Below are 69,461 nucleotides of genomic sequence, written 5' to 3'. Positions count from 1 at the left end.
AAATAAAAGAAATGATTAATACAGTGATAAAACTAGGTCCCTGGCCTTCCTCAATGGGTTCCCTAACGCTGGGTGGAATCTCTCAAAAAAACAGGGTGAAAAGTTCTTTCTTCTGAGTACTCCCCTTCCAGAGTAATTACCCTTCTGCTGAGCTTGCATTGTTTCTGGTGAAAACCTGTGCCAAACCTGTTGGGATTGCTTGCGTGCCCATCTCCTCCATGACCTGTGAGCTCCTTGAGAACAGAGCCCGTGTCACATTGCAGGGACACTTAGCAGAAGGCGCTGCACAGAGTGGGTGTCCAGTAAACATTTGTTGAGGGAATAAAGATGTGAAAAATTGTGTTTCTTGATTCATCATGTACACACACATCACATATATACACTGCTAAGTTCTGGCCACCAGTTGAAGATTATAATTTGCAGGATGAGTTTTTTTTTTGGCAGGCTGTTAGAGAGGATTAGAATTTCAGATTTTAGAGAAAACTGTCCCTTCTCTGTCTGCTTGAGTTGAACAGTCCTGAAGGCGTGGTTATGTTTCACCTCTTCCTACCTCACAGCCATGGTTTATATGGTTCCTACTGGCCAAAACCACTGCTGGCAAGGTGGTCCCATAGAACTTACCTGGTGTCAAAGGTCTTTGGAAGTGAATTAATGGTCATTACTAAAGTTGAGTGCCTGGCAATGTGCTAAGGCACTTCATAAGCATGTCTCACTTCATCCCCACAGTAATTCAGTGAGGTGCGGACTGTTCATTTCCTCATTTTACAGCTAAGCACACTAAAGCTTGGTGACCTCAGGAAACCAAAGCAGCCACACCGAACATGAACTCAGGCTGAACATGAACTCCAGAGCCTGTGACCCTAACCCCTGACTGAGGAGCCCACCTCCTAGCATCATCCTCTTTTCATCCCACAGGTGCCAGCAGTAGGAGGTGTTTCCTTGCATGTGGTACCTCGATCCTCTCCGCACATCTGTGAGGTCCTGGTAAGCTCGGAGTCCCTTCCTGGTTGTGGGCTTACCATCCCTGGTGGTCGGAGGGCATCCGGTATGGTCTAGTAGGTCAAAGAGGGCTCAGATTTCTCACAGGGCCAGAAGATGTGTTCTAGATCCTCTGCTGCCATGTAACTGGGGTATGGGGGTTGGGGAGCCCAAGGCTAGCTGCCCTCAAGTCGGCTAGGTTGGTGCAGGAAAAAGGGAATCCTGAAATCTTTGTTTTTTTCTTGGTCTCTTGCCCTCATCACAGGCCTGCATCAGTGGCCTTAGTGATGCCCCTGAGTGAAGAGTATGTAGAACAGACTGGAGGTGAAGAGTTTGAGACAGGCAGTAATTATGTCAGATGGCTGGCCCATTTCTGAACTAAGCAAGCACGCTGCTAGGCACTTTACAGGCATAACCTAGCAGGCTGAGTACTGGACTCCAGTCTTACAGTCTGAGGAACTGGGGCAGAGAGGGAAGCAAACTGCCTAAAGCACACAGCTGGCTAGTAAATGACAGGGTGGGATCTGCACTAGGTTTTGCTTCTCATTTGCACGCACTCTTTTATTGAGTTGCCTTTTGTGTTCCATCTCTGTGCACTTGGGATATCAGTGACCAGACAGAAGTCCCTGCTCTTACGGAGCGTACATTGTAGTGATACTGAGATACAGTCAATACATTAGTTATTGATACAACTGGGCATTTCCTACTCAAACTGCAGGAGAAGCAAAGACAGAAGTTGGTAAGGGTTATAGAAAAGTAGAGAGCGAGGTGTGGGAGATTGGGAATGCCAGGGGGTGGCAGAGGGAGCGGACTTTTGCGGAACCTTGTTGAGTAGGTAATGTCTGAGTGGAGACTGGAAGGATGAAGGAGGTGAGGGAGCTAGCCACGCATATGCCTGCGGTAGAGTGTTCTAGACAGAGGAAACAGCTAGTGTAGAGGCAGCTTAATTCCAGGGTGACTCAAGACATAGATGAATGTGAGAACTCTTAAGGAAGGAAAATGCTTGAAAACAGATTGCAAACCAACTAGAGAGAGAGAGCGAGATCTGAACCAGTCCACGTAATACAGCTTGGGGATGGAGACTGATTTCTAGATTCTCGTTAGAAAACAGGCCTTCTTCCTCCTGCCTATGTCCTGAGGAGAAAAAAGAAGCTAACGTAACCGAAGAGGCGGGAGTCACTCTGGCTTTACATCCTTGATTAAAGTCTGCTGTCGCAACACCTCTGCCGTGCCCTTGGTCTCTCTGTTCCTGAGAGCGTCTGTGATACGCACTGCCTGTTGCTGTCCCGCGGGACCACCCGTAGGTAGCTCGGACATGCCTGGACTCTTAGATTCCTGGCTGGGCTCTGCACTTGTCTTGCTTCAACGGTTCATTGTCTGGTTCCGAGACAGATGCATCTTCTTAGTGCTGATGTCTCTGAATCCCCTGGATGGAGTACTTGCCCAAATCGGGGAAGCCTGCCCTCTGACTCTCCACAGAGAGGAGGACCGCGATCAATTGTTGCGAGAGCTGTGGGCTGACCGCGTTCACTGTGTTGCCCAATATTGTGTGCTCGGCCTCCCAAGGATCAGTTCAGGTCAAGGCCCTACTGAGGCAGCTTTACGCCAGCCCTGTGCTCTGAGGGATCTGACGTGCCCGGATCGGAGGCTACACAGACTGCTCCAGAGAGAGAGAGTTTTACTGTGTTTTACAAGTTTCCACCCTGTGCTGGACCCCACCCACCCATGACCTCTAGACTGGTAGCAGATGAGGACTCCACCTCCGTGTGGTCTCCGTGGGGAGGTTGTCGGGCTCTCTCTCAGCTTGCTCTGATGGTCTTAATTTCCTTGGTCCTCATACCTCTGTTTGGGCATTGATGCACCTCAGTTTGGGACTATTTTAGAAATATTTCCACTTGAGGGGCGCCTGGGTGGCTCAGTGGGTTAAAGCCTCTGCTTTCGGCTCAGGTCATGATCCCAGGGTCCTGGGATCGAGCCCCGCATCGGGCTCTCTGCTCAGCAGGGAGCCTGCTTCCTCCTCTCCCTGCCTGCCTCTCTGCCTACTTGTGATCTTTGTCTGTCGAATAAACAAATAAAATCTTTAAAAAAACTTTTTTTCAAGGGGGCCTGACATTTTTGTGAGTGTTGACTCGAGGAGTCCTGCCAAGACCCCTACAGTAAAGAGTGAAGAAAAATCCTTTTGTGCTTCCAGCAGGAAGAATAGAAAGTTAGCTATATTAAAAACACACCCAGAGCATTATGTTCTCCTTAACATGGACTGCCCTCAAGAGAAAATTCTTAACTAGAGCCTAACTGACCCAGGGAAGGGAAACACCCAAGGCCAGCACTTCAGCCTTTCTGCCTTAACTAAGGGGGTGGGGAAAACCCAGGGACTGAGAAGCACTTATGGAGGTCAAAGCCCACGGGCTCATTGAAAGACTGACACCTAATCATAGGACTGTAGGATGCTTCCCTTCCCCCAACACCATACCGCCACATCAGTAGAGCCTCTGAGTAATAACAAGATTGCATATGAAAAAATGGCACATCTCAGACCTTATTTAAGATGTCTCTAGGGAAATACAAAGACAACGGGGGAGGTAAAAATAAGAACACCAGAGGAAATTCAACTCTGACAACCTTTGGTTATAGTAAACAGTGAACACCGACTAGCTCCAAACCAGATAAACGTAAGGTCGCACACTTGAGGCCTATTTTCTTCCATCTCTTTTACAAAGTATATCATGTCTGGCTTTCAGCATAAAACTGCAAGTCATACCAAAAGACAAAAAACCACAACTTGGACAGAGCTATCATCAGAACCAGACTCATAAATGGCAAAGATGTTGCAATTATCAGAGGGAATTTAAAACAACTGATTAGTAGGCTAAGAGCTTTAATGGAAAAAATAGACAACATTCAAGAACAGATGGAAATTCCAAGAAACAATCAAAGGAAATGCTAGAAACAAAACAAACAAAACATTGTAACAGAAATGAAGCATACCTTTGATGAGGTCATCACTGAACTGGACATGGCCAAGGAAAGAATCAATGAGTTTGAACATATGTCACTAGTAATCTCCAAAACTGAAAAGAGAAAGGAATGAAAAATATGGAGCAAAACACCCAAGAACTGTGGGACAATTACAAAATGTTTAGCATACATGTAAAGAAGAAAAAAGATAGAAACAAAAGAAATGACTGAGAATTTTCCAAAATTAATGACAGAAAAGATACCACAAATCTAGGAATCTTAAAGGATACTTAAAAGGATAAATACCAAAAAAATCTACAATTGGGCATATCATATTGAATTGGAGAAAAAAAACAAAACAACTGAAGACAAAGGGAAAATATTGAACGAAGCCAGAAGGGGAAAAGCTTACCTGTAAAGGAACGAGGATAAGAATTACATCAGACTTCTCTTCAGAAACCATACCAGTAAAAAAAGAGTGCAGTGTAATATTTAAAACATTCAAAAAAAAATAATGCCGAATTCTATATTCAGTAAAATTATCCTTCAAAAATAAAGAAGAAATACTTTCTCAAAGAAAAATTGAGGGAATTTGTCACCAACAGAGCTACCTTGCAATAAATGTTAGAAGAAGCTTTTAGAGAGAAAGAAAATGATATACATTAGAAATTTGGATGTACATACAGAAACGAAGAGTGCTAGAGAAGGAATAAATGAAGGTAAAATGAAATCCTTTAGTCTTCTTAACTGACAGATAACAGTTTGTTCAAAGTATTAATAAGAACAACAACGTATGCAGTATTATAGCTTATGGATAAGTGAAATGAATGATGGCAATGTTATAAGGAGGAGTTGGTATTTGCTCTGTGAAGCAGTATAATGCTACGTGAAAGAGGACTTGGATTAGTAGTAAATGGGTATGGCAAACTCTAGAGGAACCACTTTAAAAAGTTAGAAAAAAATAGTATTAATGATATTGCAAGAGAGAGAAAATGGAATCACATAAAATGCTTCATTAAAACCAAAAAAGGCAGAAAAAGTATAGAAAGCAAAAAAAAATTAAGAAAGATGAACTCGGACAATGGATGGAGGACAGTAAAAAACATAATATATATTGATCCGATGCTATCAATAATCATTTTGAATACTAACACCTTAATACACAAAAGACAGAGACTGTCAGAGTGGATTAAAAAAACAAAACCCAACTATATATTGGCTACAAGAAACCCACTATAAGTATAAAGACACAGATAGATTAAGAGGAAAGGGATAGAAAAAGTTTTGGGGTTTAGTTGCACAACTATGTGAATATTTAACACCATTGAACTGTACACTTAAAAATGGTTGAGATGGTAAATTTTATGTGTATTTTACCACAAGTTTTTTAAAAAGAAAAAAGAAGGGTGCCTGGGTGGCTCAGTGGGTTAAAGCCTCTGCACTTGGCTCAGGTCATGATCCCAGGGTCCTGGGATCAAACCCCACATCAGGCTCTCTGCTCCATGGGGAGCCTGCTTCCTCCTCTCCCTCTGCCTGCCTCTCTGCCTACTTGTGATCTCTGTCTGTCAAATGAATAAATAAAACCTTTTAAAAAATAAAAAGAGAGAAAAAAAAGAAAAAAGGATGGAGTAAGATATACTTTGCTAACACAAACCAAAAGAAAACCAGGTAGCCATACTAATTTCAAACAAAGCTGACTTCAGAGCAAAGAAATTTATCTGTGAGAAGGAGGGTCATTATATAATGGTAAAAGGGTTAATTCTCCAAGAAGATATAACAATCCTTAATACAAAATTACCTGACAGAGGACCAAAATATATGAGACAAAAACAGAACTATAAGGAGAAATAGATAAATCCACTAATACAGTTGGAGAATTCAACACCCCTGTATTACTGACAGATCCAGCAGGCAGAAAATCAGGATGTAGTTGAACTAAACAAGCACTATCAAATGACTAGATCTAATTGATAGAGAATACTTCACAAGTAATAACAGAATATGCATTCTACTCAAGCTCACATGGAGCATTCACCTAGACCACATTCTGGGACGCAAAACACAACAAATCAAAAAAGTATAGAAATCATACAAAGTATACTCTCAAACTGAAATGAAATTAAACACGTCAAGAAGAGAAAGATAGGGGGGAATCCCCCAATGTTTGAAGGTTAAACAACATACTTCTAAATAACACATGGGTCAAAGAGATCCCAAAAAAGTAAAAAAAAATTACATATATATGTACATATGTAAACATGTATATATATATATATATATATATATATATATAATTTTAAAGATTTGTTTATTTGAGAGAGAGAATCCTTAAGCAGACTCCTCCCTGAGTGCGGAGCCCAATGTGGGACTTGATCCCAGAACCCCGAGACTATGACTTGAGCTAAAACCAAGAGCCAGCTGCTTAACTGACTGAGCCATCCAGGCACCCCAAAGTCAAAATATATTTGAACCAAATTAAGCTCAATACAACTTATCAAAACTGTGGGATGTAGTAAAAGATCTAATATCAGTAATCTCAGCTTTTACCTTAGGATACTAGAGAAAAACCAGTTTAAATCTAAAGTAAACAGAAGAAAAGAAATTAAAACAGAAATCAATGGAATTGAAAAGAGAGTCAGTAGAGAAAAAAACAAAATTGGTTCTTTGAAGAAAATCAATAAAATTGTTAGCCTCTAGCTTGGTTAACTAAGAAAAAAGAAGACAAATTTCTAATATCAGAAATGAAAAGGGGGGGGTGGACAAAATGGGGGAAGGGGAAAGGAAATACAGGTCTCCAGTTACAGAATGAGTAAGTCAGGAGAAAAAAAGCAGAGCATAAGGGTGGGGTGCCTGGGTGGCTCTGTGAGTTAGGGATCTGCCTTCAGCTCGGGTCATGATCCTGGAGTCCTGGGATGGAGCCCCGCATTGAGGTCCTTGCTTGTGGGGAGCCTGCTTCTCCCTCTCCTCCCCACTTGTGCTCTCTCTTTCCCTCTCAAAAAAAAAAAACAAAAACAAAAACAAAAAAACCTCCAAAAATATTAAAATAAAAAGCAGAGCATAAAGAACAGTCAATGATATTGTAATAATGATGTAATGGGACAGAAGGTAACTATATTGGCCAACATGGAGTAGTATATAAACTTGTCAAATCACTAAGTTATATACCTGAAACGAATGTAATGTGTGTCAGCGGTACTCAAAAAAATAGAGTAACTAAAAAAAAAATGTGGAGCAATCACTACTGATCCCATAGACATTAAAAGGATAATAAAGAATATTATAAATACGTCTATGCCCACAAATTTGTTAACCTAGATGAAAGGGACCAATCTATCAAAACAGTCTACCAAAAGGCATAGTCTACCAATCTATACAATCTACAAAACTCACAAAGAAAAATAGAACATTTGAATAGGGCTTTATCTATTAAATAAATTGAGTCTATAATTAATAGCCTTCCAGAAAAGAAAGCACTAGGCCCAGATGGGTTAACTGGTATATGGTACCAAACATTTAAGGAAGAACAATATTTTCTATTCCAGAAATAGAAACAGATGGTATACTTTTTAAATCATTCTATGCAACCAGCATTAACCTTCTATCCAAACCAGATAGATACTACAAGGAGACTACAAATTAATATCTCTCATAAACATGGATGCAAAGATCCTCAAAAAAATTACCAAGATGAATTCAACAATATGTAAAAAAGAATTATACACCATGACTGAGTGGAATTTATTCCGGATATGGAGGTCTGATTTTTAAAAAAGATTTTACTTATTTATTTGACAGGAGGGAGAGAAAGAGATCACAAGCAGGCAGGCAGAGAGAGGAGGAAGTGCTCCCTGCCGAGCAGAGAGCCCAATGCAGGGCTCGATCCCAGGACCCTGAGATCATGACCTGAGCCGAAGGCAGAGGCTTAACCCTCTAAGCCACCCAGGAGCCCTGGATTGCTGATTGAATATTTAAAAATTAATTAATGTAATCCATCATATCAATGAACTAAAAAATGTATGATTATATCAGTAAATGCAGAAAAAGCATTTGACAAAATCCAACACTCATTCATGATATAATAGCTCAGTAAACCAGGATTAGAGAGAACTTGTCAACTTGATAAAGAACATTTACCAAAAAACCTATAGCTAGGGGTGCCTGGGTGGCTCAGTTAGGCATCCAACTCTTGATCTCAGCTCAGGTTATGATCTTGGGGTTATAAGACTGAGCCTCACGTCAGGCTCTATGCTGGGTGTGGAGTCTGCTTGAGATTCTCTCTCCCTCTCCTTCCCCTCTCCCCTCTCAAAAAAGAAAACAAAACAAAAAACCTACAGCTAACATCAAACTCAGCAATGAACAACTAGATGCTTTTCTGCCAAGCTCAGAAGGAAGGAAAGGCTGTCCCCTCACCACCAGGGCTGCTACTGCAAGCCCTGGATAATGCAATAAGATAAGAGAAAGAAATAAAAGATATACAGATTGGGAAGGAAGAAATAAAACTCTGTTTCCAGATGACATGATTATCTATGTAGAAAATCTGAAAGAATTGACCAGAAAACCAAAACCAAACCAAACCAAACCCTCCTGAAATTAAGTGATTGTAGCAAAGTTGCAGGATACAAGATTAATATACAAGTCAGTTGTTATCTTATATACCAGTGGTAAATTATTGGAATTTGAAATTTAAAACACAATCCCATTGGGGGGTGCCTGGGTGGCTTTAGTTGGTTGAATGGTTGACTCCTGATTTCTACTTAGGTCATGATCTCAGGGTCCTGGATCGAGCGAGCCCTTATCAGGCTCTGTGCTCAACCGGGAGTCCACATTAGGATCCTGTCTCTCCCTCTGTCCCTCCCACTCACTTGCTCTCTCTATCTCAAATAAATAAATAAATCTTAAACACACACACACACACACACACACACACACACACACACACACAATACCACTGGGGCACCTGCGTGGCTCAGTCAGTTGGGTGTCTGGTCATCATCTCATAGGTCTTGGGATTGAGCCCTGTGTCAGACTCCCTGCTGGGTGATGTGTGTTTGTGGGGTCTGCTTGAGGATTCTCTCCCCCTGCCCCACCCCTTTCTTCAAATAAATAAATCTTTTTATGAGACTGACGCGCTGCCTACTGCGCTAAGAAGGCACTAATAAATAAATCTTTTTATTTATTTATTTATTTATTTATTTATTTATTTATTTATTTTTTAAAGATTTTATTTACTTATTTGACAGAGAGATCACAAGCAGGCAGAGAGGCAGGCAGAGAGAGAGGAGGAAGCAGGCTCCCCTAGAGAGCAGAGAGCCTGATGCGGGGCTCGATCCCAGGACTCTGAGATCATGACCTGAGCCGAAGGCAGTGGCTTAACCCACTGAGCCACCCAGGCGCCCCTAAATAAATCTTTTTAAAAGACAAACAATACCATTTACCAAAGAAAAGGAAATACTTAAGCATACATTTTACAAAATACATACAAGATTTATACTGGGTAAAACTACAAAACTCTGATGAAAGAAATTCTAATTGAGAGATTCTATATACAAGGATAGGAAGAATCAATATTATCAAGATGTCTGTTCTTCCAGTTTGATCTATAGATTCAACATAATCCTAATCAAAATTCTAGCAAGTCGGGGCGCCTGGGTGGCTCAGTTGGTTGGGCGTCTGCCTTTGGCTTAGATCATGATCCCAGGGTCCTGGGATCAAGCCCCACATCGGGCTCTCTGCTCCGTGGGAAACCTGCTTCTCCCTCTCCCAACCCCCGCTGCTTGTGTTTCCTCTCTCGCTGTCTCTGTCAATTAAATAAATAAATAAAATCTTTAAAAAAAAAAAAATCTAGCAAGTTATTTTGTGGATATCAGCAAATTGATCCTAAATTTTATATGGAGAAGTAAAAGATCTTGAGTAGCCAACACAATGTTGAAGAACTACAACAAATTTGGAAGACTGCCTCTATCCAACTTCAAGAACTGCTGTAAAGCTACAGTAATCAAGACTGTGGTATCGGCAAAAGAATGGACAAACAGACCACACAAATATAGTGAACTGATTTTTAAAAAGGAACCAAAGACAATTCAGTGGAGAAACGATAGTGTTTCCAACAAATGGCCCTAGAACACTGGAAATGCACATGCAAAAAAAATAAAAAATAAAAAATCTAAAAGCAGATTTTTCACAAAAATTAACTCAATATGCATCAAAGACGTAAATGTGAAGTGCTAAGCTATATACTCCTAGAAGATCACAGGAAAATATCTAATGACCTTCACTTCTGCGATGAATTTTTTAGAAAATAACACCAAAAAGTACCATCCGTGAAAGAAAACATTGGTAAGTTGGATTTCACTGAAATGGAAAATTTCTCTTTAAAGGCACTGTTAAGGGAATGAAAAGACAAGCCACAGACTGGGAGAAAATATTTGGAAAACACACATCTGGTAAAGGACTGATTTCCAAAATATACAAAAAACTCACACAACTGAACAATAGGAATGACCCAATTAAAAATGGACAAAAGACCTGAACAGACACCTCACTAAAGAAGATATACAGATGGCAAATAAGCATATGAAAAGATGTTTAGCATCACATGTCATTAGGGAATTTCAAATTGAAACAACAAGCTACCACTACACACCAATTAAAATGGCTAAAATTCAGCACACTAATCAAACCAAATTCTGGGAAGGATGTGGAGCAACAGGAACGCTCTTTCATTGCTGGTGGAAGTACAAAATGGAACAACCATGTGCGAGATAATATGACAGTTTCTTATAAAACTAAACATATTCTTATTGAATGAACCAGCAGTTGAACTCCTTGCTATTTTTCCAAATGAGTTGAAAACCTATGTCTACACAAAAATCTGCACCTGAAAGCTTATAACAGCTTTATTCATAATTATCAAAATCTGGAGGCAATCAAGATGTTCTTCCGTAGCTGAGTGGATATAGACATAACGGATAGTTTCATCAATAAAAAGAAGTAAGTTACCAAGTCATGGAAAGATATTTTGGAACCTTAAATGCGTATTGCCAAGGGAGAGAAACCAGTCTGGAAAGGCTACATACTGTTTAATTCCAGCTCTGTGACATTCTGGAGAAGGCAAAACTATGAAGACAGTGAAAAGATTAGTGGTTGTGGGGTTGGGGGTTGGTGGGAGGGATGAGTAAGAGGAGCCCAGGATTTTAGGGCAGTGACACTTCTGTACTGTAATGGTGGATACATGTCATACATTGGTCAAAACCTACAAAATGTACAATACAAAGAGAGAACCCTAATGTAAACTATGGACCATAGCTGATAATAATGTATCAATCCTGTGATCAGTTATAACAAATGTAACAACTTAATGCAAGATGCTAATAATGGGGGACACAGTGGAGGAGGCCTGGGGGGGTACAGAGGATATATGGAAACTTGGCTTCCTGTTCCATTTTTCATAATCCTAGAACTGCTCTTTTAAAAAGGCTGGAAGCGGGGAAGAAGAGATGAGGGCTGGGCTATCCCTTAAGAGAGAGCCTGTTACTTCCACAACTTCCTGCAGAGGGCGCCCCGGCTTAGGGGCAAAAACCACGATGTAGAGAAGACTGGGCACAAGTACTTATTCAGGTGCCTAAGTGCTTTACATAAATTACCTTATGTAATTTTTTTAAAAGATTTTATTTATTTATTTGACAGACAGAGATCACAAGTAGGCAGAGAGGCAGGCAGAGAGAGGTGGAGGCAGGCTCCTCGCTGAGCAGAGAGCCCGATGCGGGGCTCGATCCCTGGACCCTGGGATCATGACCTGAGCTGAAGGTAGAGGCTTAACACACTGAGCCACCCAGGCGCCCCACCTTATGTAATTCTTGAGCAACAATCCTGTGTGAACTATTAATATCCCTACTTTACAGAGGAGGAAGTGGAAACACAGAGAAATTAAGTAGCTTATTCAGGATTGCACAGAGTTAAATGGAGCCAAGATTTATTTTTTTAAAAAACAATTTTTAAGGATTTTATTTATTTATTTGAGACATATATAGATATATAGATAGAGAAAGAGTACGTGAGAGCATGAGCAGGGGGAGAGGGAGAGGGAGAAGCAGAGTCCCCGCTGAGCCAGGAGCCCAATGTGGGTCTTGTTCCCAGGACACTGGGATCATGACCTGAGCTGAAGGCAGACACTTAACTATCTGAGCCTCCCGGGCTCCCCTGGAGCCAAGATTTAAGTCTAGATATTAGAATATGTAACTAAATCACTACATGCAACTTGTTCTCATTATATGAACTGGGCAGTCTTTTTTTTTTTTTTTTTTTTTTAAAGCGAGAGCGCGTGGAGCCTAACGTGGTGCTTGGTCCCAAGACCCTAAGATCACAACCTGAGGGGAAATCAAGAGTGGGTAGCCCAACTGACTAAGCCATCCAGGACCACCCCCCGCCCAGAACATTTTCATCACCCAAAGAGAAACCCCCTGCCCTTAGCAATCACTACTCATTCCCTTTTGTCAACCACTCACCTACTTTTTGTCTCTATAGATTGGCCTATTCTAAACATTTCATATAAATGGAATCTGATAAGAGCCCTTTGTGTCTGGCTTCTTTCACTTTGTATCATTTTCTAGACCCATCCACGTTGTAGCATGTATCAGTACAGACATATTGTATGGGTTGTGTGGATAGACCACATATTTATCCAAACGGCTAGCTGACACACATTTAAGTTGTTTCCACTCTTTGGTTATTACGAATAATGCTGTTGTAAACGTTCATATATAAGTCTTTGTGTAGGCTTATATTCTCATTTCTCTTGAGTGTATGCATGCAAGTGCAATTGCTGGGTCACTGTGGTAACTTGTGTTTAACGTTCTGAGGAATTTCCAGAGAGTTCTCCACAGGGACTGGTGGTTAATGGTACTGAGCATCTTTCCATGGCCTTATTGGCCATTTGTACAATCTCTTTGGAGAAATGTCTCTTTGAATCTTTTGCCTATTTTTAAATAGGTTATTGGTCTTTTTATTTTTATCTTTTTTGTTGTATTTATGAGTTGTAAGTGATCTTTATATATTCCCATAATAGATCCTTATCAGATATAGGATTGGCAAATCTATTTTCCCATGCTGTGTGTCATCTTTTCACTTCCTTTGATAGTGTCCTTTGACACACATAAGTTTTCTATTTTGATAAGATCCAATTTATTTATTTTTTCTTTGGTTGCTTGTGCTTTTAGTGGCATATATAAGAAATTGTTGCCTAATCGAGAGTCATTAAGATATAACTTTTGTTTTATTCTAAGTGTTTTATAGTTTGAGCTCTTAGGTCTTTGTAGGTCTTTATCCATTTTCAGTTCATTTTTGTATATAATGTGAAACAGAGGTCCAAGTTTATTTGTGTGGCTAGCTAGTTGTCCTAGAACCATTTACTGAAAAGACCATTTTTACTCATTGAATGGTCTTAGTGCCTTTGTCAAAAATCAGTTGACTATAGATGTATGAGTTTTTTTCAGGACTCTGTATCTCATTGATCTATGTGTCTATCTTTATTCTATTACCACAGTTTTAATTAGTATAGCTTTCCAATAGGTTTTAAAATTAGAAGTGTGAATCTTTAAAGTTTGTTTTTGTTCAAGATTATCTTAGCTACTCTGGGTCCCTTTCAGGATCAACTATCCATTTCTGTAAAAAGGCTATTGAAATTTTATGAGGACTGAATCTGTTAGGACTTTTAACAATATTAAATCTTCCGATCCATAAATAGGGAGGTCTTTCCATTTATTCAGGTCTTTAATTTCTTTCTTCAATGTTTGGATGTTGTATTTTGTCAGATGCTTTTTCTGTATCTATTGAGATGTTCATATGATTTTTGTCTTTCAACTTATCAATGGGTATATCACATTAATTGATTTGCATATGTTGAAGCATCCTTGCATCCCAGGGATAAATCCTCCTTGATCATGGTATGATCCTTCTAATGTGATGTTGAATTCGGTTTGTTACTATTTTGAGGCTTTTTGTATCTGTATTCATCAGGGATATGCGTCTGTCGTTTTCTTACAGTGTCCTTATCTGTCTTTGGCATCAGGGCAATTCTGGCCTCCATAAAATGAGTTTGAGAGACTCCCCTTCTCTTCAATTTTTTTTTTTTTGAAGAGTTTGAGAATGGTTAATATTAACGCTTTAAATGTTTGATAGACGTCAGCAGAGACACTCTGGTCCTGAGCTTTTCTGTGTTTGGAGATTTTTATTACTGATTCAATTACTCATTATGTATCTGTTTAGATTTTCTATTACCTCATGATTCAGTCTTGTTAGGTTGTATGTTTCTAAGAATTTATCCATTTCTTCTAGATTAGCTAACTTGTTGGTGTATAATTGTTTGTAGTAGTCTCTTATGCTCTTTTGTTTTTCTGTGGTATCATAAAGTCTGCTCTCTCATTTCCGATTTTATTCGCATCTTCTCTCTCTTTTTTCCCTTTGTCTAGCTATTTATTAAAAAAAAAATAACAGCTCTTTCATTAATGTTTTCTATTTTTTTTTCCTGGCCTCTATTTCATTTATCGCTGGTCTAATCTTTGTTACTTCCTTCTTTCTGCTAGCTTTGGGTTTGGTTTGTTCTTTTTGTGGTTCCTTAAGTTTGAAGTTATGTTGTTTATTTGAAATCCTTTTTTTTTTTTTTTAATGTAGACATTTGCCATATAAACTTTTGCTGCAAGTTTGGTAAATTATATATTTTATTTTGTTTGTTTCAAGATACTTTAAAAATTTTTTCTTCTTCTTTTTTAAGATTTTGTTTATCTATTTGACAGAGAGAGAGCACAAACAGGGGAATGGCAATGGCAGGTAGAGGAAGGGGGAGAAGCAGGCTTCTCACTGAGCAGGGAGTCCTAATGCAGGGCTGATCCTAGGATCCTGGGATCATGATCTGAGCTGAAGGCAGATGCTTAACCGACTTAGTCACCCAGGCACCCTGATCATTTTTTCTCTTTTGATTCCTTCTTTGACCATTTGGTTGTTCAGGAGTGTGTTAATTCCCACATATTTGTGAATTTTCCAGTTTTCCCCTTGTTATTGCCTTCAATATTTATTGAATATAAAAATATATTGGTTTTCTACCAATGTATTGGAAAAAATACTTGCTATGATTTAAATCTTAAATTTGTTAAGACTTGTTTTGTGATATATCATAAGATCTATCCTGCAGAATGTTACGCGTGCACTTAGGAAGAATGTGTGTTCTGCTGCTGTTCAATGCGGTGTTCTGCATATGTTTGTTAGGCCCATTTGGTCGTAGCTGAAGTCCAATATTTTCTTACTGATTTTTGTCTGGATGTTTTACGCATTGTTGAAAGTGTGATATTGAGTTCCTCTGCTATTACTGGATTATTGTCTATTTCTCCCTTCAGATCGGTTAGTATTTAATTAATACTTAATATAATTAATCTAATGTTGGGTGCATATATGATTGCTATGTCCTCTTGATGAATTGACCTTTTATCATTATATAATGACCTTCTTTGTGTCTTGTTATAGTTTATGGTTTAAGGTCTATTTTGTCTAAGTGTGGTTATCACTGCTGTCTCTTGGTTTCCAGTTGTATAGAATATCCTTTTCCATCTCTTCACTTTGAGCCTGTGTGTCCTTAAAGCTGAAGTGAGTCTCTTGTAGCAACATACAGTTGGATCTTGTTTTTAATCCATTTTTTTAAAAGATATTATTTATTTATTTGACAGACAGAGATCCCAAGAGGGTGGAGAGGCAGGCAGAGAGAGAGAGAGAGAGAGAGAGAGGAGGAAGCAGGGTCCCCACTGAGCAGAAAGCCCGATGCGGGGCTCGATCCCAGGACCCTGAGATCATGACCTGAGCTGAAGGCAGAGGTTTAACCCACTGAGCCATCCAGGTGCCCCTTAATCCATTTATATCAAGAGTAATTATTGATAAGTAAGGACTTACTAATGTCATCTGATTAATTGTTCTCCTGCTGTTTTTTTTTAAATGTTTTGATTTTTTTAAAGTTTTTTTTTTTAAGATTTTATTTGTTTATTTGACAGACAGAGATCACAAGTAGGCAGAGAGGCAGGCAGAGAGAGAGAGAGGAGGAAGCAGGCTCCCTGTTGAGTAGAGAGCCCAATTCGGGGCTCAATCCCAGGACCCTGAGATCATGACCTGAGCCGAAGGCAGAGGCTCTAATCCACTGAGCCACCCAGGCACCCCTCTCAGACTATTTTTTTAAAAGTTCCTTGTACCTTTCTCTCTCTTTTGCTATCTTCTTTTGTGAATTGATGATTTTCTGGCATGTTGTGCTTTGATTCCCTTGCCTTTATCTTTTGTGTATCTATTGCAGGGTTTTGCTTTGTGGTTACCATGAGGCTTACATAATATATCTTACAGATACGGCAGTCTATTCTATGCTGATAACAACTTTATTTTAACCATATGTGAAACTCTACCCTTTTACTTTCCCTTTTTTTTTGTGACATTTTAGATGTCACAGTTTATCTCTTTTTATATTGCAGATTTGTTAACAAATGATTGTAGCTAAAATTATTTTTAATACCTTTGTCCTTTAACATTTATACCAGAGTTAAATGGTTAATACACCACCACGTTACTGTATTAGAATATTTTGAATTTGACTATCCAGTTGGCCCTTGAACAACATGGGTTAGAATTGTGCGGGTCTGCTTATACAAATTTTTTTTTTTTTAAAGATTTTATTTATTTATTTGTCAGAGAGAGAGAGGGAGAGCGAGCAAGCACAGGCAGACAGAATGGCAGGCAGAGGCAGAGGGAGAAGCAGGCTCCCCGCCGAGCAAGGAGCCCGATGTGGGACTCGATCCCAGGACGCTGGGATCATGACCCGAGCCGAAGGCAGCTGCTTAACCAACTGAGCCACCCAGGCATCCCTGCTTATACAAATTTTTTAGGGTTGACAATAAAAGCCACAAGTCATTTATTTACAACTGCCCTCTCCCTACCGTTGTCACAGACCGAATAGAAAGTGACTGGTGCGGGTCATACCTGCCACTCCGAGGGTACCTGTGGAGGCCAGCAGAGGCTGTCAGCAACCACAGGGGGCCCAGGAGCAGGCAGGGATGCAAGGTGCCCTCTGTGTGCAGGGACAGTGCTGCATAGGGAGACCCACACCCTAGCACCCCTGCCCTTGAGTGCTCCAGACGTCCTTCAGGGCTGTGGTAGTGCAGCTGTGGACCTTGGGCCCCTCCAGGGTGGAGTGTGGACCCCTTCCTGCAGTGGCCTACACCTGCCCTCCTGCCTTCAGCTTCCCAGAGGCCGATGCACTCACGTGTAACGGCAGCTGCTAATGGCTAATGCCTACCTCCAAGCAGATGGGGCAGCTTTACTGCATCTCTAGGTCACTGTCATTGCCACAGGCCATCCTGGTGGCTGCCGCCGCTAAGCCAAAAACCACCAGGCTGTGGAACATTGCCATCCCAGGGTGCTCTACCCAGTTGGCCCCAGCTTGCGTAATTTTTTTTCAGTAAATATACATATGGTACTGTACTTCCTCTTCCTTATGATTTTCTTAACATTCTCTTTTATTTAGCTTACTTTATTGTAAGAATATGGCATAGGATACATATAATGTACAAAATGTGTACAAAAATAATGTACAAAATATCAGTAAGGCTTCCAATCAACGGTAAGCTATTAGAAGTTAAGTTTTGGGGAGTCAGAATTATAAGGGAATTTTTGACTGTGCAGGGGTCAGTGCCCCTAACTTCCTCCCCACCCCCGTGTTGTTCAAGGCTCAACTATATTTACCTTCCCAGTGCGTTGCTTGTTTTCATGTTTTCACCTTACTAATTAGCATACTTTCATTGCAGTTTAAAGAACTCCTTTCAGCATTCCTTATAAGGCACCTCTATAGATATTTTTAAAGATTTTATTTATTTGACAGAGAGCAAGAGCACAGGCAGCGAGTGCGACAGGCAGAGGGAGAGGGAGAAGCAGGCTCCCTGCTAAGCAAGGAGTCCAATGCAGGGCTCAATCCCAGGACCCTGGGATCATGATCTGAGCTGAAGGCAGAGACACCTAACTGAGCCACCCAGACGCCCCTTATAAGGCACTTCTAGCGATGAATTCCCTCTGCTTTTGTTTGTCTGAGGTAATCTTTGTTTTTTTCTCTCGCTTCTGAAGGACAGCTTTGCCAGGTCATTCTTGGTTGCAGTTTTATTCTTTTGGCACTTTGAATATATCATCCCACTCCCTCTCGGTGTGTGAGGTTTCTGCAGAGAAATCCGCTGATACTTCATGGGGATTCTCTTGTAAGTTATAAGCTTCTTTACTCTTGCTGCTTTTTTTAAGATTTTATTTATTTATTTGAGAGAGAGCGTGCGCACAAGTGAGAGATTACAAGCAGGGGCAGCAGCAGAAGGAAAGGGAGAAGCAGAATTCCCATTGAGCAAGGAGACTGATGCGGGGCTCGATCCCAGGACCCTGAGATCATGTCCTGAGCCAAAGGCAGCCGCCCAACAGACTGAGTCACCCAGGAGCCCCTTCTCTTGCAGCTTTTAAGATTCTTTCTTTGTTTTTGATTTTCAACACTTTCATCCTAATGTATATTGGAGAAAATCTCTTAAGGTGGGACTTTGGGAACTCTCAGCCATTATTTCTTTAAATAAGTTTTCTCCATCCGCTTCTCCCTCTCTTTTCCTTCTGGGGCTCCAATAATTAGCATTTTGTTTCTTTTGATGGCATCCTATAGACCATATAGGCTTTCTTCACTATTTCCTTCTTTTTCCGTTTTTACCCTCTGACTGGATAATATCAAAGTTCCTTGTTCTAATCCACGGATTCTTTCTCCTGATCCGACTGCCTCACTCTACAGCTGGCGCCCTCTGTGGCGTTTCCACCTCATTCAATGCGCGCATCAGCTCCAGAGTTCATTTGGTTCTTCTTTGGTATGATTTTGATCTCTTCTGTCTTTCTAGCTCTGATTTCTAGCTCTATTTCATTTTTTTTAAAGATTTATTTATTTGACAGAGGGAGATCACAAGCAGGCAGAGAGGCAGGCAGAGAGAGAGAGGGAAGCAGGCTCCCTGCTGAGCAGAGAGCCCGATGTGGGGCTTGATCCCAGGACCCTGAGATCATGACCTGAGCCGAAGGCAGCAGCTTAACCCGCTGAGCCACCCAGGCACCCCGCTCTATTTCATTTTATTTGTCTATTCTTTTCCTGATTTCATTGAATTGTCTTTGTGTTTTCTTGTAGCTCATTGAGCTTCCTTAAAACAGCTATTCTGAATTTTTTAAAAAGATTTTATTTATTTATTTGAGAGAGAGAGAGAGTACGAGTGGGGAGAGGGAGAGGGAGAAGCAGGCTCCCCGCTGAGCAGAGAGCCCGATGCAGGGCTCAATCCCGATCCTGGGCTCAATCCCTGAGATCATGAGCTGAGCTGAAGGCAGATGCTTAAATGACTGAGCCAGCCAGGTGTCTCTGATGGCCTCTGTTTTGTTTTCTCAAGGGTAGGGTTACAGCTCACGTTTGTGGTCTGTCCCCAATCTGCAGACTCAGGCTGGCTTTCTGTGCGTGCTCGCTAGCCATCTCCCAAAGCTCACTCTTGCCACCCTCAAGAGTTTGCACAGAAATCATCCATAGGGTAAGGGGGTGAGACAGGGGCTCATGGGGGTGAGATGCGCGGCTCAGGGATATCTCTGAGCCAGTTGGAGGGATCTGCAGACAAGATCAACGTGTGGGCAGGCTTCTTATTGAAGTCTGAAACACAGTAGGATCCACGTCCCTTTAATGCCTTCTGAGGGTCTTATCTGTCACTCTCCCAGCCTTTTCCCACTCCCAAGTCACACAGCTCATGACTCAGTACTCTGGTCAGCGTGAGTGAGTAGGTTTGTTTGGCAACTTGCTGCACAACTGGGGAACCATGTGCTCTCTCACATGCCCTTATTTTTCCCCATGGGAGAAATCGAGGGCCAAGAAACATCTGACTTGGCACTGACCTATGCTCTTGGGGGAGGAGTGACATGTTCCTCCTTCCCTCTCCGGTGTGTTCACATTTTTCTTTCTCCAGTGGTGTGCTGGAACTTCTTTACAGGAAACCTGGGCTCCCATAAAGACTCTCTTGTCTGTGGGTGATTGTTTAAGACAGTGATCGCCAGCATCTCTCAGGCTGGAGCCAGTTCCCAGGCCCTGCAGGGTTCAAGCCGGGAGTAAGGTCTGCACACCTATTCCCTGATGAACTGGTGGTCTAGACTCTTCCCTCTCGGGCTCTGTGGGGTGCGGTGTTGAGTCCCACACCTTCCACAAGGTACTTTTGTCTGTGAATGAATGCCAACTTGTTTTCGAGTTGGCATGTGGGTACATGAGGGCTAGCTTGTTGGGCTACCCCACCTTTTAAATTCTTACCCTTTACCCTGAATATCCGCCTGACAGATTATATTCTTCTCCCCCTCCTTGTTCACCCTTTTGTGGATGGAAACGACATGGGGGAAGAGTGAGGCTGGCTCTGTTCCTGGAGCTGTCTGATATTCCGGTGAAGATGGCAGAAAAGTTTGGATAACATCAAATGGGAAAAAAGGAATATTACAGTGTTATTTTGCATTTTACCAGGAGTCTGAAAAAAGAGGAGAGTGGAGAAAGACTCATTTATAGGAAGTTGACATCTAACTGACATCCATAATCCATAATCCCCAGCAGCGGCAGGAGGATGCCCATTCCTAACGACCCCCAGTCCCATCCTTCTTCATTCCTCCTCTCAGGCATCCTAAGGCTGGAAGATACGCACGTCTGGATTGGACTTCCCTTTTGTGTGTGTGTGTGTTGTTGCATTCCTGGGGAATGCCACTGTCCTGTTTGCGATTCAGACTGAAAATGTTCTTCACAAGCCCGTGTGTTACTTTTAGCCATATTGGACCCTACTGATCTGGGCCTCTTCACAGCCACCACCTTAAATGCTGGGCATCTTCTGGCTGAGTCTCAGGAATATATCTCTTTTTTGGGGGGAGAGGGATATATCTCTTTTTTAAAAATATGGCAAAAAAACAATATAAAGCCTATCTTAACCATTTTTAAGTGTCCATTTCAGTAGTGTTAACTGTATTCACATCGTTGTGCCATGAATCTCTAGAACTTTTTCATGCGAAACTGAAACGCCATACCCATTGAACAACACCCCATTCCCTCCTCTTCCAAACCCCTGGAAACTACCATTCTACTTTGTTTCTACAAGATTGACTACTTTAAATACCTCACGTTGGGGAATCACACAGTATCTGTCTTTTTGTGGCACACTTATTTCACTCAGTATATCCTCAAGGTCCATGTTGTAGCATGTGACAGAATGTCCTTCTTTTTTAAGGCTGAATAATATGTGTGTGTATACTTTATTCCTTTGTCCATTCATCCATCAGTGGACTTTTGGGTTACATGTCTTGACTAGTGTGCTTAATACTGCAATGAATATGGGTGTGAGTTTTGCTGTTTTTGTTGTTTCAAAATTTTTATTTTAAAATAATCTCTCCAGCCAACATGGGGCTCAAACTTACAACCCCGAGATCAAGAGTCGCACACTTTATCAACTGAGCCAGCCAGGAGCCCTGGTGTGAGGGTTTTTTTAATGGCTTTACTGAGATATAAATCACATAACCACAGTTCATTCATTTAATGTGTGCAATTCAATGGGTTGTAGTATATTCACAGATACGTGCAACCATTACTGTAGTCAAGAACTTTTTCATCACCCCAGAAAGAAGACTTGTACCCTTTAGTTGTTATCCCTTATCCCACCATCCTCCCCACCTGGCCCTAAGCAACCACTAATCTACTTTCTGTCTCTGCACATTACCCAATCCTGGACTTTAAAAGGAATGGAATCATATAATATGTGGTCTTTTGTGACCAGCTTCTTTCCCTTAGCGTACAGTTTTCAAGGTTCATCTGTGTCGTGGCTTGAGTCAGTACTTGACTCCATTTTGTGGCTAATATTACATTGTATGATTAACCGTATTTTGTTTATTCACTCAGGAGCTGGGAGCTGGTGGACATTTGGGTGGTTTCCACCTATTAGCTGCTATAAATAATGCTGCTATAAACATCTGTGTGCAGGGTTTCATGTGGACATATGTTTTCATTTCTTTTGGATAGATACTTAGATGTGGAATTTCTAGGTCATATAATAACCCTATATTTAATCATTTGAGAAATTATTAGATCCTTTTCCCCAAAAGCTGTATCAGTTTTACATTTCTACCAGTAGCATATGGGGGTTCTAATTTCCCCATGTCTTTATCAACAATTTTGACTTTTTTATTCTAGCTATCCTTTTAGGTGTGAAGTGGTATCTTCTGGTTTTTATTTGCATTTCCCTAATGGTAAGTGATGTGGAGCTCTGGCCATTTGCTAGTTTTACTCCTTAAGTTTTGGCTGGGGAGAGGCAAGTCTGACAGGTCTAAGAAGTACAGTCTGCAGGTCACTTTGGAAAATGAGGAGCCAGAAGATGCCACACACCTTCCATGTGGGGTGAGATCTGAAACCAGCAGCCTGTGTACTGCCCCCCCAGAGTCCCTCACTGAAGGTGCCCGTGGCCCCAGGTCTATACTGCAACTACTCAGTTAAAGAACAGCTTTATTGGTAACCTGACGGAACCAAGGTTACCTTGGTGGGGTCAGCCTGTAAGGCCTCATCCACGCAGGAAAACCAATCACACAATTCATGGGAGTTCCTGACAAGAGGTCAGATCTCCACTCCTAATCGTAAGAAAAATTCCAAATTTACAAATTTCCAAAAAAATTCCTGATTTCAGAGTGAACAAAAAGGTCAGAGGGTTATCAGTCCCCCTGCTTGTGGGGGCTCAGGAGGCTGGCTGAGTTGCTCAGTAACATCTGTGGGGCCGCGCAGACAAGATGGAAGCCAGGAAGGCCATGGGAAATCGCCCCAAGACAAGTTTCCAAGAAGGTTCACACTTGGGCAGGGCATGGAACCTGGCCCTGAGATTGCACTTTGGGTCTGATGGGGCCAAGTCCCCGAGCGGGCCTGGGTATCAGAGAACCCTGCCTGCTGGCCTCGGCATGTGGAGGCTCCATAGTCTGGGCTCAGCGACGCCACCACAGCCTGTCCCATGTTTCAGCTCCTCAGTGCTGGGGCGTCCCCAGCTTCCTGATGGGATACAGGTACCACATCACCACCCCTGAGGGGTTGATGATCACTGTGAAGTTGGTTTTAGAGTGGAGGCCACTGGTGACATCACCCGTGTAGACGTTCTGGGCCTGCAGTGGGAGGAGACATCAGCAAAACCACTATAAGAACAGCTACACAGAGCCCCCCTCCGAGGGCAGGAAAGCCTGGACTTTGGCCTGTGGCGGGCTTCCGGGGTGCCCCAGAGAAGGGGGAGCATGGCACCTCCCATCACTTCTCCATTGGCAAAGTCAGCAGTTGCCCAAACACAGGGAGTGGCGAAAGCCCCAGCCCACGGACAACCGGAGGAACGTGCTGGCAAGGACAGACCAATAAGGGGACGTGTGCAGCTTCAGGACACAGGCCTTAATTATACAGAGCAGCTCTGTTTGCAGAGCCTGAAAACACCAGTGCAGAGAAGGGTACAGCCACAGCCCTGCACACCTGCAGCTGCCCCTCAGGTTTCTGCCAGAGGCCCCAGGGTCCGAGGCCTAGGGGAGACCCTGTACAAGGCAGCAGCACCCCGGCAACGCCCTCCCAGGGAAACCTGCAGGCCTGCGGGTAGCAGGGTACTCACCTCATACGTGTGGGAGCTGTTGAAGTTGAGCTGGGCGAGGGAGGAGTGGTAGTGATACGGCATATCCGTCCGGCGGCTGAAGAAGACTAAGGCGCTGGCCGCGTTGGCCAGGGGCCGCATGAACACTTCAATGCGGGATTTCTCCTAGGCACACAAGGTGGCTACCGGCTGGCCTCCCTGCTCAGGCAGGCCCTGAAATCCCCTCCCCAGCCTTCCTTTGAGCTCTGGGTCTCCCTAGCCCACACTTTCATGTCATGCAGAAGTTTGGGGGGATACCCAGGCCCTCCAGCACCCCACTTACTCTTGCCTGACTCAACTGTGTGCCAGGCTCCATGCTAGGACACAGAGACAAATGCTATATGAGGTCCTGTCTCGGAGAGGCAGGGGCGGGGCGGGATAGACATGGGCAGCTGCTGGCACTGGAGTGGAGGCAACTGTCCAGGAAGGACGACGAACTCTGGCCTGAGTAGCCAGGAGGGTGAAGCCCCATCTTCCAGAAGGTCCCTGGGCCTGGTTCCACCATAAGCCCCTCCAGGAGGAATTAAGTTACCTCCTTTGGGCATCACCGACTCTGTACGTGACTTCTATAAGTTGTATGGATTTCTTTTAACCAGAGAGGGGAGATCTGCGCAAACGGCACAAGCTTTGAGGCTCGACTGTGGGGAGTTAAGTCCTACCGTACCATCTACCAATTCTGTGGCCTTGTGTTACTCAGACTCCTCAAGTCTCAGTTTCCTCATTTGTAAAATGGGGAAGGAGTATTGAGTATACACCTTCTGAGAAAAGGTACCAGAACGCCCAGTGCACAGTAGGTTCTCAGTAAACAGCCAGTGTTAGTTTCGTACTAGTAGTGGTTCATTCCTTGGCTCAAACAATTCCTAAGCTCTGGAGGGAAGCCCTAGTTCTCTGCCAGACATCACCGACGTGTGCAGAAGTCTTATACTGCCAAATCGAGGGACCCCACTGTCCTGTGTGTACTTGTGGCATGATGTGTCCCTTCCCCAGATCCCATGAGCTCTGGCTTTGCTCTCACTCAGGCAAAGGGACACTGGGGGGAAGGGGCGGATGGCTGGAGCAGCTCCCGGTAGAATCCTTGACTGAATGCAACCAGGAAGGAGGGCCGAACAGATTTCAGAGGCCCAGCCCTCTGTGACCTCTGGCTCGCAGCCTTGTTCTCAGGGGAGCCCAGTCCCTCGGCCTCCCCTTCCCTCCCCCCACACCCCAGTACCTTGCGAATCCTGCGTCCCTGGATGCCCAGGGGATCCTGGTTGATTTTGATCATGAGTGGATTCTGCAGAATGTCCATGTTCTGGGCTGAGATGGTACGCAGGTCTGTGGACATGAAGAGGGGTGCTGCCAGCACCGTCCATAGTGCCATCTGGGCCCGGGCTTGCTCAAAGCTGAGGCCAAAGTTCCCTATGAGCAGCTGGGGTCAGAGAAGAGAGGAGCGGTCAGCTCTGTCCTCTCCAGGGAAGTGGGCACAGGGCCCAACCCTAAACGCGTAGCCACGGCAAGAGGAGATGGGGAGGACAGCCTGTGAACACCACTTCTCAGCCGCGTGGCCTTGGGGTGAGCCAAGCACTCTCCCGGTGAGCCTCAACTTTTTATTTCACCAAGAATACAGGGTGAGCGTATGTCCTGGCCACAACACAGGTTGTTCAGATGCTCCAGTGGGATCCCGTTGCCAAATGTGTTTAGACACTGGAACACCAAAGTCAAGAAATACAGTCGGAGTGGCAGCCGTAGGTAACCAGACCTGGACAGAGTCCCTGCTCCCTTTCCTAGCCATCCACCTGCCCTAGCCACAGGCGACAGGACCAAGGGGCCTTCCTGACCCCAGGGCAACCAGCCCACAGACTGGACACAAACAATAATGGCTAACGCAAGCAACATGCTTGGGTACTTAGTGATACTAACTGAACCCCCACTGGGTGTGCGCCAAACCGTGCCGAGCTTTTAAAGAATCCGTTTCCACACTCGGAACAGCCCTATATGAGGTAGCTACTCTTCTCATTTTCCAACTGACAAAACTGAAGCACAGGAAAAATTAAGTCACTTTCCTAAGGCTGAGCAGGAACCAGAACTCCAAAGCAGGCCAATCTGTTTCTCCAGGCGCCTGTCTGGCCTACGTAATAATAGTATATACAATAATGTAATTATTATAATCATCACCGGTAGTAAGTGCTTGTTGGCTAAATGAAGAGACAGCTATAAAGTCGTAAGATAAACTGCAAGACAATTTCGGTCATGGGGCTCTGAGGTAGGCACGAGGGGCCACCTCTGCCTGTCGAGGCTCTGCAGGCCATACCGGGGCACAGGGCAGGGCAGTCTAGGGAGGGAGTGGCCAGAGCGCGTGGACTCTTCGTGACCCTCACCCCCAGCGGGATACAGTCCCACAAGCCGCACTACAGACCGAGTTCTCAGGTTTCAAGAAACATCAGAACTGCCTGGGAAGATGGTTAACAATGGGCATTGCGAGGCCCTCTTCGAACATTCTGATCCAAAAGGTGGGGGTGGGGCCCTGGGAAGAGAGGAGAACAAGCTCCCATAGTGAGTCTACCGCAGCTGGTTCAAGGACATGTTTTAGAGACACTGATCTAGAACCTGGCAGTGAGCATCTAGGAAGACAGCACAGGGCAGTGGGGAACGGGTCTGTCGTGGCCATCCCCCCTCCATGCCGGTACCATGTCTGGGTCGTTCCAGTGCCCAGGGCCTGCCACCGGCTGCAGGATGTCCTGGTTGTCCACGAACCAGTCCAGGATGGAGAGCACGCTACTCCAGGAGTCCTGGATGTCGTCATAGTTGCGCCAGAGGTTGCAGATTTCTGCCAGCAGAGTGTAGTTCACCTGGATGTTGGGGGAAGGCGGAGTCCGGCACCACAGTCAGGCCCTGCTGCCTGGAGGCTGGCACAGGGGCTGAGGAGCCTCAGCAGGAGACACGGAGGGTGGGGGATGGGGATGGGGGCAGAAAACAGGCCCTGAGCCAGATCAGCATGAGGAAGGCCTCCCCTGCCCTCTCATGCCACCTGGGCCAAGCCCAGGGTATGGGCCCAGGCTGGTGTACCCATAAGCCCCCCACCCTTGTATTCTCTCAGTGAGTCCCACCACCTGCCGGCGCTCTCCCTCCGGTAAGCCGGTCTGATCCCACCCTTTCCAGGGTCCTAGGTGCTGAAGGGCCCCTGGGGAGGCTCAGCAGCACCCGCCTGGCCTCACCAGCCTTCTGGACCTCCTGGGACACTCAGTACCACCAGGATTCTGCCCACGTGCTGGGTGACATGTGTCTGCCCATGATCTGCGGTTCCTATGCCTTGGACGCCCATCCCTTCAGTCCACCTCACAAGTGTCTCCTCTTCTCTAGACCCAGGGCTGGTTGAGGCCTCCCCCGGGGCACTTACAATCCTCTCCTAGACCCACAAATCAGCACATGGGCAGCTGTGATGAGAGCAGCCCTGACTGCACAGGGGTGAGGAGGCTTGGCTGTGGGGCGCGCTGCCAGGCAGGTGCACAGAGAGGCTTACCTTTGGGGGAAGGCCCCCTTCGTAGGCTGGCCAACTGCAGGAGAAGGCGATGGGGCGGCCTGTGGCATTCAGGGCAGCTGCCATCTTGGGGTACCCTGGGGAAGCCCAACCCCAACACTTTAGGACTGAGGAGGCTCAGGAGAAAATCCGAGGCCTCAGCCCAAACCTCCCACCAAATGTGAGGACACATTCTCAAAAGAGAGGCACTTCCTCTTTTGAGTCTCACTTCCTTGGTGGGGCATGGTACCAAGCCATCTGTAGGAAGCCTGGGAGGCAGGAATCTCCCCAGCCTCTGGGTGCAGGGAATTGGGAAATGCTACCCCCTAGGGGCCACAGGGACACTCGTGCTCAAGCTCAGCCAGGTGGGCACCTGGGAGCTTTCCATGGCCGCCCCCCCAGCCCCCTGCTCCCCCCCAGCCCCCGCCAGCTCTTGGACCCACCCTCGGCCCGTTCCTTGGGGGTCGAAAAGCAGCCATCCAACTTCAGCATGTCCACCTTCCACGCGGCAAAGGTTTGAGCGTCCTGAACCACCTTGTCTAGTGTGGTGCCTGGGTAGCCCATACAGGTGAAGTTGCCCATGTCCTCGTAGATGCCCAGCTTCAGGCCCAGGGAGTGAGCCTGTGGAGGGTTGAGGACACTGTGGGCTCAGGCGGGGAGCCACCTCACAGGCACATCTGGCCAGGCCTCATTATAAAACTATCAGTGGCTCCCCACTGCCCAAAGGAAAGGGTCTCAGTGTGCTGGCCTGGCCTCTGCCAACCACAGTCGTCGTCCTCCCTCCAACACACACCTCCCATGGGCAGTTTCTGGCTTCTAGGCCTGGCTTCTGCCGCCCCTCTGCCCCGAATGCCACTTCACTTGTATCAGCTCAGGAACCGCCTCCTCTGGGGAATCTTTCTGAAATCCCAGGCTGGGTAAGATGCCTTTCCTGGCTCTTAGCCCACCGCAGTGGGCCCAAGCGAGCTGTTCATTTATCTGCTTCCCCCACCAGACAGATTTTTCAAGCAGGGGCTGCAGAACTGAACCCTAAGTGAAGTGGTGGCAGTGGGGCCGCGAGCGGTCTGGACCCCCAGCTCTAGGGCAGGGCGGGGGTGGGGCTCACATAGTCAGCCAGGAAGGCAATGCCGTTGGGGAAGCGCTTGGGGTCGGGCACCAGGTTGCCTTTAGCGTCACGCCCACCAATCCAGCAGTCGTCAATGTTGAGGTATATGTAGCCTAGGTCCCGCCATCCATCCTGTGCCAGGTGGTCGGCCATCTCCATGAAGAGCCGCTCACTGGTGAGAGGCAGGGTGGGGGGCAGCTCAGTCACCCCCCACCCCCTAATTCAGAGCTTTTCAGACTTCCCAGATAATCTGAATGTGAATCCAGGCTGTGAGAACCATAATCAGGGTGGAACAAAAGGAGTGGCTTGGCCCCCAGGCTTGCGTGACTGAGCCAGCTTTCACAATTATCTCCTTTCAGTGACCTCAGGGGCTGGGTCCACCACGATGTCCCTGACCCATCAGGGCTGACAGTCCCTACATGGGCCCCAAGCAGGTCACAGGCTGTCAGATATCCCAGAAGTCACCTCTGGCTGCATTCTCTCTGGGATGGGGCTCTCTGGCCCTGCCCTCCTTTCTAGCTGACCCTCCCCTCTCTGCCCCACTCTGCTGGGTCTTGGGCGAGGCTTGTGCAGTGGTGGGCCTTCCTCACCTGATGCAGTTCTTCGGGTCCTCGTTGCAGTTGGTGTTGCAGCGAAAGCGTTCCCAGGCCAGCCAGCCCATGGGTGGCTTCCGTAGGAGCCCATTCTCTAGCACCAGCACATGGGCCACCAGGGCCAGCAAGACCACTGCAGGGGGTTCAGAAAGACGACTGTCAGCGGCTCCCATAGTAGCCCCAGGCCTCACGCCACTCCATTCATACCCCGTCTGGCCTGGCTGTTCAGCTCTGCAGAGGCCGCTGGCCTTCCCCTTGGAGGAATCAATAAGGTAGAACTAGCTCTTGCTGCAACTGCTGGCTCCAGCAGTCACAGTGAGGGGGGCTCACGGTGCCTGGGGCAGGGTGGTGTGTTCCGGGCCTGAGTCCCCACTTGCTGTTGCCACAGCTGTTGTTGCTGGAATTTGTAAAAACTCACATCTGAGGTTGTATCCTTTCCATACCCTGACCAGCTCCCCCCATTTACACAGAACTTGACAGAACTCTGTAGTCAGACTCCAGGTCTCCTGACCCCCATCCACAGGTCTTTGCTCTCCACCACAGAACCCCCCTCAAGAGGCCTCATAAGGGCTTAAGGGGTCAGCCAGGTTGGACCTGCACCTCGCCAGCTCACCCGGGTGAACCCTTGCCCCCGCGGGCCTGTTTCCTTATCTGTAAGATGAAGTTACTGTAACTGACTTTACAGGGCTCTTCCCTGCCATGTTGATAACACATAAAATAGGACTTCTGCACTTTGAGGGAGAGAGGACTGGAAAGGAAGAGGCTTCTTTGGAGAGTAACTGATTCCTGGGTGGGGAGTATCTCCTTTCTGGTCCAGTTCCAAAAACGAGAGGAATATGTCTCCCCACATACCCACATCAGGGAAGGAGGCCCTGAAACCAGAGGGCTGGAACTTCCTCCAGGTAGCCCCTACCCCCAACGGGTCACCTACCCTCCCCCAAACCACCCCCACGAGCTAGGTACCTGTCTTCAGCAACATTGCTCTGGACTCAGCGTCTCGGAACCTGACCAGATCTGCTCTGCTTTTACCAGCTTTATATGTTGGACTTCGGAAGCTAAGAAACGTTAGAAAAGCACTGGGGTCACTACTGCCTCGCTAGCTCTGCCGCCCTCAGCCTTGGGCGTGGATCCCCCACTCCGTCCCGAAGTCGCCCTCATTGCCCAACACCCCCGGCCCCCCGCCATCACTTCCCCGAGCTTGGGGATGCCTCAGAAATACTAACCAAGGCGTGTCAGACGATAGACCCCACCCTCTCTGTAGTGCTGGGAACCCCGAGCGCCCACGGGCGGCCCTCCGCCGGGCCGGGGCCACAAAAAGACAGCGATCCCCTCTGGGACGCCCGGGAAGAACCGAGGCGTCGGGCTGGGACCAGGCTTCGGACTCCCACCGGGTCTGGGGTACCCCCCGCCCCCAAGGACCGCAGCCCAGCAGCCCCAGAGCGGGGACCCTCCCCCAGAGTGCCCCGCTCACGGAACTCACCCCGCAGACGACCCCGGAACGCCGGCCGCTTCTGCCTCTCCCGCAGCCAACTGCTGCTGTAACCCGATTTGCCTGCTGCGTTCCAGAGGGGGCGGAGCCTAGCGGCGGCACGCCTTCCCCGGCGGAACCTATCAGAATCCCCCTAGCAACGTCGCGTCCCGCCCGCTGTGAGCCCAATAAGCCCTCCCCCGAGCCTCCCCCGAGCCTCCCCAAGCCCCGCCCCCCTCGAGCTCGGGCTCTGAGCCCATCCCCGCAGACGCCCGCGGTGAAGGACTGGCTGACCTGGCTACCTCGGCTCCCGCAGAAGGTAGTCGTTTCACCTCTGCGGGGTCCTGAAGGCGAGCATAGTGCCCGGCGCAGTGTACACGTTTAATAAATAGTATGGCGTGAATATCTGCGTTATTAAAAGGAAGTGAGGGCGCCTGGGTGGCTCAGTTGGTTAAGCGACTGCCTTCAGCTCAGGTCATGATCTTGGAGTCCCGGGATCGAGTCCCGCATCGGGCTCCCAGCTCCATGGGGAGTCTGTGTCTCCCTCTGACCTCCTTGCTCATGTTGTCTCTCACTGTCTCTCTCTCAAAAAAATAAATAAAATCTTTAAAAAAAAATAAAATAAAAGGAAGTGAGGAGATGCCATGAAGCACGACCCAAAGTAAGCCACTCAAAAACGGTAGTCGAAGATGAAAAGGCATTTACGAGAAAGATGGGTGGGGGAAAGCAAATCAGGTGTAGGGCACTTTTTTGCAAAGCCAGGAGGCTCTCCTCCCCTACCTGACACTCCGGGCCAGCCACCGGTTGTACTGACCCAGGCATGCATTCTGCATATTTCTTCTCTTTCATTCATCAAATATTTACTGAGCGACTACTAGGTAGGTGCCAAACACTTTATTCTCGGCACCTTCACTTGGATGGTCACTGGGCATCTCAAACATAACCAGCCCCAAACCGAACACCCCAAACGGAACATTTCTCCGGTAATGGCAACTCTCCTTCCATATGCTCAAGCCAAAACCTTTGCCACCCCTCTCCCTCACTCCCCATATCCAGTCTTTTGGCAAACCCTGTTGCCCTCTGCCTTCCAAACCCACCTCTCATTACTCTCCCGGCAACCATCACATCTTGCCTGGATCATTAGTTGCAGCATCCTCGTCAACCCGTCGGCTTCCACCTGCACTCACTCTGTCCACAGCAGCCAGAGTACTCCCACAAAACACGAGCTCAGTCGGGGCACCCGAGCGGCTCAGTAGGTTAAAGCCTCCCACTCTTGACTTCCGCTCAGGTCATGATCTGAGAGCTGTGAGATAGAGCCCAGGGTTGGCCTCCTGCTGAGTCTGCTTGAGATTCTCTCCTTCTCCCTCTGCTTGCTTGAGTGCTCTCTCTCTCTCTAAAAAAATAAATAGAAAATAAAATATAACACAGATCATGCTTTGCTCCACCCTGTGATGGCCGTTCATCCCAGTCTAGAGACTCACAGATTTACAAAGCCCCACCCACACGTTCTGACCCACTCTCCCACTGCTCTCCCCCTCCTCCCTGACTCCTGGCCACACCGTCCTCCTTACAGTTCCTCAAACACACAACAGGTCTCCGAGTCCTTGCACTAGCTGTTCCCCCTGCCTGGAACGCTCTTCTTCCAGATTTTGGCATGACTGGCTCCTTAATTCCCTTCCAGTGTATCTCAAAGGCCACCTTCTCAATGAGGCCTACCTTGACCTTCCCATTTGAAATTGTGATCTCTACTTTAGCAGCTCCCAAGTTCCCTGGCCCTCCTATATTTTTCGTACCCCGTATTCCCGTCTAACACATTTATTATGGTTTCTATTATTAAATGAATTAAATTTAGTAGAAGAGACAGATAACAAGAAACGAAAGCGTGAATACAGAGGAGTTTCTATCGTGGCTCCGACAATACAACTCAGGGATGTGATAAGAGACTTGAGGGTGGGATACTTTCCATCGCCTGGTCAGGGAAGGGACATCTGAGCAGAGACCTAATTGATGTGAAGGAGCCCTGAGACGTTAGAGACGAGGGGTAGGGACAAGAAGAACATACTCTAGGCTGCAGGAAAGTGTAAAGGCTAGAGCTCCGAGCCCGGAACCACCAAGTTCATGGGCAGATACGCCGACCTCGCTGGCTTCCAGCCTCTGGTGTGTGGCTGAGCGCTCCTGAGACCTTCACTACAGTCCACCAAGAGACCGACCGCAGGCAGAGCCTGGGGGCCGCGGGTGGGCGGCAGGCCGCTGGCAGTGACGGAAGCAGAAATGGATGAGCCCCAGAAACAGAGATTCGAGAATTTCAGGGGCCGGGTGGAGTCGCCAGGAAGCTCGCCCGGACCTCGCGGGCTGCATAGGAGCCCGCCCAGAGGAGGCGCCGGGCCGAAGCCGTCCCAGGCTTGGCTCTGTGGGGAAAGTGGGCCGGGCGGGATGAGGGGGCTGGAGATGGGGAGAGAAGGGCTCCGAGTTCTGCCGGCAGTGGGCTGGGTCCGAGGCCCGCGGACTGCCTGCGGTGGGGCTCTGGGTTCGAGGTCGCCCGCCGCTGACCAGCTCTGTCCGGGGCTCTGGGGCCTCAGTTCCCCCCCACCCCCGCGTGGATCAGGGGCGGCTTCGCGGACCGCCCGGTGAGCCGCGGGAGGGGAGGGGCGCGGGGGGTAACTCGAGCCGCCCGGAAGGGGTCTCCCGGCGCCCGCAGCCACGTTCCGGTCCTGGCGGAGGCGCGGGGTCCGGAGCCGGGGTCGCCCCGAGCCGCGGACGCAGCCCACCCCGCGGGACGCCCTCCCGAGCGGCGTCGCGCCCGGCGGCGCGGAGGTGAGCGGGCCCGGCGGGCTCTGGAGGCGGCGGCCCCGGGAAGGCGTGGGCCGCGGAGACGTGGCGGGGCAGCCCCACTGCGCGGACCGGGAGACTGAGGCGGCCGCCGCGGCTCTGCGGCGCTCGGCCGGGGCCTCCCGCGGGGGCCACCGCGGTTTTCGGGCGGTGGCGGGTCCGGGGCAACCCGGTGGCCCCAGGCCGCTGGGTCCCAGGCCCCAGCCCGCCCAGCTCCCCTAACAAAAAGAATCAGGAGACACGGGTGTACCGGCCCCTCGCGGGCTGTACGGTCCGCGTCCCGCACCCAGGCTCGCGGCGGGAGCCGGAGCACTGCCCCGCGGGCCCCGGGGTCCCCTTTCCGCGCCCCGGTGCCGTGCCGGGAAGACCTCAGTGAGCCCCCGCCTCCCGCGACCCGCCACTGGCATGGCCCCGCCCCCGAAGGCCCGGCCTGTTTCTCTCCCCAAGCCTTATCGGGACTGGTCCTTAACGTGACTTCTTACTTACTTCATTTTCCCATTCATTTATTATTTATCTTTGTTTACAATGTCTCCCCGCTGGAATGCAGGCTCCAGGAGGGACGGATTGCTTTGTCCACTGCTGTCTTCTTGGTTATTTCAGTACTTTCGGAAGTCCTCATCTTGATGGGCTTTTTATGGGAGGCTACGCGGGCAGCCAAGCCGAGTCCCGCCCAGGCGAGTCAGTCCTGCGCTAGACCTTCTGGGGCTGGGGAGACTGCGATAAACAAGGAGATCATTGTGGGGGGAAGGAAAAGAAAGCAGAAGTTGGGGGCTACTGGTTGGGTCAGCTTGTGCTCAGGAGCACTTTAGAAACAGTGATCAGGGCAGGCCTCACAGATCAGGTGACCTCAGCCTGCAGATAAACCCTGAGACTGCTAAAAGGGCAAAGCAGGAAGCTGAGGACACTTAACTCTGACCTTGACTTTGGGTGTAGGGGACTGAGCTCTGCAAAGTGATGGTTAGTTGCTCTCAGGTGCCTGGTCTGGGTGGGTGGGAAGGTAGGGAGATTATCAGCGGTCAGGGGAGGCTTCCTGGAGGAGGCGGTGGTTTTACTGGGCCTCTAAGACTGAGTAGGAGTTCTCATCCTTTAGGATGCTGTGATGGGGTTTGACAATTGTTTTGCAGGTGCCCTAGGAACAACATAGTCAAAGGGTTAAGCCGAGAGGCTGGACGCGAGGCCCCCGCCCTCTTGCTGTGAGCTCTGCTGGTAAGTGGGTCCCTGCGGAGACTCGCCCCTGGAAGGCATGAGGGAATCAGGAGACCAAGCTCTGCTTCTCACTGGTCATGCGGGCTTGGGCAGTTCATCTTCGCTGCTCTGGGCATCCGTTTTTCATGAGTCAGGAGGACAGCTGGATTGGGTGCCCCTTAGGATCCGTGGCATTCAGGAGGGATTGGGCTGGGGTTGGGGTTGGGGTTGGTCCTACCCAGCCACACCCTGGCATTCAGGAGGGATTGGGCTGGGGTTGGGGTTGGGGTTGGTCCTACCCAGCCACACCCTGTGTTTGTGCCACACTCATATACTGAGCAGGTCCCCATGTAAGCCTCCCCCAAACCCCCACCCCTGCCCGTGGAGGAATGGGGCCTGGCTTGCCCTACCCTGCCTTCATCTGGCCCCGAAGGCCACGGATTCTTAACTAAAGGATAACTGCCATTGACCAAGGAGAGGCTGGCAGGGGCCCAGGAGGGTCACAGAAACCTTGGAGGTTTGGCTTCAGGGTTGGAGCTAAGGGACCCCTGGATTAAGGGATGGTTCAAGCATTGATTTCTATGGGTTCAGGGTCCATTTCAGCTCAGCTGATGCTTTTTTCTTTGGAGTTTAAAAAGCTGTTTCAAACCCCTCCCTAGCTCCCGGTCTGGGAGTCACATTACCCTTCTGAGTCCTCTGCTGTCCAGTTCGTTTGCATGCCCCTCACAACCACCCTTTGCGAGAAAAGGCGGGGACACAAGCCCATTTCACAGATGGGGACCCTGAGAGCCTCAGGGTATACAGCAAGTGAGTAGAGGCCACAGGGCAGGGGCCCAGGGGTCCTCCAGAGCCAGCGTGCTTTTCCCAGCAGGGGCAGAGAGGCTGCCTTCCGCTCTGACCTGTGGCCACCCATCTCCCCTCACAGTTCTTATGGGAGCCATGAAGCTGAATGAGAGGAGCGTGGCCCACTACGCGTTGAGCGACTCCCCGGCCGACCATACGGGCTTTCTGCGCACCTGGGGCGGGCCAGGGACTGCACCGACCCCCAGTGGCACCGGCCGGAGGTGCTGGTTTGTCCTCAAAGGCAACCTGCTGTTCTCCTTTGAGAGTCGTGAGAGCCGGGCCCCGCTGAGCCTGGTGGTGCTAGAGGGCTGCACGGTGGAGCTGGCTGAGGCTCCCGTGTCCGAGGAGTTCGCCTTCGCCATCTGCTTCGACGCCCCTGGTGTGCGCCCACACCTGCTGGCGGCCGATGGGCCCGCGGCGCAGGAGGCCTGGGTGAAGGCCCTGTCCAGGGCCAGCTTTAGCTACATGCGCCTGGTGGTGCGCGAGCTGGAGAGCCAGCTGCGCGAGGCCCGCCACAGCCTGGCCTTGCATCGCCACTCATCCTGGAAGGCCACTGGCAGCCACCGTAAGCCCCAGGCCGCTGACCGCCGGTCTCCAGGCCTGGAAAACGGTTACTCCCCCTCCAAGGATTGCAGCTCCGTGGACTTGGTTGAAGAAAGGGGCAGCAAGCCAGCGGGGCCGGGCTTGGCCGAGTGGCAGGGCCCGGCCAGCCTCTACCTGGACGGGAGGCAGAGCCCCGCATTCCCTGAGACCTCCTACTTTTCTACCCTGCACAACTGGTACGGCCAGGAGATCATGGAGCTGAGGCAGAGGTGGCTGCGGAGGGTCTGGGGGAGCGGGCCAGCTCGGGAGAAACAGGATGGGCCCTGAGCCTCAGCCCTTGGGGGTTCTGCCTTTATCCTGCTGGTCAGGATTCAGTGTTTATTCGGTTTCAAGTTGCTTTTTTTTGAGAGGGTTCTTTCCTTCCTGCTTTTTAGTCCTTCTCCAGGTTCCAGATCCACCCTCGTGCCTGGACGGGACTGAGGAATCCTTCCTTCCAGCACCTTTATTTCCTGAGGCCCAGAGAGGAAGGGGGCTTGCTTGGTAGCCATGGAGCCTGACCAAGTCTCCTGCCGCTCTGCTGGACTGCCGCTCTGGCAGGGGACACTAGTCAAATGGTGGAAATGGGGAATATTATGTGGCCATAGAATGCTACCTACACACCAGACTCTACAACCACAACCTCCTACACAGGGAGCCTTGTGTACATTTAAATACCAGAGGCTGGCTCAAGTGTTGGCTTGGGGAGCTGACATGATCAGGGAAAGTAGGTTTATTGCCATAGGGGTTTCTGGGGCCGGTGCTTCCTGAGAGGTGGGGCACAGGACGGCTCCCCCTCTGCAGTTTGGGTGCGGCCCTTTGGAGGGAGAGGGCCTTCAGCCAGCAAAAGGGGATTGATTCTGCTCAGAAAGTGTCGGGGCCATCAGCTTCTCTCCCTGGCTGCCCTGTCTAGAGATGGTGCTGGTCATGGCCCCAGGAGGGACTGGTGGCAGAAATCCTTCCTGTGTTCTGCCCTGAGCAGCTGGCTCTGGGAGCTGCCAGGTGGGAAGCTAAAGGAGTGGGGAGGCACATGGGGCTCCCTGGGGAAGCCAGGCTGTTATTTTGGTTCTCAGTCCAAAATTCTAGAAGCTTGGACGCAGGATTCCCAGCAAGCACCCTGTGATAAACTCTTTCCTCCTAACTGTGCTAAGAGCCACTCCCGATCCCGAACCTGGCCTGGGAACTCATTGACACTCCCGCTGGTCAGCCAGTGCGCATCTGCCAAGACCCTGTCTTTGCTACTCTCAGCAGCTCGGTGCCAAGTGTTTTCTCCATTGTTGAGGGAGGCAAAGTGACTGAGTGGAGAGAGCCAGCAGCCAGACCCGCCTGAGCCCCAGGGTGTGGTCGCAGCGGCTGGATGGGAGATCCCGAGGCGGTCAAGACATCCCCCCCTCTGCCTGCGCGCAATCAGCCCCTTCTTAGCCTCTCGAGCCCTTACTAGGGCCTTGGGTACACTGCCCGGGGCCCCAGTAGGTCTAGGGGCTTCTGCTCAGCCCAAGACCAGGACGCCGGGAGGCCACCAGGGTCCGGAACCCGTTCCTGCGGGCTTGTTCCCAGAAGAGGGGCTGGAGGAGCCCCCGGCCCACGGCGCCTTGTTTTATACACAGACACTACAGGCTTTTGTTATCGTTCTTACGGTCACAGTGTTTTTTATCGAGTAAAACACTAGTTTTTATTACTCACTTCGGTTCCTCGAGTTTATTTCAACAGTCACTTGCCCAGGTCGTGCGAAAGCTCGCACTTCCCCTTCCGATGTGTTTCCACCTGCCTCTCTGTAGCGTGCACCTTGGCAAGAAACAGAATTCCAGAATCATCCGGGGAGTACAACTAAGGGGTATGAATCGTGTTTTTTAAATGTTAAAAAGGAAAATACGACTGAGGGTCGATGAAAGTGACTTCCCTTCCCAACCGTCACCTGCTCTGCCCAGGCCCGGCGCGGCAGAGTGAGCGAACAACGGCGGAAGAGAAAATGTTCCACCACGACCGCTCGCAGGACGAGCCGGCCCGCCAGGTCCGGAACTAGGCGGCTACGGGGCGTTGGCCCCTCCTCGTGACGTCACCACGTCGGGCGCGTGACAAACGTCTCTTTCGCACGGCAACAGGAACTAGGCTGGGTCTCGCGTCTGATCCCAAAAGCCTCGCGAGGGTTGGGGCGGTGCTCTCCCGGAGGGCGTCACAGCGGCCGGGCGTGGGGTCCGGGTGCCGGGCTAGCGGCGGAGCTGGGAGATGGCGTCCGGAGGGGTTCGCTGGCTGGCATTGGCATCCTTGCGATCCGGAGCTTTCCGGAGCGGGCCGAGCTTGAGGAAAGATGGTGGTGATGTCTCCGCCGGAGGAGGTGGCGCAGGTCGGAGCCTGGTACCGTCGAGGTCAGTCATCGTTACTCGCAGCGGCGCCATTTTGCCCAAACCGGTGAAAGTGAGTGTCTGCCTGGAGGCGGGGCGAAGGGGCCGCGGCCAATCATTATGGGGAGTGTGCGCGGGTCGACGCTGACTGATAGGAGCAAAGGCCAATCATACGACCGCCTTAGACCGGAAGACGGATCGAGGACAAAGTTTAGCGGTGATGCGCTAATTTTGACAGGTGGGAGGAAATGGGTCAGATCCCGGTGTTGAGTTGGGCGCACCGAGACAGAGGATGGGGAGCGAGAGCTGAGAAGGACTGCACCCTGCACTAGCTCGTCGTGGTGAGCTAGCAGGGAGCCTGGTGCCCTAGTTCTCCAGGCCACAAGACTCGGCTGTGTGTGTCCGGTGTAGACAAGTCACGTAACCACTCCGTTCTTGTCCACCTCGCAGTTGATGGGATGGAATAAAGAGTTGTGAAAGGGCTTTTAGATAAAGGGTACGTGGGACAGAACTTCTGTTTTTATAAGTTTTGACTTAGTACTTAATTCACGTGATTTGCTGTTCTGAGAGGTGGGCAGGGAGTTATTACGATCACTGTTTCCACGAATGAAGTCGGGCCAAAGCAGTGAAGCCCTGAGGCTCCAAAGCTAGCAGCGAGTTGGGTCCCGGAATCCAGGTTTCTGGCTGGTACAACCCCACCCCCGAACCAGGTCCTGTTTTTCCCACCGCTGAATGCTGTCGTCTGCCCGAGTACTTTTTTTTTCTTCTAAGTAAAATGGAGACAGCCCCTTACATCAAACAAATTTGCTTTTTGACTCCAGGGTGGTGTGGGAGTTAGAAAACAGAAATTCTCCTACAGTTAGTATGGCCAGTACTAGCTTGCACAGACAGGTGAGTTCAGGACTGTTTTGTGGCAGGAAGCAGGGTCCATATTGGGGAAGAGCTGCCTTATAAAAAGGCACAGCTGGAAAAAAACCTGAAACTCCATAAGAAAATATGAGAGGATATGTTGAAATTCCACGGAAACTCCCCTAGTCCATCTACACAGCTAGTCTTTTATGGTAAAGACATGCTCATTTTTCAAAACATGGTTGTTTTTGAGATTTAATGTGAAATTAAACTGGGGAATCTGTTAAAGAACTGTACAAAGTATCCTTCCACTGTACATGCACGACTAATTTTTAGATGTCTAGAATGAATGCCTTGTACTTTTCTTTCTGGTAGCCACATTGATGGCCATAAAATAACCTTCTCTCTTTTTCTTTTTTTCTTGTTCTGCATGTTTCCAAAATCAAGTAGTTGTGTATTATGGGTCTGGGGTTCACAGGAGTGTCCCTTAGGGGCCAAGCCTTCTGTGGCCCCACAGAGTGGGCTCTGGAGCTCACAGCCACCGCTCTGACCTTCTGCAGATGTCCTTCGGCCTTCTCCGTGTGTTCTCCATCGTGATCCCCTTTCTCTATGTGGGGACGCTCATTAGCAAGAACTTTGCTGCTCTACTTGAGGAGCACGACATTTTTGTCCCAGAGGATGACGACGACGATGACTAACAGGTAAGACTTCCTTTTCTCCTACGTGGACCAGGAACAGGAAGGGGGTGGGGCATCTGAACTCTGATGCAGTTTGCGCTGGTAGCAGTTTCTGGTCCCTTGAAGCAGAAGTGCAGACCTTTAATAAATTGATTGACTTCGCTGTTTTTATTTTGCCTTTGCTCTGTGTTGAGGAGATCTTACTGATTTAAAAATTCACTGGAATGGGGACGCCTGGGTGGCTCAGTTGGTTAAGCAGCTGCCTTCGGCTCGGGTCATGATCCCAGTGTCCTGGGATCGAGTCCCACATCGGGCTCCTTGCTCAGCAGGGAGCCTGCTTCTCCCTCTGCCTCTGCCTGCCATTCTGTCTGCCTGTGCTCGCTCTCTCTCCCTCTCTCTCTCTCTGACAAATAAATAAATAAAATCTTTAAAAAAAAAAAATTCACTGGAATGGGATAGGGCACCTGGATGGCTCAGTCGGTCAAGCATCTGCCTTAGGCTCCGGTCATGATCTCAGGGTCCCAGGACTGAGCCCTATGTTGGGCTCCTTGCTCAACGGGGAGTCTGCTTCTCCCTCTCCCTCTCCCCGCTGCTTGTGCTCTCTCTCAAATAAATAAGTAAAATCTTTAAAAAAGAAAATTAACTAGGATCTCCTCCAACTGGGTTGATCCCAACCAGTCTTTCTTTTATATACCTTTGTTCTCTCAACCCACAAGTTTCTTAACAATTTAATGCCTTCACATGCACCCCAAACAGCTTCATTCTCCGCATTGAAATTTAGAAACTGCAGGTCTTGACCGTGGTCAGCAAGGTTACCACACTCTCTGCCTGTTCCATTCAGCTCTCTGGTGTTGGCTCCCATGCTTGAATATGTGCTGCTTGGCTGCCCTTCTGTTGTAGCTAAGGACAGTTCTGGCTCCATAGTCTGAAAGTCAGTTGTGCCGTGACTTGGTCACACCTGTTAGTCAAGCCTCGTCTTCCATATTCCCAACCACTCACCTCTCCTCAATATTCACTGTTTCTTGAATTACCCACATGCTTTCCTGCTCCCAAGCAGAGGCTCACTCTTCCTTCCAGTTGGAAGGCTATTTCGCACTACTCTTTAAGATTTTTTTTTTTTTATTGAGAGAGACAGACAGACAGCACAAGGAGAAGGAGAAGCAAACTCCCTGCTGAGCAGGGAGCCTGATGCAGGGCTCAGTCCCAGGACCTGAAGATCATGACCCGAGCCAAAGACAGATGCCTAACCACTGAGCCACCCAGACACCCCTATTTCTTGAATTGAACCAATTCTTCATTGTCGTTGATGAAGTCTTCCCTCATTACTCCATTTGAAAGTGACTGCTGTGAGGCGCCTGGGTGGCTCAGTGTGTTAAAGCCTCTGCCTTTGGCTCAGGTCATGACCCTAGGGTCCTGAGATCGAGCCCCACATCAGGCTCTCTGCTCAGCGGGGAGCCTGCTTCCTCCTCTCTCTGCCTGCCTCTCTGCCTACTTGTGATCTCTGTCTGTCAAATAAATAAAATCTTAAAGAAAAATGTCTTCAAAAAAAAAAAAAAGGGAGGAACTCCTGTGCCCTCTGACTGACCAGTATGTCTTATGACAGTATTACATGCTTAAGCACACAGGCACACCCCCAAATTCTACTAGACTAAGAGTTTCTTGCTGGCAAGGAACACTTTTTTTTTAAGTAAGCTCTACACCCAGTGTCGGGCCCGAACTCACGATCCCAAGATCAAGAGTACACCTTCCACCAACTGAGCCAGCCAAATGCTCCTGGAAGTGTGTTTTTTATACCTATGGGTCCCCAGTACCTGGTCTCTGATGAATGTTCATTAAATATGTGAGTGAAGAAACAAACTGTCTTGCTCTGCCTTGTTTGGTAGAGCCTCTCTGGAATGCTTTTCGGTGTGCGGCCAGAAGGCTGCTCTGCGCCCGGTTCACTGCTGCTTTGCTTTTTTACAGGACATGGAGGAAGTCCAGAAAGGAGACAGCCCTGACTTAATTATGATGTGGTGATGCTCACAGCCTCTCCTCCTGCCCTGTCCGAAGGGCGCAGGGAAAGCCCTCAGCCTCCCAACTCCAGTGAAGCCTCCTGCATCATCTGTGACCGCAGCCCAGATCCCCAGGCCCTGGGACATTTCCACACATGTGCTGTCCACTGAGCACAATCAGCTTATGAATAAACACGTTAAACATCAGCTCGGTATGACTGAGTGGTGGCTGAACTGTCCCTGCATGAGTGACCCCCAGCTGCAGTTTCTTGTCCCCGCAATCCTTTCTCTGGCAGCTGGATGGTAACAGGCCTATGATTTACAGCACGAGATTTCCAGGCCCCCCACCCCGCCCCCGGATCCACAAAGGTCATTACAGGCAACCGGGCCCATTTTCACTATGTACAAAAGCCGAACAGAAACTCTGCCCTCAGTAAAGGTGCACAGGATAACTAAAGCCTTGAGCTTTTTCGCGTTGAGGAACGCTGGCGAGTTGTCATGTCACAGGCCAGTCATAAGCTGTGACCGTTTACAACTCTTTGAGAAACATCGTTATTAGAATGAATCTTTCAACACTTGGCTTCCTTACATGAAAAGATAGTAAAGGGGTTGGTGGTGCAGAAGAATCTGGGAACACTCAGGGTGACTACCTGCCGAAGCCCTCTCTCCAGCACTTAGTCTGGCCGGGGAAGAAGCATCGAGAGCAGAGATGAGTTCTTTAACGTGTGTTGACATTTATTCTGTCACTGGAGCTGTAACCCAGTTTGGAAGAACAGTAGAAATTTTCTGCTCCGTGTGCACCGAACAGTGTTCCTAGCCGAGGGCCCGATGGGGTAGGAAGTCAATTTCACTCTCAGGACGGCCGCTTGTTGCACGGAGACCGGCGAGGCCTCGGCAGAACCCAGGGGAGAACAGCCCGGCTTGGGTGCCTGACTTCTGCACCTCCTAGTTTTGCTCTGATCTCTCTCCCGACAGCAAAAGCTGGCTCATTCTGGATAACCTGCGCCGCGACACCGAGCAATCCTAGGGGCTGTAGAAACATGGCTAGTTGGGGGCACCTGGGTGGCTCAGCTGGTTCAGCATCCGACTCTTGATTTCCGCCCAGGCTGTGATCTCGGTCTTGAGATTGAGCCCCGAGTGGGACTCCGTGCGGGGCATCCCTCTCCCTCTGAGCCCCCACCCCCACCCCCTTAACGAAGTCATCCAGCCTGACAGCCAGGAGGCTAGTTTCTGAGCAGATGGCCTCATCCTTCCTGTTTACGGACATGCGAGGCTCTGAGAAAAGAGAATCTAATTTGGAGGAAACACCACACTTCAGGAAAGGGAACAGGTGGTGTGTACACGAAGACCCCACTGGTTCCGGCAAAAAGGCAGACAGCCTGCAGGAGAGGGACCCCCCACTGGCCCACCAGTGGAATTCTATTAGGAAGTGACCATCACATACTCAGTTTATTTGCGCTCTAAAATATTTAAATATCAACATGCACCCTTCCCCTGAGTGACTTCACGGGTCGTGGCCAACATAGAACTTGGACAGGAAATCCTTTGGCCTCGGCGCTTCTGTTTCATGGAAGAACCGCATGATGTGTGTCCGCTGCTTCCACACGTTGATCGTTTCCTCCAGTTCCATCTTGCCCTGCACACGTGGGGGAGAGGAGTTCGGTTAGAGCGGCTGAGGGGAAGGAACGCCATGCGGAAGGCCAGGATTCTGTTCTCTGCTCTGGCACAGACTTACTGAGTCACCTTGGGCAAGGAACATCCTCTGTCAGGACCAGTTTCCGCATCTAGAAAATGAGGTGGTTGGGCTAACTGACCTCTGCGGCCTTTCAAATACTCTGTAGCGAACTGATTCCAGGAGGGGCGACTTCCAGGTCAACAGGCCCCTGCCCCGACTGGCTGAATTTGGGTTTCTGCTAAGTACTCGTCCTGTGGTATGTACTGGTCCTTGCTAAAGTTCGCACTGATGACCAGAAAGGACACAATCAGGCCTGGGATTTGACCCCATTCACACAGGACTACGCTAACCTGCCTCTTCTAGCAGCAGCCTGGTGAAGCAGTAACTTCAGAAACGGGGTTTTAGGAAGAGTTTCAAACCTTCCTCTTTATGTCTTTTTCCAAAATACAAGCCCCAGAGCATCTGGGTGGCTGAGTCGGTTAAGCAGCTGCCTTCAGCTCAGGTCATGATCTCAGGGTCCTGGGATCAGGCCCTGTTTTGGGCTCCACACTCGTGGGGAGTCTGCTTCTTCCTCTCCCTCGGCCCCTCTCCCTGACTCGTGCTCTGTCTCTCAAATAATAAAATCTTTTTTTTTTTTAAAAAGAATTTATTTATTTATTTGACAGAAAGGCAGAAAGTAGGCAGAAAGGCAGGTAGAGAGAGAGGAGGAAGCAGGCTCCCTGCCAAGCAGAGAGCCCGATGCGGGACTGGATCCCAGGACCCTGAGATCATGACCCGAGCCGAAGGCAGAGGCTTAACCCACTGAAGCCACCCAGGCACCCCCACAAATAATAAAATCTTCAAAAAATAATGAATAAAAATAAAAATGCAAGCCCCGGTGGGATTTTTCTTGAGCAATCTTCTGTTTAATCAGGTGATAACCACCTCTAAGTTCATCTGTTTCTTTGAAACACTAAGCAAAAGCTACTGACCTGGTAGTTGCTTTTTAAACTTGGGAGACAAAACTGAGCAGCTCCGGACCAGCCAGCTGCTCTTAAGCCCGTCAGGGAAGGTCACTTACCTTAATGACCAGAAGATCTACCACCCTGGGGTCTGTGACGTGGGCATTCTTCATGAACATTTCTCGGACTTTATCCCGTCCTTGCTTCACAGTGATGTCGAGTTGGAACAAGTGCACTAGAGAGGAAACATGATTCAGGGAAGAAATTACATGGTGAAAACCTTTTTTACAAACACGGAGTCAGTGAACACATTCAGGCTGCCCATTCATTTCATCAGCAGACATCACTAGCCTGACCCTAAGCGAGGTGCCTGAGGCTGTAGAGGAGTGACACGTGCTCTCAAGGAGCTTAAAGTTTACTTGCGGAGACCGCCGCGTGGGAGGCGGCAGTAGAGCACAGCAGAGCACAGTTCAAGATCCCAGCTCAGGGGCGCCTGGGTGGCTCAGTGGGTTAAAGCCTCTGCCTTAGGCTCAGGTCAGGGTCCCAGGGTCCTGGGATCGAGCCCCATATCGGGCTCTCTGCTCAGTGGGGAGCCTGCTTCCTCCTCTCTCTGCCTGCCACTCTGCCTACTTGTGATCTCTGTCTGTCAAAAAAATAAAAAAAACTTAAAAAAAAAAAAAAAAAAAAAAGATCCCAGCTCAGTCCCAGCACCCGTGTGGTCCTGCGAACGTAAACTTCTGCGTGCCTGGGCGTATTTGTTTCTGAGGGAGAGGAGGATAATAGCACAGAGAACTGCAGAGCGGTTGGGAGGATTCCAGGAGATAAGATGCTTAGAAAGTGCCCCGCATGGAATAAGCTCTCAAAAAGGTTAGCTTTATTCTCAGAGAGAACAATCGGCAAAAGATGACGGGGGTGAAATTAACCAGCAGTGACGGGGTGTGGGTTTGCGCGGCACACGGCTCAGGGCGCGGGGAGCCTGCTGTGTGTGCAGGGACGACTTCGGTCCGGCCAGCAATTACTACCACATCAGGTTACTCGGGGGAAGGAGGGAGCAGTCTTCGAAGATAACTCCTACTCGTCTCTCAAATTTTGATCCGAGGGACAGCCATCTGTGAATGCAAACATAAAATCACCATACTCCGCATCCCTGGCTAAGTCAATGCCTCAAGGAGTGGCACAGCCTTAGGGACCCGAGACTTCAGCTGAGGCGCATTATGTCCTTTGAAAACTAGGTTTCGGTCATTTGACTTCTCACCCTCTGGCAGTCAGCCTTCGGTGGCTTTGCCGACGACGAGGGCACGGACAGCGCCTTGTGTGGTGGGCAGGACTAGGGAGAGGGGCACATTAAGCATAAATAAGGCTCAGAGGCTAGAATGAGCATGTGGTTGTGTGTTCATTTGGTGAGGACGCCTGGTGTTGTGGCCATTCCTGTGACGTGTCCACTCTCGTCTACAGAATCAGAACCAGCTCTGACCACCACGAGAGCTGTGGAGTGAGTGAATGAATCGACAATCAAGTTTCAGTCTTTAACTCAATTTAGAGCCAGCAACAGGAAAATAAAGCTTCTGCTGAGGTATTTATACCTTGCCTTGCTGATCCCAGCAGGGAAAAAGCACCTGCAGAAACCGCAGGCAGCTTTACAGGGAAGTGTTAACAGAGGACAGGAAATCACTCACTGGAAAGAACTCGGGATCCAGTGGCGTGCTGGAGAAGGCTCTTGGGGAGTCTCTCTTCCCAATCTGCCTTCACTGACTGTACTTTGGTAGCTTCAAATCAACCATGGCGGGAGTACCAGCTCCCAGAAAATTGGTAAATGCTATAAATCTGGGTTCCCACCAGTGTGTATTATAGTAGGAATTTTATTTTTTATTTTAGAAAGAGAGCAGGGGGAGGGGCAGAGGAAGAGGGGAAGCAGACTCCCCGCTGAGCAGGAAGCCCAGTACAGCTTGACTCCAGGAGGCTTGATCCCACAACCCGGAGACCATACCTAAGCGACCTGAGCCGAAACCAGGTGCCAAGTGCCTCTCATAGTAGAATTTTAGAGAAGAGCAAAGAGAGGGGCAGTAAAACAAAGAGACACAAAAACAAATGCAAACTAACAGGGATCCCGGAATTCAGAATCCTCCCATTTGGGGGTAGTGAGGCCTATGGCACCGTGGGTACTTGCCTGAAGTCATACGATTGGTCCCTGGCAAATGTGGGCCTGGAATCCAGGTTGTTTATTTTGATTTTACAATCTGGTGTTTTTTTAAAGGAAATGAGTATGAGGACTCTTCCCCTGCTATCAGTGTTTACCCTTCCTGCATTTTTATATTAGATCTCTGCCCAACCTCGGGAGCTTAAAAAAACAAGGTCCCTCTATACCAGGGGAGCTGGTGCCCATCGGCTCCCGTTCCTCATCATCTCCTGAACTCCACACCAGGACGTTGGGTGTGTAAGTCTTCCTCCTTAGGAAGATGTTCACAAGCACAAATGCAGTTTGGCTCACAACGTCAGTTCACAGGTCCCTGAATGCCCATCCTTCGCAGCTTAACAACCCTTGTCTCTGGAGAGAAATTCCATAGCTTTGTCCTGATCTCCCTCCTCCCATCCCAACCCTTTGACCACGGCCCTCCACCAGAGAAAGGCTGTGGGAAGGCAAACACCAACAGCCTAAGCGATGACCTGCCCAGTCATTCTGTGCTTTAACTCGGTGCTTGCTGCTTAAACCAGCAACGATCCTGCCCACCAGCACAGACGGCCATGTCCGGAGGCATTCTGGGTTGTCTCACTAGGGAAAGAGTTCTACTGGCACCTAGTGGGTAGAGACCAGGGATGTTGTTAAAAATCCTACAACGCAGGACCACCGCCACAACGATTATCCGGCACAAGTGTGCTGAGAGGCCCTGGTATAAATTAATTCCAACTGCTCTCCCTCAACTCAGCTTCTTGGCTTATTCTTTGAATTCTGAATATTGAAATTGCGGTTTTGAAAAAATCTAAAAGGACTAAGAAAGGTATCAAAGTGCCCCTCTTGGATGAAGGTGCCTTTTCCACAGCCTCTGTGTGTTTATCCAAAATTACTGTCAAGGTTTTCCTGAGTCAGGAAGGCTCTGACACATCAAGAGGGAGGACACTGATATCCTCAGCTGTCTGCACCGCTCACTTAGGAAGCATTCATACCAGGTACTTCGAGATCCTGAGATGGGAAGGCGGCACGGTGTGCTGGAGAAGAGCACGGGGTCAGGGGTCAAACCAGCTGGGTAGTCTCCCCACCATTATGAACTATGACCTTGACTTGAATACAACCTCCTCAGCCTGCTTCCTCAGCTAAAAAATAGGAAAGAAAAGAACCTCAGACCTAATTCCTTTATGGGAACATGGCAAAAATCGGTGACAATATCTTGTAAACAGCAAAGCTACTATAAATGTTAGTTGTTAAACATTTCAGCACTTGCTTCTATTTTACATCTTAAAATACATCTATTCTAAGTCTTAATGGCCTGGATATATGCCTGTCTTCCTGACTAGACCGGAAGGCCCCTGAGGGGAGGGCTATTTTATTCACTTTTATATCTCTGGGCATCCAGTAGCAGCCCTATTGTATAAGAGATCCCAGTGAAATGGAAATTAAATAGTTTCTACAGAAAACCTCCTGTTTTGTAACCAGCGAGCCTCAGTTAATACTTCTGCAGTAGAGGGGTCTGAAGGAAGGTAGTTCTGTCTCTGTGCTCCCATATAAGGGCACCACCAGCCAAGCAAAGGGCCGCTCACGTGTGCGGCGTAACTGAGTCCTGAGAGATTCAGGGAAAACTCAGCAGGAGCAAAGAGCCAGTGTCAAAGGTGGGTAGCCAGGGTCTGCAGTCTGGCTCCTCTCCTCACTAATAGTGTGATGAGAAGACACACTTAGGTGCCCCCATTTTCTTATCTGTAAGACAAGGAAACAATTAGAACCCACCCTCAAAAATAGGGCAATGTGAAGCATTTAGCACAGTGCTAGGCCATATGTATGCAAGTCAGTAAATGTTAGTTATTAGAAATACTATTACTTATTCCAATTCTTGGTTTGGTTCCTCAGCTGGAGTCCCAATCATGGATAGGCTAACACCAGTGTAGACACAGGCCTGAGCAACAAACCACCTACGGACCACCAGCTACAGACCACCAATCCTCCCCATAAAGGAGGTACCACCCCTGTGCCCCTCCCCACCTGCCCCCCAACCCTTTTCAGGACCCTTCCGACTCTGGAATAATCTTCTCAAACAGTATTTGAGGGGAATTCCTGAGAGGGGATAGTTTAAAAACTTCTGGACGCTGACTGTGGATAACTGGGTCTGTCCTCAACTCAGCCATCAATTTTTTTTTTTTTTTTTTAATCCATCACAAACGATTCTTCCTGCATCTGGGTCTTGTTCCCACCTCTTCTCTCTGCAACAAGAAAGGGTTCTAGGCACTCATAGGATTCTGCTAGGCAAACATTGTTTTCAAACATCTGCCATTGAATACATCCTCCCCCCCCCACACACACACACACGTGCAGACACTGGCTGCTCTCACTTCCCTGTACCTATTATTCACCTGCCCCCTGAAAGCATTTACATCTGCGGTTGGTCCCGAACCACCAGTTCACTTAAGTTTCTCCCTCCCTTGTATCCTGGGGTGTAAATTCCGTCATCAGCAACCTCTCAGAAAGTCAGGTTCAGGACAGGGACACTGCAGCAGACAGTTCTCACAAATGCTTTTTGCACAAATGCTCCTGCTGTAAGTAACAGTAATAATAATAATCGTAATAATAAAAACAACAGTAGCGGCCACCATTCAATGAGTACCTAAGTGACAGGGCTTCCCCTCAGCACTTTAAATATATTAGCTTTTTAATAAGGGCTACTCTCCGAAGAAGGTATCACCATGAGGCTCGTTTTACAGATGAGGAAACTGAGGCACAGCAAGATGAAATAATTTGCTCAAGGTCACACAGCTAGTAAGGAGCAAGGTCTGGGGGCAAGTCTGTGTAACTACCAGCCTCTATTGCTTCTCTCACACAGGTAGGGAAGGGACAGCCCAGAGGGGAACTCACTTACGAACACCTTCCCTCTCAGACCAGCAGTGACGGTCCACACTAAAACACACTCCATCAATCAACAAAACAACAAGATATCGACAGCCCTTGACGTTCCTACCGTCCTTGACAGTTTATTTCCCCCGATCTTTTCTCATCAGGGACATTGGGCAGTGCCGAGGGGGAACGCCGAGATAAGAAAACAGAATGTCTGCATCCGGAGACTTCGTATTTCAATCCTTCCAGTGAACAGACTGGTTCTGGGGCATCTAAGTGAAGGCAGGGGACAGAGAGGCAGCAGGGGGCAGGTCCTGGGGGGGAGGGGAAGGAGTTCCTAAGAAATGCTAGAGGCAGGCAGAGCTAGGGAGCAAGCTCGGGAAACTGTGGGAAGCCACCTCACTTGGACTGGAAAAGGCACCACTGACTTAACTGGATAACCTTGGGAAAGTCACTTCCCTTCTCTGGTGGTCTGTTTTTCCGGGGGGGGAGGGTTGTGCGGGAGACAGATGACCACTAACCCTAATGGGCACCTGTAAATACATTCAGCAACTCTACGGCTGACTTTGGGTTCCAGATCCACCAAGGCTGGCTCTGGGCCTCGGGGGCATCACTTCGCCTCTAGGTGCCTCACATGCCTCACCTATAAAAGGAGCCTGTCACCCACAGTCCCTCCCACGGATTCGGTAAGAATTACGGGGACGAAAGGGCCAACGCGCCCAGAGCGCCTAGAAGCGCGGTTCGGACGCAGGGCACTGCTGCTTTTGAGTCCGGCGCCGCCGCCGGGTCGGGTCCACCAATGCTTGGGTGACCCTCCTCCCCTGAAGCACCCGGAGTTGCCTGTGCCCAGGTCGGTGAACTCAGCTCGTCCCGAGAGAAATGGGAGGCCAGGACGGCTGCGACCTTGGGCGGCTGCATCCGGAGCCCCGCTTGCGCCGCGGCCTCTCACCAGTGTTCGGCACCTCTCGATACCAGGCGCGGTACAACTCGCGCACCCTCCGCTTGGCTTCGTTCATGTCCCGACTAAAAATGGGCTTCACTGAAGTGGGCACCGTAGCAGCAGCCCGCCGGAGGCCGCTCGCCGCCATCTTGCTAAAGAAACCACCTTCTGTGGGGGCGGCCGAAGGACTAAAGTCTTTTGTCATTGGCTAAAACTGAAAGCCACGCCCCCAAGCGCCACGGGTAGGCGGGAGGATAACTGTGGGACTCTCTGACTGGCTGGGAGGACGCTGGGGGATGCGCATGCCCAGACCCGGAGACCCCAGCTCAGCTGTTGGCGGTCCTAACGGTGGCCCAACCGCGCCGCCAGGAGACGCTCAAGCGCCAGGCTGGCCGCGGAGCTGCGGCCTTGGCGTCCCCCAGCGTCCCGCCGGCCACCAGCTCGCCGCGCTCCTTTGGTTGTGCCTGTGGACGCGCGGGTCTCGCAGAGCTTCGCGGATCGCTTTCCCCGGGCCGGGGCCACGGGTCCCCAGGGGCAGCGGAAGCCCCCCGCAGGGCGCCTGGGTTTCCTTGGCGCCGGCCTGGCCCCTGTGCGGTTTTTCTGCAGCATCATTCCCCCCCCCCCCCCCCCCCCCCCCCCAATAAACCAACTCTTCGGAAGCGCTGTGTAGCCGCCAAAGCGCTTTCCTGGCCGTTGCCCTCCTGGCGCTTCTCCACGTCCCGGCTAGGTAGGCTCTATCATCAGTCCCGTTTCAGACAAGAACCTTTTCATCCTAACCTGTGCATCTCCGTGAGAAGCGGCCCAGAAACATGGAGCCGGAGGCAGGCTTGCATCGACCGTCCTGGGTGTCCCCTCCGTTGTGGCATTTTTCTACTAAGGTTGTCATCTGGCCATCCCGGGAGGTCCGGAGGCGCTAAGGGAGAAATAACAGCTAACGCATGGCAGGCCTCACACTAGACCATTTTACCTGGTCTTCTTTAGTCTTCTTTAATCTCATGGATCAGAGAGCTTCTATTAGCACCCCAGGAAACAGGGGGTGTGGGGTCAAGGTCACGTGCACCTTGTGAGGGTGCTGGGGGAGGGGCAGGAGCAGGGGCTGATCTCAGCTCTGAGACCCCAGCCAGCACGGAATAGGGCCCTGCAACTATCCCAGGCTTTCCCGTTTTTGTTTTTTTTTGTTTTTTTTTTTTTGTTTTTTTTTAAGATTTTATTTATTTATTTGACAGAGAGATCACAGTAGACAGAGGCAGGCAGAGAGAGAGAGAGGGAAGCAGGCTCCCTGCTGAGCAGAGAGCCTGATGCGGGACTCGATCCCAGGACCCTGAGATCATGACCTGAGCCGAAGGCAGTGGCTTAACCCACTGAGCCACCCAGGCGCCCCAGGCTTTCCCGTTTTAAAGGGTAAAAGAAAATCCGATTTTTGTTCTTGTATTGCCTTTTAAAATGTATCTGCTTTTAAGTGAGTTACGCATTCAAAGGAAGCTTGCACCATATACGAGTTCAAAGCATGATAATAAAATGGAAACCTTGAAGCCTCAACCACAACCCCAAAAAGTGGTGATAGAGTTAAGGTTTATATAAGCAGACTGTGCTCCTGATAGCCACTGGTTTGAGTTCTCCAGGCACATTAACTTGTTCATGCATCACAACACACCTGTGGGATCAGCACCTTTAAACCCATTTTACAGATGAGAAAACAGACACAGAGAGAGGAAGTTACTGGACAGGGCTGGCTTGAGACCCAGGTAGCTGTCCCCGGAATCTGTGCTCTACCTCTCACAGCACCTACATCATCACATCTACCTGTCTAATTCTAACCCCATCCATGCTCCTGCCTCCTCCAGGAGTAACCACTATCATGAATGTAGCGTTTAATATTCCTTTTCATTGAAAAAAAAGCCACCGAAAACCCCACAAACTGGGAGAAGATATTTGCAAATCATTTATTCCATAATGTATTTGTATCTAGAATATATATAAGACTCTTACAGCTCAGTAATAAAAAGGCAAATAGCCCAATTTAAAAATAAGCAAAGATGGGGCTCTGGCTGGCTGAGTCAGTAGAGCATCTGACTCTTGATCTCAGGGTCATGAGTCCAAGTCCCATGTTGGGCATGAAGCCTAGTTTAAAAAAAAAAAAAAAAAGAGCCAAAGTGACAAACCCAATGGCAGGAACTCTGTCATTGCTGGTGAAAATAAAGAATCAGACAGCCACTTTGGAAGTCAGTTTCGCAGTTTCTTACAAAACTAAACATAGTCTTACCATGCGACCCAGCAATCGCACTCCTCGGTCTTCACCCGAATGAGCTGAAAACTTTTGTCCATCCAAAAATCTGCACAGGGATATTTATAACAGCTTCATTCATAGTTGCCAAAATTTGGAAGCATCCAAGATGTCCTTGGGGAGGTTAATGGATAGATGAACTTTTGTACATCCACACAATGGAATATTCTTCAGCATTAGGAAGAAATAAGCTATCGAGCCATGAAAAGACATGGAGAGGGGCACCTGGGTGGCACAGTGCGCTGGGCAGCGCACTCTTGGTTTCGGCTCCAATTTTGGTCTCGGTGTCCTGGGATGGAGCCCCGAGCTGGGCTCCCTGCTTAGTATGGAGTCTGCTCGAGACTCTCCCTCCTTCCCCCTACCCTCCCAATAAATAAATAAATAAATATATATATATTTTTTTAAGATTTTATTTATTTATTTGTCAGAGAGAGAGAGGGAGAGAGAGCGAGCACAGGCAGACAGAATGGCAGGCAGAGGCAGAGGGAGAAGCAGGCTCCCCGATGAGCAAGGAGCCCGACATGGGACTCGATCCCAGGACGCTGGGATCATGACCTGAGCCGAAGGCAGCTGCTCAACCAACTGAGCCACCCAGGCGTCCCAATAAATAAATATTTTTTAAAAAGACATGGAGGAAAGTTAAATGGATATTACTAAGTGAAAAAAGCCCACCTGAAAAGGCTGTATGCGGTATAATTCCAGCTCTATGGCGTAACAGTAAAAGACGAAATTGTGGAGACAATAAAAAGATCATTGGTTGTTATGGGCTGGGGGGAGGGAGCAAGGAATGGATAGGAGAGATTCTGTGTGATACTCTTTTTTTTTTTTTTTAAAGATTTTATTTATTTATTTGACAGAGAGAGATCACAAGTAGGCAGAGCAGCAGGCAGAGAGAGAGGGAGAAGCAGGCTCCCGGCTGATCAGAGAGTCCGATGTGGGGCTCGATCCCAGGACCCTGAGATCAGGACCTGAGCTGCAGGCAGAGGCTCAACCCACTGAGCCACCCAGGCGCCCCTCTGTGTGATACTCTGTGGTTGATAGCTGTCATTATACGTTTGTCCAAACCCATAGAGTGAACCCTGCTGTAAACTGTGAGCTTTGGATGACAGTGGTGTGTCCACGGAGGCTCATCAATTGTGACAAATGCATCACTGGTGGGATGGGGGGGGATGTTGATAATAGAGAGGGGGCTAGGGTTGGGGGGTAAGCATATAGGGGAAATCTCTGTACATTCCACTCAATTATGCTGTGAATCTAAAACTGCTCTAAAAAATAAAGTCTATTTTTTTTTTAAGTGGGCAAGGGATTTGAATAGCTATTTCTCCAAAAAAGGTACATAGTGACCAATAAACACATGAAGAGACACTCAACATGGTTAGTCATTAGGTAAATAATAAAATCAAAACCGTAACAAGACACCATTTCTTACCCATAGAATCCTAGAATAAAAAGATAATAGTCAGTGCTGGTGAGGATGTGGAGAAATTGGAACTCTCATACACGGCTGGTGGGAATGTAAAACGATGCAGCCACTTCAGAAAACAGCCTGGCAGTTTCTTAGAAACTCCAGTCCTGGGGCTCCGAGTGTCTCAGTGGGTTGAGCCTCTGCCTTCAGCTCAGGTCATGATCTCAGTCGGGGTCCTGGGATCGAGCCCCGAACCGGGCTCTCTGCTCATAAGGGAGCCTGCTTCTCCCTCTCTCCGCCTGCCTCTCTGCCTATTTGTGATCTCTCTCTCTCTGTCAAATAAATAAATAAAATCTTAAAACCAAAACAAAAACAAAAAACTCCAGTCCTAGGTATCTACCCAGAAGAAATGAAAACATTTGTCCATATGCAAATGTTCATACCAGCATTGTTCATAGTAACCAAAAAAGTAGAAACAACCCAAAAGTCCATCACCTGATGGAGTTAAAAAAAAAAAGTGGATAAAAATGTGGGATATCCATACAATGGAATACTCTTCAGCTATGGAGAACCTTGAAAACATTATGCTAAATGAAAAAAGCTAGAAACAAAACACATATTGTATGATTTCATTTATATGAAGGGTTCAGAAAAGGCAAACAGGTGAGCGGGCTGGGTGGGAATGCGGAGTGACGCATGAGGTTTCTGGGTTTCTGGGTTTATTTACTTAAAATAGCCAATACACAGTACATCTTTAATCTCAGATGTAGTGTTCAAGAATTTATCATTTGTGTTTCTGTTTAGGCAGCGGGAGATGCTCTGAAGTCTGTGGCGTAGTGTACACCTTTGTAAACAGACCAAAGTCCATTGAATTGCACACTTAAAATGAATGAAGGATAAATTTTATGTAAGTTACCTCTCCGTCAAGCTGTTGGGAAAGACGACCTCTGATGATTTTTCAAATGCGTGAGGTCCAGTGTATTTTAATAATGTCTTCTTGCTCTCATTGCCTTAAAAAAGAAAAAAAAAACCTATTTGTTAAGAACAACGATTTTAGAAAGTCGGCAAAGTATAGCACAGCACAGAAAATAAATATCCTCTATAGAATTAGAAGCAATGTAGTATACAGTGAAAAGAATTTATTGTCTGTTCCTGATACTAGTTATAAGCTGTATGTCAAGTTACCTTTTCCCCATGGTCTTTGGTTTCCACATCTGTAAAATGGGGATAACAGTGGCTACCACGCAGGGTTATGAGGATTAAATGAGATAAAGTATGTAACGTGAAATGCCTAGAAGATGTTTGGTGCACACGGATGTTTGCTAAGTGTCTGCTCATCAGATTGTGAGAATCCTGTTAACTTCCTTTAGCCTCAATCCCTGTAACATGTTACACAGAGCAGATCCTGGTGAAAAAGAGTGAAGCAGCAGTCTCGTGGGGGAGGGATGGGGTGTGCAGCACGTCCAGGGTGTTTTCTTGATCCTGTGTTAGCATCTGAGACCCCAATTTTTACTTACATTGTACATTACACCCCAAATTAAGAAAATGTCGATATTCTGTAACAAAGAATGTTACTTTACTGGGGGAACGGTGTTAATATAGATGTCGGTTAAAGGCTAACCACTACTCCCAGCCCCTCCTGCTACTGTCCTTGGTACCCAGTAAATGTTAAATTGGGCTGAATGGAAGCCCTGGGCATTTCAGAGACGTGTTCAGTTGATGGTGGAGTGACAACGAGATCCCCCAATCTCTTGTCCAGTGTTTCTCTTCCACTCCCTCCCTCCTCCCACCCCACTATTGTGTTCATTTAAAGTTTTTCCATCTAAAACAGTCAACATCTGTTTGTGTTCTTTTTCCTTGAGGCTACCTAGGGTCAGAGATAAGAGCAGAGGGTCTGTTGAGTTCCAGTGGCAGAGGGGACCATGGAGTCCCCAGAGGGAGGCAAAACCAGGAGCTGATTCGGGGTCCAGAAACACAGCCACACACTGCCTCCTGCTTGGCTTTTTCTTTCTGGTCCCTAGGAGGAACGAAAAGCGGCTTTTATCATTTTCCCTGTTTTACACCAAACATTTTAAATTAAACTTTTAAGATAATTGTAGATTCATATGTTTAAGAAATAAAACAGAAGTCTGGGTATGGCCTTTACTCAGTTTTTCCCAGTGGTAGCATATTGTAAAAGGATAGTGTAATAGAACAACCAGGATATTGACATCGATACAATCAAGAAACAATATTCCCATTGCAAGGACCCCTCGTGTTTCCCTTCCCCCGCCTCCTTCTGAGTCCCTGATAAAGGGACTCCATTTTGTCATTTCAAGAATGTTATGCTAATGGGATCATACAGTATATAACCTTTTGAATAGGCTTTTTGTTTTCTAATCAGCATAATACTTTTAAGATTCACCCAGGTTGTTATGTGTATCAAAATTTTATTCCTTTTCATTTCTGGGTACTATTCTGTGATATGGATATCCCGTGGTTTAACCACCACCCCGTAGAGGACATCTGCGTTGTTTCCGATCTTAGGCTCTTATCAATGGAACTGCTACAAACATGTGTGTATAGGCTTTATTTTACTCTGTGTCTTTGTTTCTGTGGTGTAAACACCCAGGAGCACAACTGCTGGGTCATGCGTTTGCTGCCTACACTGTTGTTTCAGAAACTACTAAATTGTTTTCCAGAGTGACTAAACCATTTCACTTGCCCATTAGCGCTGTGCAAGTGTCCAGTTCTCCACAGCCTGGTCTGCAGCGATGCGGCAACTTCTGTTTTTCAGCCGTTCTGAGCGCGGTGTAGGAAATACCTCACTGCTGTTTTAATTCGCATTCTCCTTATGGGTAGTGATATTGAACATCCTATGCTCATTTCCCATTTTTAAATGCTCATTTCCCATCTTATACTCTCTCTACTGAAATGTCTTTTGTCCATTTTCTAATCAGATTGTTTGTTTACCTGTTGACTTTTAAGAGTTCTTTATATATTCTGGATACTAGTCCTTTGTCTGATGTGCGGTTTGCAAATATTTCCTCCCACTCTGCAGCTTGTCTTTTCCTCTTTCTTTCTTTTTTTGTTTAAAGATTTTATTTATTTATTTGACAGACAGAGATCAAAAGTAGGCAGAGAGGCAGGCAGAGAGAGGGGGAAGCAGGCTCCCCGCCGAGCAGAGAGCCCAATGCAGGGCTTGATCCCAGGACCCTGAGATCATGACCTGAGCTGAAGGCAGACGCTTAACTCACTGAGCCACCCAGGTGCCCCTTGTCTTTTTCTCTTTCCAACAGGGTGTTTCACAGACCAAAAACGTTTAATTTGGTGAAAGCCAATTTATCAACCTTTTTCCTTTTATGGATTGTGCTTTTGGTGTCAAATCGAAGAACCCTTTGCCAAGCCCTAGGCCCAGAAGATTTTCTATGATTTTTTTTTTTCCCTAAAAGCTTTATGTTCTACATTTAAGTACCTGACGCATTTTGGATGAACTTTTGCATAAGTGTTAGATTTAGATAAAGATTCTTCTTCTTTTTTTTTTTTTTTTGGCCTGTGGATGTCCAAATTACTCCAGAACCATTTGTTGAAAGCCAATTTTTCTCCACTGAATTGCTTTTGCACCTTTATCAAAAGTCAGTTGAGGGGCACTTGGGTGGCTCTGTTGGTTTAGCGTCTGCCTTCAGCTTAGGTTAGGATCCCAGGGTCCTGAGATCAAGCCCCATATTGGGCTCCCTGCTCAGTGGGGAGTCCGCTTCTCACTCTTCCTCTCCCTCTGCCCCTTTCCCCCCACTCACGTTCTCTCTGTGTCTCAAATAAAATTTTAAAAAAGATTTTATTTATTTATATCAGAGAGAGCACAAGTAGGGGGAGAAGCAGGCACAGGGAGAAGCGGGCTCCCCCCTGAGCAAGGAGCCTGATGTGGGACTCGACCCCAGGACCCTGGGATCCTGACCTGAGCTGAAGGCAGACACTTAATCAACTGAGCCACCGAGGGACCCTTCCTTACCCATCATTTCTCTCCCAGGACTCTTTTATTTGTTTCAGGCATGTTGATGATGGCTGCTTTAAAAATCTTTGCAGATAATTCTGCCTTTGTCATCTAGCTGTTAGCCTCTAGTGATTATTTTTCTGTTGTTTCAGTTTAAGCTGTTCCTTGTTTTTGGTATGATCAGTGATTTTTTTTTATTGAAACCTGGACATTTTAGGTATTATGGTAAGAGATCCTGGATCTTATTTAAACTTCTTTCCCTCTTCCTTTCTTCCTTCCTTTCTTTCTTCTCTTTCTTTTTTTTCCCTCTCTCTTTTCTTCCCTCTTTCCTTTCTTTTCCTTCCCTTCCCTTCCCTCCCCTCCCCCCTTCCTTCCTTTCTTTCTCCTTCTTTTCTTTTCTTCTTTCTTCCCTTCTTCCTTCCCTCTTCCCTTCTCTTCCCTTCCTTCTTTCTTTCCTTCTTCCTTTTTTTTTTTTTTTTTTAAATGACACCACTCCAGCAAGGGAAATGGAGGAACTTCCTTGTTACTACAAGTCAGGGAAGGAGTCCAGGTTCCGCTCAGCCTTAGCGGACACTAAGGGGAGCCCCTCATAGTGATCAGCAGCAGTGGTAGTTCTGGCTGCCTGCGGATCTCCCTCTCATACCTCTCTGGTAGGTAAGGGGCAGGGAACCTCCTTACTGCTCCTCCCCTTGTGGCTTCCACAGACACCATGGGAGCGAGGTTGCTTTCTACCTGGGTCAGAGGTAGAAGTCCCACCTCTCCTCTAGGTCTCCTCTGACAACACTGAGTAGGAAGGGGGAGATGCTCCAGGTGTGGTCATCTTAGCACAGGGCCCCGTGTGAGGCCGGCTCTGAAAATAATCTCATCACTTCAGATTGGGGGAGATCTCACAGGGCATGGGCCGAAGTCAGAGTCCTTGGGAGCGGGGAGTAGGGGGCAGGAATCTGGATTTCGGGCCCTGCCACGTACCCTCTGTGAGACCGTGGCCTGCATTCCCTGGACATTCCCGGTGTTCCTGGCCAGCCACGGAGCCAGACGCAGAGGACATGGAGGAGAAGGAGGCGTAGTCCTGCCCTCATAAGCCTTGGCACTCACTGCACAAGCTCCTGGAATCTGGGCCAAATTCTGGGTAGGGGCTAAGGGGCAACAAAGCCTCAAGAATGACTTGGGATTCGTTTCCCGCCCCTTGAGCTGAGATGACTATTAAGCTGATGTCACAATATAGAACAACAAAGAAGTGTGCTCCTTAGATAAGAGGACGGAAGTGTGCAATTTCACCGTTCTGGCGCGTTTGCATTTGCGGGCTGAGCTTCTGGGAGGCGGTGTGTACACGGCTCCTACCATACCTGTTGTTTCGCATCTGACTTTTTTTTCTCACGAATCGTCTCCAAGATCATTCTCTCAGTTTCTCTCCATCTGATTCATTTTAGTTCTGGAAGCCATTTCTAAAGTGGCTATATCATATTTTGTATTTTAGCTGTCCCCCTAGTCAGAGATCTGGGGGCCTTCCAACCCTGTGCTGTTAAAACATGGGGCACCCCCATTTGTGCCTCACCTAAGCCTACCTGGCTGGGTTTTTCTCGGGAACAGGTGGCTAGAAGTAGACTTGCGGAGGCAACAGCTATGTGCCTTTTACGTACACGCGGTCAAATTGCCCTCCGCTCCCTGACTGGAAGTACTGGTTTCTCGCCCCCGCTTCGACATTTAGTATTATCCGTTTTACAGTTTTGCCAACTTGAGGGGAGAAAATGATAGCCCTTTTTTTCTTTAATTTTCATGATTACTAATGAAATTGAGCGGCTTTTCATGTGGCCGCTTCTGTTTCTTCCTATTCTTTGCCCATTTTTCTATTTCATTGTCCAGCTGACTTGCGGGCATACTTTTTGTAGTGTCCATATTTAACGCTTGCCATATGCACGGCAAATACCCCCATTTCTTGTTTGTTTTCAACTTTGTTGATGGCTTGGTCATATAGGAGTTTAAGTATTTGTATAGTCTAAGAATTATGTGTCTTATTTATTTTTTAAAAAACATTTTATTTATTTATTTGGAGGGGGGAGGGGCAAATGGAAAGGGAGAGAGAGAATCTCAAGCAGACTCATGCTGAGCTCGGAGCCTGATGCAGGGCTCGATCTCACAACCCTGAGATCACAACCGGAGGTAAAATCAAGAGCCGGATGCTTAACCCGACTAAACGATGCAGGCGCCCCCACCCTCCACATCTTATCTGTGAAATCTTTTCTACTCCAAGGTTGCAAACATATACTTTTAAAAAATACTTTGATAGGGGGTGCCTGGGTGGCTCAGATGGTTAAGCATCTGCCTTCGAGCCCCATGTCTGAGCCCCATGTCTGGCTCCCAGCAAGGCAGGGAGCCTGCTTCTCCTCTCCCTCTGCCTCTCCCCCTGCCTGTGCTCTATCTGCCTCTCTCTCTCTCTCTCTCTCTCTCAAATGAATAAATAAAATCTTAAAAAAAAATAGTAGGGATGCCTGGGTGGCTCAGTGGGTTAAGCAGTTGCCTTTGGCTCAGGTCATGATCCCAGGGTCCTGGGATCGAGTCCCACATTGGGCTCCCTGCTCAGCGGGGAGCCTGCTTCTCCCTCTGCCTGCTGCTCCCCCTGCTAGTGTGCACGTTCTCGCTCTTTTGCTCTCTGACAAATAAATAAAATCTTAAAAAAATACCTTAATACACTCTTTGAATGCTTTATTTATTGTGGAGTGCTGTTTGTCTATAGGGGGTCATGAAAACACATCACCATTCGGGGTGTACTTGTGGTTAGACTTTAGGGCTCTGGGGCTCCCCATTCCTGCTGGGTGTTCGGTACCAGCCACTGAGCCCTTCTCTGGTCAAGAATCCTCACCCACATTGCTCTCACCCGGTGTTTGATGCGTCCCTATTTGTCTGCTTGCCACAGGTTGGGGAAAACAAGTCCGTCACCTTTCTTCGTCCCATGAGTCCCCAGCCAGTCATCCTGATTGGGCTCTGTCCTGCTCCCTAGACCTAGCACTCTGACGAACAGTCAGAGACCCCCAGAGACCTTGCACCTTCCACGGTGATGCTGTCTGCCTGTATTTTGGGCTTGCGTGTCCTCTGCCAACCTCCTCCTGTCTGCCTTCCACTTTTGAGGGACTCCGTATAGCTTCTAGTGTAACAGGCATCCCCTTTGGCCTCCAGTCCCATTATGGATTTATTTTTATATCTACGTTCTTTACCTCTGTGGTGTGAGGTAGGAGCGAGAGGCTGTGCCTAGGTGGCAGGCTGGTGTCTGGGCCCAGTGGCCACTGAGAACCTTCCTATTGTCCTGACACTGAAGGCTGACTCAGCTCACCTAGATTCTTGAGTCACAATCATTTCCCCTCAAAACTCTGTAGAACATTACCCCACTCTCCTCTGACAGACAGTATTGCCTGTGGCAATTCTGATACTCTTCTGAGTCTTTATTCTTTTTAGGCAATCCGGTTTTTTCCCCTCTGCCTTAATGTTTTCTTTTCTTTTTTTCCTTTTTTTAAAAAAAGATTTTATTTTATTTATTTTATTAAATTCTATTTTTTTCAGTGTTGCAAAATTAATTGCTTATGTGCCACACCCAGTGCTCCATGCAATATGTGCCTTCCTTAATACCCAACACCAGGCTCACCCATCTCCCCTGCAAAACCCTCAGTTTGTTTCTCAGAGTCCACAGTCTCTCATGGTTCATCTCTCCCTCCGATTTCCCCCAACTCACTTTCCTCTCCATCTCCCAATGTCCTCCATGTTGTTCCCTATTGTCCACAAGAAAGTGAAACCATATGATAATTGACTCTCTCTGCTTAACTTATTTCACTCAGCATAATCCCCTCCGATCCCATCCATGTTGATACAAAAGTTGGGTATTCGTCCTTTCTGATGGAGGCATAATACTCCATAGTGTATATGGACCACATCTTCCTTATCCATTTGTCCGTTGAAGGGCATCTTGGTTCTTTCCAGTTTGGAGACCGTGGCCATTGCTGCTATGAACACTGGGGTACAGGTGGCCCTTCTTTTCACTACATCTGTATATTTGGGGTAAATACCCAGTAGTGCAATTGCAGGGTCATCGGGTAGCTCTATTTTTAATTTTTTGAGGAATCTCTATACTGTTTTCCAACATGGCTGTACCAACTTGCATTTCCACCAACGGTGTAAGAGGCTTCCCCTGTCTCCACATCCTCTCCAACACTTGTTGTTTACTGTCTTGTTGATTTTGGCCATTCTTACTGGTGTAAGGTGGTATCTCAATTTTTTTTTCAAGTGTATACAACATAATTTTATTTATTTATTAAAAATTAAAAAAAAATTTATAAACATATAATGTATTATTAGACCTAGGGGTACAGGTCTGTGAATCGACAGGTTTACACACTTCACAGCACTCACCATAGCACATACCCTCCCCAATGTCCATAACCCCACCCCCCCCCTCCCTATCTCCCTACCCCCATCACCCTCAGTTTGTTCTGTGACATTAAGAGTCTCTTATATAAAGATTTTATTTTTAAGTAAGCTCTATACCCAGTGTGGGGCTTGAACTCACAGCCCCGAGATCAAGCCTCACTTGCTCCACTTACTGAGCCAGTCAGGTGCCCTCTTAATGTTTTCTTTATCCTTAAAGTTAAAAAAATCTATATCAGGATAAATTTTTATTCCTGCCTGCTTCAGTTTCAAAGATACACTGTCTTCTTGGATATTGTTGAGAATACAAAATAGGACATTTCTAGCTTTCTTCTGTTTTGGAGGCTAACTATTGCAGAGGAGACCATGGATTGCTCTGAGTCATGATGCTGAATTCCTCCTTCTGGCCATTTCTTTTCACAGGTCCTTTTTTCTGTTTCTTATACTTACAAAGAAATATCTATGTTTGTTCTGTTAGGAGTTGTGTGGGTTCTTTTGAAGATTATGTGAGTACCTGTTTTATTTAAAACAGAATGTTTACAGAGTTTGAAGTCTGGAGGAAGAAAAAAATAGAACAGTTCATTTAACTTTACTCTTTTTTTTTTTAAGATTTTATTTATTTATTCGACAGAGAGAGACCACAAGTAGGCAGAGAGGCAGGCAGAGAGAGAGGGAACCAGTCTCCCTGCTGAGCAGAGAGTCCAATGCGGGACTTGATCCCAGGACCCTGAGATCATGACCTGAGCCAAAGGCAGTGGCTTAACCCACTGAGCCACCCAGGTGCCCTAACTTTACTCTTTTTTTTAAAGAGTTTATTTTATTTGAGAAAAAGAGAGAGCACCTTAGTAGGGGGAGCAGCAGAGGGAGAAGGAGAAGCAGACTCCCCGCTGAGCAGGGAGACTGATAAGGGGGCTTGATCCTAAGACCCTGGGATCATGACCTGAGCCGAAGGCAGATGGTTAACCTAACTGAGCCACTCAGGCCCTAAATTGACTCTTTTTAAACCCAACTTTATTGATATATAATTGGCATATTGGTATTTGGTAATATATACTTGTGAAACCATCATCACAATTAAGAGAGTGAGCATATCTGTCACCTGTAAAAGCTTCCTCGTGTGCCTTTGTGATCCCTCCATCCCACCTCTCCCTCTCTGTACCTCCATCCCAGACAACCACTGATCTGCTTTCTGTCTTGAAAACATATTTGCATTTTGTAAAATTTTAGATAAATGGAATCATACAGTCTGTATCCTTCTTTTTCAGTTTCTTGCACTCACCCAAACTATTTTAGGATTCCTCCTTATTGTGATGGGGATCAGCAGTCCATTCCTTGTAGTGGTGAGTGTATTCCCTTCCATGGGTAGGCTGAAATTTATTAATTCACCTGTTCAGGGATGTTTGGGTTGTTTCCACTATGGAGCTATTGCAAATAAAGTTGTTATGAATATTTGTGTACATGTCGTTGTATGGAATACAACTTTCTCGGGTAAATACCTAGAATGGGATGGCAGGTAACATGGCAGGTGTACGTTTTTATTTTTTATTTTTTTATATTTTATTTATTTATTTGACAGAGGGAGATCACAAGTAGGCAGAGAGGCAGGTAGAGAGGTGGGCGGGGGGGGGGGAAGCAGGCTCCCTGCTGAGCAGAGAGCCCAATGCTGGGCTCAATCCCAGGACCTTGGGATCATGACCTGAGCCGAAGGCAGAGGCTTAGCCCACTGAGCCACCCAGGTGTCCCTATGTTTTTATTTTTAAAGAAACTTCTGAACTCCAAAAACTAGTCATATCATTTTACATTCCTATCAGCAGTGGTTGAGAGTTCAGTCATTCCACTTCTCATCAATCGTCAGTCTCTTTAATTTGAGGCCATCTTTAGTAGGTATGGAGGATATTTTATAGTTTTTTTTTTAAAGATTTATTTATTTATTTGACAGAGAGAGATCACAAGTAGGCAGAGAGGCAGGCAGAGAGAGAGGAGGAAGCAGGCTCCCCATCGAGCGGAGAACCCGATGCGGTGCTCGATTCCAGGACCCTGGGACGATGACCCAAGCCAAAGGCAGAGGCTCTAACCCACTGAACCACCCAGGCGCCCCTATCTTATGGTTTTAATTTGCATTTTCTTTCCCTAGTGACCAGTGGTATTGAGAGTATTTTCATGTGCTTATTTACCATCTGTTTATCTTCTTTTGTGAAATATCTGTTTAAACCTTTTGCCTATTTTATTTTAGTTGGTTTTTTTTAAGATTTATTTATTTATTTGTTTGTTTGTTTTTTGACAGAGAGAGAAACAGAGAGAGAGCAGGCATAAGCAGAGGGAGTGGGAGAGGGAGAAGCAGGCCCCCTCTGCCAAGCAAGGAGCCCGACATGGGACTTGATCCCAGGATGCCAGGATCATGACCTGAGCCAAAGGCAGACGTCCAACTGACTGAGCCACCCAGGCTTCCCTTATTTTAGTTTTTTATTTAAGATTCTATTTATTTATTTGAGAGAGACAGAGTTTGAGACAGAGAGAGTATGAGCAGGGGGAGGGGCAGAGGGAGAAGCAGAATTGCTGCTGAGCAGGGAGCCCAACAGGGCCTCCATCCCAGGACCCTGAGATCATGACCAGAGCCGAAGGCAGACACCCAACCGAGTCACCCAGGCACCCCATCTTTTTCCCATTTTAAAAATCAGTTGTTTTGGGGGCACCTGGGTGGCTCAGTGGGTTAAAGCCTCTGCCTTTGGCTCAGGTCATGATCCCAGGGTCCTGGGATCGAGCCCCACATGGGGCTCTCTGCTCAGCAGGGAGCCTGCTTCCCCCTCTCTCTCTCTGCCTGCCTCTCTGCCTACTTGTGATCTCTCTCTGTCAAATAAATAAATAAAATCTTTAAAAAAATCAGTCATTTTCTTATTATTGAGTTTGAGAGTTCTTTGTATATTCTAGACAGATCTCTTTATTAGATATATAATTTGCAAAATTTTTTCCTAGTCTCAGGCTTATCTTTCTGTTCTCTTAATAGTATCTTTGGAAGAGAAGATATAAATTTTGATGAAGTCCAATATATTAGCTTTTTTTTCTATAATGGATCACGATTTTGGTGTTATATTGAGAAATCTTTGCTTAATCCTTGGTCACAAAGATTTTCTCCTATGTTTTCTTCTAGAAATTTTATAGTTTTTGGTTTTAGATTTAGGTCTATGATTAATTTTGAGTTATTTTTTGTACATGGTATGAAATATGAATCCAAGTCCACTTTTCTCCTTATGAATACTCAGTTTCTCCAGGACCATTTATTGAAAAGACTTTCCTCCAGTGAATTACGTTTGCACCTTTGCCTCAAATAGATTGACAGTACCGAGGCTCTGCCTCTGGACTCTTATGTTTCATCTCTTTTGACATCAACAATTTCATATTGTCTTGATTGCTGAGCAACTTTGTTTTTTCAAAATTGTTTGGTTGTTTTAGGTCCTTCACATTTCCATATGAACCTTAGATACAGCATATTGGTTTTAACAACTAAAAAAATTTGCTGGAATTTTTATTACAATTACACTGAATTTATAGATCAGTTTGAGGGTGGAGTTGACATTTTAACAATGTTGAATCCTCTGATCCATGACCATGGTATATCTCTTCACTTATGTAGGTCTTCTTTAATTTCTCTTAGCAGTGTTTTGTCGTGTTTAGTGTACAGATCTCGCACACAACTTTTGTCAGATTTTTTCTACACATTTCATATTTTTGATGCTATTATAAATGATATCTTAAAATATTTCAATTCCCAATTGTTCATTGCTATGATACAGAAATATAATTGACTTTTAAAATTTTTTAATATTTTATTTATTTATTTGTCAGTGAGAGGGACAGCATAAGCAGGGAGAACAGCAGGCAGAGGGAGAATCAGGCTCCCCTCTGAGCAGGGAGCCCAACGTGGGACTTGATCCCAGGACCCTGGGATCATGACCTGAGCTGGAGGCTGACATTTAACCAACTGAGCCACCCAGGCATCCCTAACTTTTTTAAATCTTTAAATATGGTTTATTTTTTAGGCAGTTTTCTGTTCACAGTAAATATATTTTATTTTTATATATTGATCTTATATCCTTCAACCTTGCTAAACTATTGTAGCTTTTTGTATGATTCTGTAGGATTTTATACACAATCATGTTTTCTGCAAAATAAAGCCAGTTTTACTTATTCCTTTCCAATCTGGCTGACTTTTACTTCTCTTTCTCTGTCTCTCCTATTCTCTCTTTCTTTGTATGTTAAATTTTTTAGCTCATTGAAGGGAGGGGTGATCTTTTATAATGGCTGATTATGATTATCAAATTTGAAAAATATTAGTTTAATCCATGAATAACATTATGACATATTTGCAAGTGAAAGGCTTTTGTCTCATTTGCAATTTGCCACAGAAATTGATGGAGAAAAATGTTACAGGTCTTTTATGCAATAGACACAAGTAGTAGTATATAAGATATGTATTTCTGGTATATAGCTGAATCATTGCAGTAATAAGACTCTGACTCTGGAGATCTGTTACTCAAAGTATACAGTTTGATGTCAGGAAAAAAAATTGACAAGTAGTAATAAGTCAGATTTTCAAATGTTAGGTTGGTCATTGGACTAGATTAGTCAGGGTGGGATAAGTTTAATATTATGCTTTATTGTTAATATTTTTGCCCTTTTCAGGAATATGGTAGGTTTCCTAATGGTAAAAGGGGCAATTACTTCTTCCTTTTGACTGAGTTCATTGTCTAAAACTTGCAGTATATCATGTAGAAAGGATGAAGGCAGATATCCTTGCCTTATTCCTGAACTTAGGGGGAAAGCATTGGGTATTTTGCCACTGAGTATATTGTAAGCACTAAGTTTTTCATTGATGTCCTTCATCTGGTTGAGGATGTTCCCAACTCCTCCTAGTTTGCTGGGAGGTTTGTTTTTTTCCCCAAGAACAGATGTTGATTTTATCAAAAATTTTAAAGCATCTATTGAGATATTCATAAGCTTTTTCTTTTTTAGTTTGTTAATATGGTGAATTATGTTGATTGGCTTTTGAATGTTGAACCAACCTTGCATTCCCGAGGATAAACTCCTTTGGTATTATGTATTATCCTTTTTATATGTTAGTTTCAAGTCAGGATTTTCTTTTCAAACATATTTTTCTAAAGATTTTTTTTACTTGAGAGAGAGCACAAAGGAAGAGGGAGAAGCAGACACCCTGCTGGCAAGGAGAACCCAACATGGGGTTTGATCCCAGGACCCGGAGATCATGACCTAAGCCAAAGGCAGACACTCAACTGACTGAGCCATCCAGGTGCCCCTCAAGTTAGGATTTATTTTCTTTCTTTCTTTCTTTCTTTCTTTCTTTCTTTCTTTCAAGATTTTATTTATTTGCCAGAGAGAGAAAGAGAAGCACAAGCAGGGGGAGCGACAGGCAGAGGGAGAGGTAGAAGCAGACTCCCCGCTGAGCAAGGAGCCTGACGCGGGACTCCATCCCAGGACCCTGAGATAACCACCTGAGCTGAAAGCAGACGCTTAAGCGACTGAGCCACCCAGGCATCCCTCAAGTTAAGATTTTCTTAATAATATTTGCCTCTATGTTTATGAGGGATGTTATCCTATAGTTTTCTTGAGTTGTCTTTGTCCAGTTTTGATGTCAGATAATGGTGTCCTTGTACAATATGATGGAAAATTTTCTCTCCTCTTTTTCAGGAAGAGTGTATAGAATTGGTACTATTTCTTCCTTAAAAACTTGGTAGAATTCACTAATGAAGCCATCTGGAGCTTTCTTTGTGGGAAAGTTAAGTAAATTTAATGTCTCTAATAGATATTGTGTTATCAGGTTATGTATTTCTTCTTGCATGAACTTTGGTATTTTGTGTCTTTTAAAGATTTTGTCCATTTCCTCTATATTGTCCAATTTATTGGTATGGTGTGTTCATAATTTTCCCTTACTACCATTTTGCAATGTATAGGGTCTGTGTCTTTATTACCTTCATCATTCTCGATATTGATCTTATCTTTTTTCTATTGTATCTTATTTTTTTCTGGTCTAGTCTATTTACAGATTTAGTCATTTTGTTGACCTCACAAAACCAGCTTTTGGTTTTATTGATTTTTTCTATTATTTTTCTGTTTTCTATTTCAATTATTTTCACTTTAATCTTTTAAATTTTAATTCTTATGCTTACTTTGGGCTTTATTTGCTCATCCATTCCCAGTTCCTTAAAGTAGAAACTGAGGTAATTCATTTGAGACATTTGTTATTTTATAATATAGCTGTTTCTAGTGCTGTGATTTTTCTTCTATGTACTGCTTTAACTGCATCCCCACCATTCTGATATTTTTTCATTTTCATTCAGTTAAAAATACTTTCTGGGGCACCTGGGTGGCTCAGTGGGTTAAAGCCTCTGCCTTCGGCTCAGGTCATGATCCCAGGGTCCTGGGATCGAGCCCCACATCAGGCTCTCTGCTCAGCGGGGAGCCTGCTTCCTCCTCTCTCTCTCTCTCTGCCTACTTGTGATCTCTGTCTGTCAAATAAATAAATAAAAAATCTTAAAAATACTTTCTAACTTTCTTTTAGATTTTTCATTTCACTCGTGTGTTATTTAAATGTGTGTTGTTTAGTTTCTAAATATTTGGGCATTTTCCAGGGGTCTTACTGTTACTGATTTCTAATTTAATTCCATTGTAGTCAAAGAACATACTTGAAACTTTTTTTTTTTAAGATTTTATTTATTTATTCACAGACAGAGATCACAAGAAGGCAGAGGCAGGCAGAGAGAGAGGAGGAAGCAGGCTCCCTGAGGAACAGAGAGCCTGATATGGGGCTCGATCCCAGGACCCTGGGACCATGACCTGAGCCAAAGGCAGAGGCCCTAACCCACTGAGCCACCCAGGCGCCCCGAAACTTTTTTTTTTAGGAGGCTCCACACCCAATATGGGGCTCAAATTTACAACCTCGAGATCAGGAGTCAAATGTTCTACCGACTGAGCCAGCCAGGCAGCCGCTAGAAATAACTTTAGTATTTTAAATTTTTTCAGGCTTGTTTTGTGGTTTAGAATATGGTCTGTCTTGGTAACTATTTCATGTATATATGAAACTAAGCATTTCTCAGTTTTAAGCATCCATACTTTTGTTTTGTTTTTTTAGATTTTATTTTTTGAGAGAGAGAATGCATATGCAAGCTGGGGGA

General features: G+C 47.1%; 4 protein-coding genes across 7 annotated transcripts; 2 read left to right on the top strand and 2 right to left on the bottom strand.

The window, feature by feature from the left end:
- Positions 1-22,493: 22,493 nt before the first annotated feature.
- On the bottom strand, positions 22,494-32,549 carry LOC111157598 (alpha-N-acetylgalactosaminidase). Of its 2 annotated transcripts, XM_022519147.1 has the most exons (11): positions 32,379-32,549; positions 31,414-31,709; positions 29,812-29,903; positions 28,846-28,981; positions 28,256-28,427; positions 27,594-27,771; positions 27,154-27,248; positions 26,321-26,482; positions 24,865-25,062; positions 23,637-23,780; positions 22,494-23,151 (listed from the first exon to the last, which is right to left on the bottom strand). In XM_022519147.1, exons 2-11 carry the CDS (start codon positions 31,467-31,469, stop codon positions 23,017-23,019), a joined length of 1,368 nt encoding a protein of 455 aa, XP_022374855.1. In that variant the 5' UTR covers positions 31,470-31,709; positions 32,379-32,549; the 3' UTR covers positions 22,494-23,016. The 2 variants fall into 2 exon arrangements, with proteins under 2 accessions (XP_022374855.1, XP_022374856.1); XM_022519148.1 differs by lacking the exons at positions 31,414-31,709; positions 32,379-32,549 and adding an exon at positions 30,329-30,411.
- A 1,090-nt stretch (positions 32,550-33,639) lies between these two features.
- LOC111157616 (family with sequence similarity 109 member B) lies at positions 33,640-37,344 on the top strand. Of its 2 annotated transcripts, none has more exons than XM_022519191.1 (3): positions 33,640-33,823; positions 34,270-34,351; positions 35,256-36,216. In XM_022519191.1, the coding sequence occupies exon 3, from the start codon at positions 35,261-35,263 to the stop codon at positions 36,041-36,043; it is 783 nt and encodes a 260-aa protein (XP_022374899.1). In that variant the 5' UTR covers positions 33,640-33,823; positions 34,270-34,351; positions 35,256-35,260; the 3' UTR covers positions 36,044-36,216. The 2 variants fall into 2 exon arrangements, with proteins under 2 accessions (XP_022374899.1, XP_022374900.1); XM_022519192.1 differs by lacking the exon at positions 33,640-33,823 and having other exon boundaries at positions 33,919-34,351; positions 35,256-35,952; positions 36,151-37,344.
- A 95-nt stretch (positions 37,345-37,439) lies between these two features.
- LOC111157618 (single-pass membrane protein with aspartate rich tail 1) lies at positions 37,440-41,818 on the top strand. Its single transcript, XM_022519193.1, has 3 exons — positions 37,440-38,167; positions 39,504-39,644; positions 41,583-41,818. The coding sequence occupies exons 1-2, from the start codon at positions 37,979-37,981 to the stop codon at positions 39,639-39,641; spliced, it is 327 nt and encodes a 108-aa protein (XP_022374901.1). The 5' UTR covers positions 37,440-37,978; the 3' UTR covers positions 39,642-39,644; positions 41,583-41,818.
- Positions 41,819-43,041: 1,223 nt separating this feature from the next.
- Positions 43,042-50,374, bottom strand: LOC111157547 (NADH:ubiquinone oxidoreductase subunit A6). 2 transcript variants are annotated; one of them, XM_022519053.1, is made up of 4 exons: positions 50,212-50,366; positions 48,626-48,634; positions 44,347-44,462; positions 43,042-43,247 (listed from the first exon to the last, which is right to left on the bottom strand). In XM_022519053.1, the coding sequence occupies exons 1-4, from the start codon at positions 50,348-50,350 to the stop codon at positions 43,116-43,118; spliced, it is 396 nt and encodes a 131-aa protein (XP_022374761.1). In that variant the 5' UTR covers positions 50,351-50,366; the 3' UTR covers positions 43,042-43,115. The 2 variants fall into 2 exon arrangements, with proteins under 2 accessions (XP_022374761.1, XP_022374762.1); XM_022519054.1 differs by lacking the exon at positions 48,626-48,634 and having other exon boundaries at positions 50,212-50,374.
- Between the last annotated feature and the right edge of the window lie 19,087 nt (positions 50,375-69,461).

This window comes from Enhydra lutris, unplaced genomic scaffold (genome assembly GCF_002288905.1).
Source record: "Enhydra lutris kenyoni isolate GAN:26980312 unplaced genomic scaffold, ASM228890v2 scaffoldscaffold55, whole genome shotgun sequence".
NCBI classification, from domain to species: Eukaryota; Metazoa; Chordata; class Mammalia; order Carnivora; family Mustelidae; genus Enhydra; species Enhydra lutris.
The sequence above is the reverse complement of the archived record's forward strand: the minus strand, read 5'-3'. Positions and strand labels throughout refer to the sequence as shown.

Bases quoted from the DNA above. Each gene is read 5' to 3' on its own strand.
- LOC111157598 (XM_022519147.1), bottom strand. From the start codon at position 31,469: ATGCTGCAACTAATGATCCAGGCAAGATGTGATGGTTGCCGGGAGAGT. The intron at 27,249-27,593 runs GTGGGTCCAAGA...GGGCTTCCCCAG, and splicing joins CCCCAAGGAACGGGCCGAGG to GGTACCCCAAGATGGCAGCT. The intron at 23,152-23,636 runs GTGAGTACCCTG...CTCCCACTGCAG, and splicing joins ACAGCTCCCACACGTATGAG to GCCCAGAACGTCTACACGGG.
- LOC111157616 (XM_022519191.1), top strand. From the start codon at position 35,261: ATGGGAGCCATGAAGCTGAATGAGAGGAGCGTGGCCCACTACGCGTTG.
- LOC111157618 (XM_022519193.1), top strand. From the start codon at position 37,979: ATGGCGTCCGGAGGGGTTCGCTGGCTGGCATTGGCATCCTTGCGATCC. The intron at 38,168-39,503 runs GTGAGTGTCTGC...GACCTTCTGCAG, and splicing joins TTTTGCCCAAACCGGTGAAA to ATGTCCTTCGGCCTTCTCCG.
- LOC111157547 (XM_022519053.1), bottom strand. From the start codon at position 50,350: ATGGCGGCGAGCGGCCTCCGGCGGGCTGCTGCTACGGTGCCCACTTCA. The intron at 43,248-44,346 runs GTAAGTGACCTT...CCACGTGTGCAG, and splicing joins TAGATCTTCTGGTCATTAAG to GGCAAGATGGAACTGGAGGA.